At 38.8% G+C, this 65,694-nt stretch overlaps 5 protein-coding genes across 9 annotated transcripts; 4 read left to right on the top strand and 1 right to left on the bottom strand.

Annotated features, from left to right (window-relative positions):
* The first annotated feature begins 12,576 nt into the window (after window positions 1–12,576).
* Window positions 12,577–21,642, top strand: pdzd3b (PDZ domain containing 3b). Of its 5 annotated transcripts, none has more exons than XM_034684646.1 (12): window positions 12,629–12,684; window positions 14,721–14,770; window positions 15,238–15,265; window positions 18,048–18,112; window positions 18,209–18,420; window positions 18,507–18,711; window positions 18,831–18,967; window positions 19,174–19,378; window positions 19,601–19,797; window positions 19,984–20,193; window positions 20,290–20,505; window positions 20,603–21,637. In XM_034684646.1, the coding sequence occupies exons 4-12, from the start codon at window positions 18,091–18,093 to the stop codon at window positions 20,633–20,635; spliced, it is 1,437 nt and encodes a 478-aa protein (XP_034540537.1). In that variant the 5' UTR covers window positions 12,629–12,684; window positions 14,721–14,770; window positions 15,238–15,265; window positions 18,048–18,090; the 3' UTR covers window positions 20,636–21,637. The 5 variants fall into 5 exon arrangements, with proteins under 5 accessions (XP_034540532.1, XP_034540533.1, XP_034540537.1 ...); XM_034684643.1 differs by having other exon boundaries at window positions 12,631–12,684; window positions 18,828–18,967; XM_034684641.1 differs by lacking the exon at window positions 14,721–14,770 and having other exon boundaries at window positions 12,577–12,684; window positions 18,828–18,967; window positions 20,603–21,642.
* A 1,512-nt stretch (window positions 21,643–23,154) lies between these two features.
* On the top strand, window positions 23,155–26,196 carry atp5l (ATP synthase, H+ transporting, mitochondrial F0 complex, subunit g). The gene is made up of 3 exons (XM_034684640.1): window positions 23,155–23,287; window positions 23,704–23,864; window positions 25,997–26,196. The coding sequence occupies exons 1-3, from the start codon at window positions 23,236–23,238 to the stop codon at window positions 26,093–26,095; spliced, it is 312 nt and encodes a 103-aa protein (XP_034540531.1). The 5' UTR covers window positions 23,155–23,235; the 3' UTR covers window positions 26,096–26,196.
* A 1,578-nt stretch (window positions 26,197–27,774) lies between these two features.
* On the bottom strand, window positions 27,775–38,004 carry ftr82 (finTRIM family, member 82). The gene is made up of 7 exons (XM_034682831.1): window positions 36,669–38,004; window positions 34,775–34,870; window positions 32,407–32,640; window positions 30,665–30,824; window positions 30,517–30,573; window positions 30,261–30,329; window positions 27,775–29,155 (listed from the first exon to the last, which is right to left on the bottom strand). The coding sequence occupies exons 1-7, from the start codon at window positions 37,257–37,259 to the stop codon at window positions 28,635–28,637; spliced, it is 1,728 nt and encodes a 575-aa protein (XP_034538722.1). The 5' UTR covers window positions 37,260–38,004; the 3' UTR covers window positions 27,775–28,634.
* An 8,464-nt stretch (window positions 38,005–46,468) lies between these two features.
* Window positions 46,469–52,054, top strand: ftr83 (finTRIM family, member 83). Its single transcript, XM_034684262.1, has 7 exons — window positions 46,469–47,105; window positions 48,576–48,671; window positions 48,863–49,096; window positions 49,289–49,448; window positions 49,593–49,649; window positions 50,008–50,097; window positions 51,234–52,054. Exons 1-7 carry the CDS (start codon window positions 46,530–46,532, stop codon window positions 51,758–51,760), a joined length of 1,740 nt encoding a protein of 579 aa, XP_034540153.1. The 5' UTR covers window positions 46,469–46,529; the 3' UTR covers window positions 51,761–52,054.
* A 2,471-nt stretch (window positions 52,055–54,525) lies between these two features.
* Window positions 54,526–64,460, top strand: ruvbl2 (RuvB-like AAA ATPase 2). The gene is made up of 14 exons (XM_034684263.1): window positions 54,526–54,608; window positions 57,511–57,565; window positions 57,733–57,788; window positions 59,697–59,838; window positions 60,001–60,130; window positions 60,240–60,306; window positions 60,463–60,569; window positions 60,661–60,754; window positions 61,075–61,293; window positions 61,377–61,495; window positions 63,150–63,269; window positions 63,352–63,481; window positions 63,599–63,713; window positions 64,116–64,460. Exons 2-14 carry the CDS (start codon window positions 57,511–57,513, stop codon window positions 64,139–64,141), a joined length of 1,380 nt encoding a protein of 459 aa, XP_034540154.1. The 5' UTR covers window positions 54,526–54,608; the 3' UTR covers window positions 64,142–64,460.
* The last annotated feature ends 1,234 nt before the right edge of the window (window positions 64,461–65,694 follow it).

The following is a 65,694-nucleotide window of genomic DNA, read 5'->3' as shown; positions in this document are numbered from 1 at the left end:
TACAATTGCTCTTGGTGGCAAGTAATACAACAATTACAAGGAGATGGTAAAGACCGATTCAGCCTTCCCTGGATGATTAGATTGGAATAACTGTTGAGATATTTAGGATGCAAAAATTGACCTATCAATTAAGAATCTAAATGGACAAATTTTACCAAATTTGGAATAACTGGATTATATATGTTACCCCCCAAAAAGCTGATTTTATTTGATCTCACTGGTAATATTGTTTTGTGATTTAACTATTTAATTTCTGACTGGTTATTGATGACAGATTCTTGTTCATAGTTCCATGTTCACTGTTCTATCTTTAATTAAGCTGTAACATAGTTCTTTTTAAGTGAATAAGTGAGCCTTATCTGGCAGAGCAAATTGTCAGTTCTGTTCAAAAGAGGTCATTGTGTATCCACTATTATTGTTTCTTTTCCACAATTGCTGGGACATTTAAGTTATCAGAGAAGTGTAGACACCATAATGGATGAACAAAATCTGATCTATGGTCTATGACCTTACCTTCTTGGGACTTTTATTCCAGGATGGCTGATGTTGTGTTTTGGAAGGACTTTTGTTTTTACTTTTACTAATGTTGGTATGCTGTTGTATCTACTTGTCCATTCCAAATAAAGATACAATTAAAAGAAAAAAAAAGCCTATGAAGTATATCTATTAACACAACACAAAAACATTAACACAGGGATACAATCTATACAGTTTACAAGTTTTCTAGAGTGTCCAAAGCTAGAGGAATACCTTTTGTCATTAAATGTAAGCTGAGTAAACGCCATTATGACTATTTTATTCAATTGAAGACGTAAATCAAAAGCTTGGATTGTGGGACATGACTTGAACTCTTCATCTCCTTAACTCAGGAAAGATTATGAGAGCATCATTGATTGGAAAAACACTTTTTTTATTTTCGCGTTACTTTGACTGTACCTATAGAGAGCAGTATACAGTGAGGCTTAAAATCACTATTTTAACTTTGTCCATCCATATTAGACTTTATGTGCCAGTATATTGATTCATGCATGTTTGTCAGCACTGGGGCTGCACATCATCATCACCTGAGTCCTTCCTGATGATATGCTTGAGTAAGTACTTGATTAGAGATAAAGAAACTTTTCTTGTGCTCAGTAATTCAATATTTAATATCAGATGTGTTTAAATAAGACATGATCTCTTATAGCATTAACAAAAAAATTACAAAACAAATAAAGAAACCTTAAAAGCGTGAACTTTCACCTACTCTGATGAGGTGGCCCTGCAGTCTCATTTTTTTCAAAGTGTCAGGAGTACATCTTTAGTATTTGCATAAACATATGCCCATACAAAAGGGAGTAGCCTATATGCAAATGGTATATAGTTATGTCACACTTTATGTATGGTATACCTAAGTTCAAAGAGAGCGGCTGCACATTTGAACAAAACAAATAAACAAGCAAAAATGCAATGTACATCAAAGTGCATTCTCCAAGTCCCAAGATAAATTGCGAGACTGAACAGCATTCAGCAGCTTTTTCACAGCAACACATTAAACTACAACAACAATTGAACGATTGCTAATGCTTGCAAGCTAAACAGTTCATGATGAGGAATTTCTTGAGGACCAAAAGCATCTGTTTGTGTCTTTTTTCTTTAACAATCTGAGAAATGCAAAATGTGTCCACAGAATAATGTTCAATTTCTGTGCATTTGTTAAAAACATAAAATATCTGTTGGATGGAATGTGCACCCAAGTGATCATTTCCCTTTTTTACATCCACAATTTCTGTTGGCAGGGGATGTTAACTTATTGCTCAATGTAAAACTGAGTGCTGGGAAAACTGTTCCTCAAACAAGCTGACCCTCAGCAGAGATGTCATCCCGCTGAGCCAGCATGAACTGCTTCTGAAGAAATGAATGGTCGCAGGATGTGTGTACATGGTATTTGTCAACCACACATCAAGATGTCTGAGGAATGCAGTAAGATGCAAAAAAATGTTTGCATGCAAGAACACAGAGACACTGAGGGAAATAGATCTCAAGTCAGTAAGTTTGTTTCAAAGTAGCAGTCATCTGTGAAGAGTTGTGTTGTTTGTCTCTATACTAAGCTCTGAGGTATAAATCAAGAAATCTGCGCAACAGGTTGCTTAAATTTAAACATTTCTGATCAAAATAGTCTTGATAGTTACAGCAAAGCTAGACATCAACCAAGTGTTAAAAATACGTGTATAGAGGTGCAAGCCAAATGCAAAGGACGAGATGCACCTATGATGTCTAAGCACAAGAAGAACTAAAATAATACAGTTTAATTTATTTGGGATCGGATTTTAGAAAAGAAAGGAAAATTCATTAGTTGACTTCAGAGCAAAAGAAGCGAGTAACAAGAACATTCATATCATAATGTAGAAGAGTCCAAAGTATGATATTTGTCTTTCAAATGTAGCTTAGTTAAAGTCCCTAAGTAGCTTACAGTGCTTGAGTAAATTGACTTTATTACTGTCCACCACTGGTTAAATAAGGCCACCAATACTATCACCACTATTTTTCCTTACATCTTTGGTCCCATAATAACATAACCTTTAATCAATATTGGAGTCACAATCCAGATAACATGTAGATAGTGATCCACCCAGAAACATGCCTTTGGCTCAAGCTTGTGAGGGGGCTCCTGTGAGGAACTTTCAGGTTGTGTCAATTCTGGCACCGTCTGTGTCCCTCTTCTTCACAATTTTTTTTCTGAGTATGTCCTGTTTTATTGTTTGTTTGTTTGTTTTTACAAAAGTGTAATTCTGTATCATTTTAACACTCAAATGTATCACTCTTTGCCATGAAAAATGTTAACCAAGGCTGTTTTAACACTGTGTTATTTACCACTTTACCACAGGTTTAAGACATTAAGAATAACTAAATAAATATTCAGTCTTAATGTTGATGGTCTTGTTTGCTTTTGTTGGTCATAAAGAGTCATTAGAATCAATTCCAGTCTTTTTAATAGCATAATAAAAACTAATCACAAGAGCTTCAAGGAAAAGAAGAAACATTTCACCATCAATGTTAGGGGGAAGTGTTGGGGGTATGGTGTAATGTCTCCAATTAAGTTACATTTAGAGACCCAAAAAGTCTCTACAGTAATATGTTTTAGAGTTTGAACAAAACTGTTTTCATTTTGGAGTAAGCAATCATTAACCATGGCCCAAATGATCAGTTCAGGAGTGTCTGGAGCAAGAGAAAGTCTACCAGTTTTTTTTTATCCTCTGGGATTAAATTGACAAGATTTGATTCCCACCTGTTGCCAAGTCTAATAAACCTGGTCCACTGACTATGTCATTTGTTTACTGATCTAAGAGGCTAAGGGTGTAGTGGAGGCCATCCTGAATGGACTATTCAGGCTGCTGTTGCCATGGATTCGCAGAGAGAGGAGGACACACAGGAAATAGACACACAGAGGAGCCATGTGTGTCACGCCAAAAGAGCGGCCTCTGGACTCTCTGCATGGGTGTCACATATGCAGGCCCGCTGGTGGCTCTGCAGCATCTGTCCTTGCCTATCCGATACAGTCTCTTTGACACAGTGTCCCCATCTCTATTTGGTGTCTTTCACCTCCTGCAGCTCTACCAGGAGTCATCTGAGTCCACAGAAGAGCAAACATGACAGAACCTGAGCCGTGTGTAGAAAAGAGGATCATGCACACAAAAAGGTAGCTGTCAGTGTCTCCTTTACAGATAGATGACCGTTAGTGCACTGCAGCTCTTTGGCAGAGATATAAGCACAGATGGGAGCTCTGTCTCTTCCTGGGGCTGGGAGGATCCCACCAGGGATGACTGAGCAGGACTGACACTTGGATCACAACCAGTACTGAAAAGTCCCATAGACATCCTACTGGCTCTCTGTCTTTCCATGTGTCTTTCTCAATCATCCTCCCTGCTGCACCACAACACAGCAAAGGTTGTGGAATGTCATACAGAAACAATATCTACAAGTGCCCTATCTTATAGAGTTCATGTAATACCTGTCAGATGTCTGTGTGTAACTAGGATGACCTCAGTAGTCCATTTTGTGCTTGAATTGGGATTTACAGACCTCTCTTTCTGTGCTTTTATTTTGTGCTTATTTCTTTTTTTCGCCCCCTCCCTTCTCTCATTTTGCACTGTCCACCTATGGTGGAGGTGGGTGTCTGTTGTTGTTATCCAAGTTATTATCTTAATAATGATTATAGTGATTTAAATCCTTGGCTTAGTCCAATGCACAATTCAAATGCTGTCCTAAATCGGAAGATGGTCTGCAGAGGCACGCTTCTCTGTTCACATGACCCTGAGTATCCCAGTTCCTATACAGGAATTTGTGTGTTTTGTACTTTTTGAGTAGTTTTTAAAATCAGTAAGTATACTTTTACTCATGGGAATTATTGTATCCCTCTACATGTCACACAACATCAGTTAGATGAGGCTTACACCTCATGATAAGATGAGCCAACATGAAGCAGAGCGTTAAGCAAGGTAGACAGAAAGTTAAATTTCACTTTCATCAGTTAGAGCCATCCTGTAAGCTGGACAACTTGAATTGGCCTCTATGAACAGTTGGCCATGACTCAAGTGTGGAGGAACCATCTACAAAGTGCAATGCTGACAAAAGATATTGCAAAAATATGCAGTAACCTCACCCTAGAGAGTCAACAAAGTCACCTCTTCCGAACATTAATGCCCTCCTCTTGGTTGTATCAATACAATTATTTGGAAAAAATGCTTCTACATAATTTGGGGGTCAAAGAGTAACATGCTTGTATCTAAATCAAGCACAATCTTGCCATTGTGTTGTCTGCTATGATAAACTTGACAAGGAGTAAGAGATCTTAAATTGCTCCTTCCTCTGGCTCTTAAAGTTGACCAATTTTTAAAAAGGAGGAACACAGATTGAATTGGGAGAAGTCTTGAATGAATCACACTTTCTTTTGTATTGTCCCTTTTAGAACCAGTTAAGAACACTTCTCAATAAAATACATTTTTAAAACCTTCAAAGTTTTGGTGTACTAATGGGACAGGATAGAATAGTCATTCAATTATGATGCTTACAAGTTAACCACTTCTCTTCCTGGAACCTGGACCTCACAGTTTATTTCAGTAATACCATTACAGCAATATTGTTACAGTTACATTATTAATTTAATCTATGTATCTGCACACAGTAGCTGATCACACAGCTCAACCTTTGAACACCAGTGGAGGTGAAGTTACTAATTGACTGTGTGCGGGCCTTTGCACCTCACATGTGAGAGGAAGAAGAGTATTTTACTGGTAAGATTTAGCAGTTCAAGGAAAGAACAATAAAGTCAGATGAATTTGATTTTAAATCTGTATAACAACCTGCTAAAAGGTTAAACCAGTTACCGACCTTATGATAATAAAGGAGAGGAGTGAAGCTTTTAGTAAGGAGGTAAAAGGTCGGCCCCTCAAAATAAAAATAAAAAACATTCAAGAGCTTGTTTTTAAAAAAACTTTTCACAAATACTGAAAAATGATTGATTCACAACAACGTTTCTTTATTTTGTATTATAGATAGAAACTACATACAATTTAAATCAAAATACTTTCAAATTTCAAGACATATTAAATTGTATTTTGTTGCCATCTAGTGGTGTTTGGACTTATGATGGAAACAGTACATACAGTGATATTTTCAAACAAGTATAAGGGATTTTCATGACATCAACATTTGCATACTGACATTATTCAGCAGCAACCCATCATGCTATGTTTCCCATCATCCTTTGCACAGGACTCAATGCCTGCTTCTACTGTTTTATATTTCAAACATGCAATTGGTACTTATGTGTGTAGTGTTTTTATACCAGCCTTTGGAGCATGTTGTTATATGTAGTAAACTGTAATTTGCTGTTGATCTTAAAGCTCCTGTGAGGAATTTTGCTGTTTATAAAAAAAACTGATATTCACAGTGTTACCTCTTTATGATCCAAAAGGGCAAACATGATCATTAGCAACAAGTTTGGCAATTCCTATTTCTATTTATTTTCAATGCTTAGAACTGGTGTGGTGGGTAGGTGTCAGAGCAGATGATTAAGGACAAAAAATACCCTTTTTTAAATATACCTTTTCCACATCACATATTCAAAGTGAGTGTACATTTGACCTCATGGTGGCAAAAAGATAAGAGATATTACTTTGGCCACAGGGCAGCGCCAAAATAGACAAAAATAATCACAGGAGCTTTAAGTCTTTTAATCGTTTAATAGACCAATAACTAAGGAGACTGCATTTTTATATTATATATATTGAGAAGACTGGTACATTATATTATTGTGACACATTACATTTTACAGCACTTCATGAAGGCATACACAATCTCAGCATGGTGTACAGGTCAAATTCATCAAAACAATACCCTGAGTTTTAAATGGCTCAAACAAAAAATAATTGGAGCATCAGAAGTTCCCCCAAAAGTCTAACTCTTTTCTTCATTAAGGTGAGGAACACAGCATGAATTCAATAAGTTTTGGCAGTGAAGCATCCTGGAAATACTACAGTTTTCAATCCTATTTTTATAGTTAAAATACCAATAGTAGATATTGTGCATTGAATATTTCCTGCCCATCTACCCGGTGATGACCCCACACCCCACCCCACCTAGTCTCTCCTCACTCAAGATTACAGGAGGTCAGTTAGCTGCACTGCAATCTCTCTACAAACAAATTGCATCTACATCCCACGCTCAGGGAGTCTTAGGGCTGGAGGAATACATGCATGAATGCCCCCCTCCATTTGTGCAATGTCCAGAGTTGGCCCAATGTTGCCAAGCCAGGGAATGTGGCAGTTGACATCTCAAGGCCAGCATTTTCCCGACAGCAGTGGGACCGGCCCATACGACACGTTTCTGTTGGAGAGTCAGATCTAGGGAGAGGTCACCATTAAGCAAAGCAGAATTAAGGAAGATGGATCCTAACTTCATGTATGTTCTTCAGTGTGAAAGAACTTCCGGATTTCACCAGATCTGGACCTTCCTAATGTTTGTTCTTAACCCTCCTGTTATGTTTGTTTCTTAGGGACAGAAATAATGTTCGTGGGTCAACTTGACCCGGGGCATGTTTAATTATCCTGATAAATGCCTCTAGCCTTTCATCCACTGAGACATTAGGGCCTGGGTTATAGAGTAGTGGAAGTTGCTCTATCCACTTGTCCCTCACTGTTTTAATGGCTGACAGCTTGTCTCTATTCGATCTCAGCTCCTACAGTCAAATGCCGAAGTGTCCTTGGGCAAGACACTGAAACCCAAACTGCTCCCTCAGTTGTTCAGTGGTGTATGAATGTCTAGAATAAGATTAGCTAACACTGATGGTCCCTTACTATAGCAGCCTCTACCATCATTGGGTGAGCAAGTAATGTAAAAGAGCTTTGAGTGGTTAGATGACTGGAAAAGAGATATATGAGAACAGGTCCATTGACCATTTACTATTTATCATGACCTGCTCAAAAGCTGACTTGATGTCTGTCACACGAGTCACTGCTATCCTAGTGGCTCTGTCTTTATAATGTTTTCTGTAGACAGTTCAGCGTGAAATTTGGGATGAAGATCGCTGTATTTCCCCATTTTTGATGTGAATGTCTGCTTGGAGGAATATGAATATCTGTTTCCTCATTTAGTTCATAATCAGAATCATCAGACTCAGAATTGACCACAAGATGGTCTTCATCTTCAGACACACCGTCCTCTCTTTCACTGTCATGATCAAAGAAGAGTGCCAGGATTATCACCTGTTTACTTCTGCTGCTCATTTTGTAAAGCTCTGACAGAGAGTGTATCATGTGTAGATGCAGAGTATAATGTTGGTAGGACTCCCTTGCAGAGAATCTGTATATGTTTTTCCCCTCCCTTGTTAGGGTTATGATTAGAGTTAGGGTTAGGGTTAGGATTAGGATTAGGATTAGGGTTAGGGTTAGGGATAGTAGTAATGGGAAGTTTGGCTCTTTTCAGAGAGCTTGCTCTTTTCACTTGGGTCCCAAAAAATATCCGTCTCTTTCGATTCCCGGACGGCTCTTAATTTAGGATCTTTTGTAGCCGTATATTTGACTTTAACTTTACAAAAATAATTGTTTGTGTTGAAAACCCTTTTACGTACAGTGTTTTTGTGAGAAGCCTAATAATTGCCCAATTTTGTGCAAACATATGCACAAAACAGAACCAGATCCAAACTCAAGCAAACAAAACCAGATCCACACAAAGCCAGAACCAAACAGGACCAGAACCAAACAGGACCAGATCCAAACTCAAGCAAACAGAACCAGAACCAAACAGAACCAGAACCAAATGCAAACAAACAGAACCAAAACCAACTCAAGCAAACAGAACCAGAACTAACTCAAACAAATAGAACCAGAACCAAACTCAAGCAAACAGAACCTGAACCTAACTCAAGCAAACAGAACCTGAACCTAACTCAAGCAAACCGTACCAGAACCAACTCAAGCAAACAGAACCAGAACCAGAACCAAACTCAAGATTACATAACCAGAACCAGAACCAAACACAATCATACAGATCCACATACAAAATCAAGCGAACAGAACCAGAACCAACTCAAGCAAACAGAACTAAAACCAAACTCAAGCCAACAGAACCAGAAGCAAACTCAAGGTAACAGAACAAGAACCTAGTCAAGCAAACAGAACCAGAACCAACTTAAGCAAACAGAACCAGAACCAAACTCAAGAAAACAGAACCAGAACCAGAACCAAACTCAGAAAAACAGAACCAGAACCAAACTCAAGCAAACAGAACCAGAACCAACTCAAGCAAACAGAACCAGAACCAAACTCCAATAAACAGACACAGAACCAACTCAAGCCAACACAACCAGAATCAGAACCAAACTCGAGCAAAGAGAACCAGAACCAAACTCAAGCAAACAGAACCAAACTTAAGCAAACAGAACCAGAAATAAACCAAACTCAAGCAAACAGAATCGGAACCAAACTCAAGCAAACAGAACCAGAACCAACTCAAGCAAATAGAGCCAGAACCAAACTCAAGCAAACAGAACCAGAACCAACTCAAGTAAACAGAACCAGAACCAAACTCAAGCAAACAGAACTAGAACCAACTAAAGCCAACAGAACCAGGACCAGAACCAAACTCAAGCAAACAGAACCAGAACCAAAGTCAGGCCAACAGAACCAGAACCAAACTCAAGTAAACAGAACCAGAACCAAACTAAAGTAAACAGAACCAGAACCAAACTCAAGCAAACATTATTAATGTCCTCAGTGCAGGTTAGCGTTGAGAAAAATAAGATGCCTCAGCTTAGATGGGCTGATCAGATATCTCTCCAGAGTGTCGCCTTTTTGGGGGTCAGATACAGAGTCCTGCCTGCTGAGCCAATCATCCTGCATACTAGCAGAAGGTGAACAAAAGAATTCAGTCCATCAGTATGATTTTCTACATTCATAGTTTTTGACCAACTTCCTTTGCAGCATCTGGATCTTTTGACTGCTTTGTGAAGGAAATCCACTTATCTTATTATGGTTACTGTGAGGGGCGTGTGTTTGAAAAGTAATTTACTGCAATCACATTCAATACCTTGGAAAGCATTAGAGGAAAGTAACACACACAGTATGTCCCTGTGACACTGTTCTGTTTATTCTGGCTATCACATGTTGATTCATGTAAACACCTACAGGACACAAGAAGACAAGAAAGCCTCAGTAGGTTATGGGATAAAATAAACAGCAGAAGGAGATTTTCAAGGAGCCGCGCAATGTGTAAGTGTCATCTCTAGACAAATAAACTGCGTGTTTAAATGGAAACTCACATAACCTTCCTGTCACAGTAATGACAGATGAGAGTGAGTGAGAGGTCATGAGACATATATCTGTGTGGTGAAGGACAAAGTTTATGTGTTTATATCATATCTGATAAAAAAAGGAGAAGATTTAACTCTTAGGGTATAAGAAGGATTGCATGTAGAATAAAAGGATGTGTATCAGAGATATTTGTACACAGATAAAATGACCAGGGCTGCATTATATGGACAAAGAATTAACACTATTTTCTCCTAAAAACTACCTTGGTCAGTGTCCTTGCCTGACAGTTATCCTTCTGAGTTGTGTGCCTTGAAGGGGTAAATGTCAGACAAGACATCCGTATGCTGAATTTACAGCCATTCATTTTTTTTTGCACAGCTAATATTCAAAGTAGGAGATACATTTCACCGTTAAAAGATAATAGATTTACATTTATCATCAGATTACACTTATTACATAACAGGGACAAAAACAAAACGTTCCTCACAGGAGCTTTGATGTAGTGTGGTTACAAAAGGATTCACATTCTGTGCATGATTATCTGTGCATCACAACCCTTTATTTTCATTGAAAAGTCTATGGACATGTTTTATTTGCAAAATGTGATTTCTTTCTTTTTTTTTTTTGCCATTACCAAAAATTTTCATAAAGCTCCTATAAGGAACTTTTAGATGTTGGCGATCCCTGGACACAGAGGTACCTTTGCAGTCTTTACTGATTTTGTCCTGTGCATGTTTTAGCAGAGTCAAAAGTCAAACATTTCACTAACTTTGAATATTTGCTGTTGTAAACGTAAAGAAAGGTTATTTCTGCATTGGGCTGACAATCACTCTATCTGACTCATACCTGGGAAAAGCCATTTGAAGCATTGATATTAACTATAAAGAAATAATCAAATTTGTTACTAAGGATCTATTTTGCTGTAGTAGCTCATTATTTGTCATTGGTATTAAGTTCAGTCTCTTTCATAACAAGCTAAAAACTCATCACGGGAGCTTTAAAGCTGATGGACAAGAGTCTCCTGCAGCTCTACAGAACTATTTTATAACTTTATTTTGGCTCAGTTTACCTTCATCAATAGAAAAATGCCCCAGCAACACGAATGCACTAAAACAAACTGTGATAATATTTGAATAATAGTGTAGCCTTGGCAATAACTTGGTTAGATTGCCGTCCTCTCTTTTTATTTTTAGCAAACAGACAATAACCACAGAGCTTAGCATCTTGACTGATTCTCATTTCCTAAATCTAGTGCTTATATAAACAATACAAATGATTTAAAGCTCATGTGAGCAGTTTTAAATTGGTGAGGAAGAACACTGATAATTATATGGATATCTCTCTGTGACCCGGAAGAGCAAACAAGACCATCAGTTAGAAGATTTACATTTTCAGATTCTTTAATTTTAATAACTGAAGCTCTTGTCGGATGATAGGAGTCAGATGAAACTGTCAACAGCACACCGAAGAAACAGACTTTTTTACAAAAATGTTGTCAGAAAAATATATTCACATTGAGTGATGTAATTGATTGTTAAAAGAAAGCAGGATGAGATTTGAGCAAAGAGATAAGAGGTAAACTTTGTCCACAGGAGGCACCAAAATCAACGTAAAACCAAAGATCCTCTCAGGAGCTTAAAGCTGCTGTTGGTAGTCCTGGAATGAACATCAGTTCAGGGAGAGATTTGAATGTCAACACTACCCCTCCACACCAGATTTCCCTCTCACTACATCCCTCTCCCCCACTCTGCTGCTGCAAGCCCCGCCCACAAACAGATCATAGTGCACGCTCAATCAGGACGATGTAGGAGGACCAATCAGGAGAGTGGCTCTGTTTGGTCAGGGCTGACGGGAGCGATTGGAATCTATAGATTGCTGGATACAGAGGCATAGGAAAATACAGGGATCTTGCCATAATCTCAAAATACCTAATTTATTGATGGCTGTTGATGAGTGATAATCTTCTGTCTTTGTCCTCTCTAAAACGGGAGGGAAATAAAGTATACCAAACATCTTAAAGTGACACTTCTAATGCCTGAACGGCTGATAGAAAGTCATACCATGGCAGGACCTTGACTTTTTTTTGCCAAACACAGCAAAAAATAAGTACAGTTTTTTTTTACCCAATCCTTCCAATTGCAGCTTTAAGTTGTCATCTTAGATTGTGTACCTTCTTTGACACATTATTAATATGAGAACTGATTCAAACAGAGGTGAAAAGGTTAATTTGATACAAGAATACAAGAACATAGGATATAATAAAAAAAGTGAAAGCCAGGCTAATGACAAACACCATTCTCCAGTTCTTGATGATAACCTTTTTACTGATCCCAGGAAGCTGTCACAGGGAAGAGATATGACCGTTAATAATGTTTTCATGTCTATTCTTCCACCTAATCAGTTCTTGCTCATGATGTGCATCAAAATTATTCATTCTTCTTACAACACCAGCTGAACTACCAGTCTCTACTGTTGTGGTTATTGGAGTGTCGGTCTGTTTGTGTAACTTGTCACCGAGCTTTGGCCTTGGCACTGACTGTCAGTCCTGCTTGTGTTACTCACGGGAACAGCCACAGATACAGTTTGGACCCTTGTGCACAAAGCAGTGTAACTTTTCCAGACTGACAAGATGAAAGTCAGTGACTGATAACAAGGGACTTACTTGTTATGTGTTTTGTACTTTGAGTCTATTGTACAATGGAAAAGCAGAAAATACACACAGATACACATGGTGAAAATTTCACACACAGATTAAACATTAAGCCTGGTGTCCCTCAGAGGGAGGAGTCTCTGTGTGGTCAGAATAAATGTTTGGACACACCAACCTCCCACATTTGTCTGAGTGGTCCACTGCTCACCTGATGAGAAAGAAGCAACATGAGATCAAGTTCAGGTAATTCATTGAAAACTTTCATTTATATGGCTCTTTTTTCAGGCTGTTTTGTAAGAATTGTCTCACCTGTCTTTGTTCTGTTCATTCTTGTGTATTATATCAATATATTCTCTAAAGCATTTTAGCCTCTCATTCCTGTGCCATCTTTACTCTGCTGCATCTACAATCATGTGCAGGCATAGATCAAACAGTGTCAACAAAATTATAGTAGTAAACGGCTATAGAAAATTTGTTTAAGTTCATACCTTCATAAGACAATTTTAATACTAATAATACTAATTATAAATTTTATTTATGGGCGCCTCTCCAGGCACTCAAGGTCACATTACAAATGCAACAATAATAAAATAGAATTAACATTAGAGAAAACAATATGCAATAAAACAAACAATACACAATATAAAATGAAAACAATGAATGGAATGATGAAATGCAATAAAACGCAAATGTGACATGTTTACAATGAATGAATATGCAGTTCTAAAAAGGAGTTTTTTTTAGGTGGGATTTGAAAGTTGGAAGACAGTGAGAGTTATGGATTGTTTGTGGTAAAGAGTTCCAGGGACGGGGGCTGCACGGCTGAATATCTTGATTTCTATATTTTATTGAACAAATGTATATATTTTTGGTAGTGCTTCCAGGTTAACAGAGTACATCATTATCTTTTCTATTGAAGGAAACCAATTTGAACTTCATTGTTATCAGACCCAGCTGACCTTCAGTAGCTTGTCATCATGTGAGCACCTCAATGACTGAGAACATAAAAAAAAGAAAAGGTTTTTATTGTGTGGAAAAGCAAACAGTGACCCATTAGCCTCTTCAGAGTGTCTGAGTCGTAAGATATTCAGTAGAGGAGCTGCTCTGTCACTTACAGTAGATGTGATGTGAGGGGTGGATTTTATCTTGGAACTGAGAGTTGCTAATACAGTTACATTATAATAACAAGAACAAGGACTCAGAGTCGCTGAGTAATGAACCAAACAGATAAGAAGCGTGGAGGACAGATTGTAGTCATTTATTCCACATAGCAGCCTCTACAGGGAGATAAGAACCACAAGCATATTATACAGTTTGTTTTGTGAAGCTTTATTTCTACAGGCGACAAATTGTGAGCTATGAGAAAAGAAAAACGTGATCTGTGTATTCTCAGGATTGTGAAGGCAGCAGCATGCTGATGTCCACATAACTCAGATCAGAGAGAAACATAGCAATGAACTTTCCTTAGGGTTTATAATGAAGCTGCCCCTGTTTCATTATGACAAGCCAAGCTTCAGGCAAAGTTTCTTTCAATAAGGTTCTCTATGTAATATTGAGCCAGCTGCACTGTGACTGTCTTTATATGCACTGCAAACATTTTAAATTAAGTGAGGGTCTTGACTTATTTTCAGTTACAGAAAAAATATTTTTGGACTTTATATAAGTTACATTCCCCTGACAAGTCCAGATAACTGTCTTAATTCAGGTCAAAAATTCAGACCTGAATTGCTTGTAATGAGTGAAAAAATCTTCCAATGGGGAATAAAAATATACTCGTCAAGTTTCCTGAATTGAAACATTATTCCTATTTTAAGAAACTTAACATAACTTTAACTATGTTCTCTATATACATGGCACACAATTTAACCCCTGAGGCAAAACCAGTACCCCAAACACATCTTTTAGTACATTGAAGTTGCTTTGAAATTCATCTCTGGCTAGTTGCACAGACTCAGCAATGCAGTATTGTCTTTTACACTCAGACACTATAGAAACAATCTAATTTTTTCATGGTGAACCAGACAGGGCTAAACAAAGAATCCCTGTGGCACTCAGCTTGTTACTAAAAAAGAGAAATGAATGACCAAATTGTTGAGTCTTTAAAAAAAAAAAATCTGTCCCAGGGATGTTTCTTAACCCTGCTAGATAATGGAAAAACTTGCTACAGTAACAGTCACATTGCTCTCGCCCTTCCCTGAAGTTAGCTCCACAATGATAGCAGAGCTGTGTGTCATAAAATAGTGCAATATGTGCCTGAACAGTTTGTTTTTTCTCCTCAGAGAAAATAGCAGCTTGATGAATTAGCTCGGCAGCTCCAGGTCCTGCTATGGTATGACTTTCTATCAGTCGTTCAGGCATTAGAAGTGTAACTTTAAGATGTTTGGTATCTTTTATTTCTCTCCCCTTTAAGAGAGGACAAAGACAGAAGATTATCACATATGACACCCTGTTTTATGGCGCCTCAGTCAGAAGATATGCAATCCACTGCTTGTGTATAATACATTTGCTCAGCTGATGCCTCAAGGCTTGGTAGACAGAACCTCGCAGACTTTCACAAAGCTGTAAGTTTGAAGGTATACACCATAATGTTACTGAGAGTTCATTGTCATGTCTTATTTAGGTTGCTGTGCAGCACAATGAGATCTAGGGTATGTGGTTTTAATGCTGATTTAACTAAGTATATCTGCTATAGGAGGTAAAGTTGGTAATTATGAAAGAATTGTTTACATATCACATTTGACTACCTGATATTGTGCTGCTCAAGACATTAAAATCATGTTGTCTCTGTTTTTCAAGGTTTGGTGACAATCAACGGTTTGACAGAGTAAGTCTGCTTTACATGTTTTCATGTGACTGTTTAAACCCAAGCATTGAAGAAAAAGATACATCTTTAAAAACAGAATCTCAGTTATTGTGTCTGCATGCTCTATCAACATTATTTCACGGTGTACAGTTAAAAATGTTGTTGACTCTACTGGGCATGTTGACTTTTGGAACATAGTAATCTTAAAGACTTTGGGCCCAAGATAAGACCTGCTGTAGGCCGATAAACTGCTGTTATCATGATGATAATTACAGGTGAGGTTATGGAGTTAATCTGCTCTGCAAAACTGTAACGAAATATTAATCGATGTAATTAATCGATAATTACAATAAATTAGTAATAATACCTTACTTTTATCAGAAGACAAAAAGCAAATAGAAGCAGCTCTCTAATAACAGCCGAAGCCATGGTCAACAAAGGAAAGTTGAAATAAGGCTGGGTTAAAACATTGGTAGATGACCTCTTATTGGTTTTCATATCAAGGGTATGCTAATTTGGCCGTTTCAAAATACCGGTATTGATGATAACTGCACTTTTTAAAAAGTGAAATATTGATTTTGTGCTAAAAACAAGCATAGAGTCATACTGTGAAACAAAGGGGTTCTTAGAAAGAGGGGGTATTGGTTCTTTAAGCTGATTGCCATCCACCATAAAACAGAGGTAAGACAAAGAAGAAGTAGCCACAGGAGAAGAAGATCCAGTAAACAGCTAGTTAGCTAGCCTTTACCGAAGCATATGATTTCTACTGTTGACACAGGACTGGACTTTGGTAGTTAAAGTGTTATAGTTTGTGTTTGCAGCAAAAAATACTATCAAAACCCTAATGTCACCTTTCAAGTTGCTAGTGAGACTGTAAAACGATGACACTGCACAAAAAAAGAAGTCTTGGCTGAAGTCCTTTTGTCCCATTCACTGGCAGGATTTCTCTCAAAGGCATATGATGTCGTTTGTGATGGCCAAGATTGTGTCCACTGAAACACTAGAGTGAATTAAGTTAATTAATAGCAAATGTCATAATGCGGTATCTTTAAACAGGAGCAGATTGAAATGAGGCCAAACTTAGAGTACAACAATATAACTGATAAAACAGAATTCAAAAAGAAATAAAAGAGAGGCCGGCACAGGGTTGCACCATCAATGTTTATGTTCAGATGCAGCCTATTGACAACATTTTTGATTTAAGATGGAGTTATCACACTACTAACATTTTGAGGTTGCACCAGTTTTGATAGTTCCGGTTTCAACCCATACTTCTTAAATCTTACATGAAGCTTTAAGTGGGAGTTAAGTTATCTGTAAAACTCTGTCATGGTGCATCGTTCTGAAACTTGGAGAGTGCAGAGTAGCAGAGGGGTTATTGCGTCTGCATTGTGGTCTCTGATCTCTCTCCCATAGGAACATACAAAGGCTTTGATTTGTACTCCCTTTTTTATTTTCTAGTGTGGAGATGATTTCGTCTGTACCATTATAACCGTATGTTGTGATTGACTACAGTATTTCTCTACTCAATGTCACTGTTGTTATTCTTCACAAGGGGCAGATTAAGAATATAGACTTGAGTTATCACCCAGCAAAAACTTCACATACCTTTGCAGTGCTGTGAGTCGACTAACTGTATTTCCTGAGGAAATTGAGATATTTTAATGTAGATTTAATGTATTTCAACTTTATTTTACAAATCTTTTATTGAAAGCATTCTTTTTTATTGTATTGTATGCTGGTATGGTCATGCTAAAATTACACAAACAAACAAAAATTGTTAAGATCTGTGGGAGAATTATGGGGGAGCAGCAAGCTGACCTGCAGCAGCTATACCCGACCAGGCTGGCTGTGAAGTCAGCCAAAGTCTGCATGGACTGATCACACCCATGCTCAGTGGAATTTCAGCTACTCCCTTCTGGTCAGAGGTATAGATACCCAAAGATAAGAACCAGTCATGCAAAAAACTGATTCATCCCCATGATCATAACTACATTAGATAAGATGCACTAGAGATTAAATTAAGGTTGTCTACAAGTACACCCATTGTTATTTTATTTATTTGTATTGAATTATGGTTGTTGCTACATGATTGTTGATCACATTGGGCTGAGAGAGCAAAGACTACTACTGTGAATATTATGTCATGTCTGTGGAGGTGATCTTATTGCAGTAATGAAGAACAGCTCTTACGGGTTGTTGGGATCATTTTTTGTTGTGTGTGTCTGATGTATTTTCATGCTGTTGATTTTTAAGCTGTGCTGTACCACAAATTGCTTCTTTGAGGACATTCAAGATTTTTAAACTAAACTAAAATTAAATAAACTAAACTAAACTAAACTAAACTAAACTAAACTAAACTAAACTAACCTAAACTGGAGTTGACAGCGGTTATTGTCAGCTTTTAGCCTGATTAGAGAGGCAATCAAACATGAGAGGCACCATGTAACAAACACCTCATTAAGAAATGTGCTTTTCAGTGGTTGGCATGAGGGAGTGAAAACGTTTCATGCATGGTTTAGTGAGGACCTGAGCACCCTAAGCTAAGACACAACTTATACAGGACTGGTGCAACAGGCCACTGGTACCTTCTGCAGTTAAGTTAAGTCCCAGGCCTCAATTTGAGGAAGTATGGATTTTGATGTCATTGTCTCCGTTTGAACTCTAAGTTTAAAGTCAGAAGGTCACACGAAAAAGGAAAATGCTGTCCTTTTCTTTTCCTATACCTGCAAATGTACATCTTTTTGTTAATAATTTGTAATTTCAAAATGTAATCACATATTTCTCATGCGTCCTTCTGCAGGAAGTTTACATTTAATCCTAAAGAGGGCATCGACAACCCAGTGATGGTCATCACAGAAGAATCAGGTAAATCTCAAACAGATCATGTTCAGTTCATCTTCCCCTACAAGGAAACTCTTCCCTCTGAAGTATGACAGCACCTTTTTGTATCCACCTGCCCAGAGTCAGTGTCAAAACCCAACCCGCGTCTGTGTGTTCTCAAACGAGAGGAGGGGGAGACATATGCATTCAATCTGCGGGTCGAAGGGGGGCGCGAGGGGCACATCATCAGAAATGTGGCGTCAGGAGGGGTAGCAGAGCGCAGTGGCCTCAGAGATGGAGACAGACTTCTGGAAGTCAATAACTGCTATGTAAATGATGTTCCCCATCCTGAGGTAAGATTAACTTCTTACATTATTAAACAGGAGCCTCTCTAAAGGATCCTAACTGGACCTATTTTGCATTACTTTTGCTGAATCAGGTGGCAGCGAACATAAGGATGAGTGGAAACCAGTTGTGTTTGCTAGTGTTGGACGGGGATGAGTATGAACAGGCTTTGTCACAAGGTAAAGACCTCAAAAGTTTGATCAGGACAAACAAAGGTGAGAGCCTCAACCCCCCGCGACTCTGCCACATCAGGAAGGATCCTGTCTCAGGCCTGGGCATCAACTTCATACCTGTGGAAGGTAATACTACTCCTGATAACTATAACAGGTGCAAGAATCAAGGTTAGATCCAAACAGAGGGATGGTGAAGTGAAGTGTATGCAAATTGATCAGATTCCCCTCCTGTTTCTGCTCAGCAGGCGAGAAAGGTTGCTTCTCAGTGAGCCTGGTTGCAGGAGGCACAGCTGCAAAAGCGGGGGTGTGTAAGGGAGATCGCTTGGTGTGGATGAACGGAGCAGCAGTGTCTGATCTGACGCACTCTGCACTCAGCAGGATGGTACGATATCAGACTGTTTTTTTTTTTATCAAAACTTAAAAAGAGAGGACGCATATGAATGTTTTCTATCATCTGAAAGATGTTGAAGTTGAATAACCTACAAAAGATGTTTCTTAAAAAGAATGCATCAAACAAATGTAAACCAAAGCATCTTTATATTGCAACATTCCCAGCCTTATCTAAAAGTAATAATGTTCTTACTGCAGTTGAAGAAGTGTGGCGACCACATCACCATCCTTGTGATTGACAGTGAGAGTGAGAAGAGCTACATCAAACAGAGAATGCCAATCCTGCCCTCCATGGCTGTTCCTCACAATCTACCTCACAGAGCCAGAAAACTCCACCTGGTCTGTGGACCTGGGGGCTATGGGTTCCTGCTTCGGCTGGAGAGGACACCATCTGGACGCAAATGTAAGAGAGAATATATAGAACAGTACTCAGATACAAGCATTTGACTTACTTTCATATACTCTGGGTACTTTTATTTTTTCTCCAGATTACCTTGATTACACTGTTTAAAATGTTTTGAAAAGGAATAAAACAACATTCTTGGATTTCTCAGGGACTGCAGTCATGTGTTTTTAGATGTGTTAATGGTTAAGGTGACATACCTGTGCATGTTTTGAATGACAGATCATGTTCTCCGTGAGATGGACAGTGGCAGTTCAGCAGAAAGAGCAGGAATGAAGGATGGAGAGATCCTTCTGGAAGTGAATGGGGAGTCAGTGGAGTCTCTGGATCATGACGAGATCGTGAACAGAGTGAAACTGAGCGGACAGCAGGTCTCACTCGCCACCATCACTCCTCAGGGGCTGGACTTCTACTCCAAGGTGGTACCTGATACATGTCTTTTCAGAAACACTGTTTAATATGCATGCACTGTTTGATAGTTCTTGCACAAGACTTATGAGAGGATTATTTTGCATTGTTTAGGGAGAAAGTGAAGAAATATAAACCAGGAATACATTTGTAAGACTCATACTGATGATGGTTTCTCTTTTTATTGCTTGTTGTAGTTGGGTCTTTCCCCTCTTCTTTTCTGTGAGGATGAGTCCGCTGAGAGAGAAAAACAGAACATGATATTGTCCTCTTTAACAGAGGAGTTGCTAAAAAATGAAATGGATGCCACATGCAAGCCCAGACTTTGCTCTCTTCAAAAAGGCCCTTTGGGGTTTGGCTTTAACCTGGGTTGTGTCCCACAGAGACCTGGAACCTTCATCAGCCAGGTAAGGAAGAAATACTTAACTGTTGACCCTGATGCAAAAAGATCAAATGTTTTGTCAAATGATAGGTAAAGAGAGTTTGTGTTTTTCTACTCCTAGATGGCTTTTGGGGGCTCTGGGCAGAGTGCAGGATTACGTGTAGGTGATGTAGTGATGGAAGTCAATGGGCAAAATGTGGAAGAGAAATGTGTGGAAGATGTGATTATGCTTGTGAAGGAAGGAGGACATTTTCTTTCCTTGCTAGTAATGGATACAACTGGAGACAGCAAAGTGAAGCAGACTGATAAACCTACCAGAGATATCTCTGACAGTGAGGTAAAGGCACAGATTATATCTAACAGATTATACAACCTAATCTGTTTACGTCAGTAACTGCAGTCTTAACAATATTGTCTTGTTTTTACCTCTGCAGGAAGAAGACAAATATGAGATTTCGTTTCTGTGAGTGACAGATCAATGAAGAATGCTTCCAGAAGAGAAGAGGCGAAGCTGAACGAGAGCAATATATTTTATATCTATGAATATAATACAAACGTTTAAAAAACAAACAAACAGGAAATGTAAAACAAGCCTGTGTTAAATACTTGATTGCAGCAAGTCAATACTCCAGAGCAATGTCTGTTGTTGTTGATAGCACACCGTTGCAATATGGATGCAGCTCTAATATGGAAAGAAGACAGGAGAGGGAAATGGCAGGAGATGTAGGAGAATTAAACATTGCAGACTGTAACAGAGATATCTACAACATTTGAGAAGGAAACACAAAATGAAACTTGGTATGGAACACGCCGGTGTTTAAGTCTGATACATGGAAAAGAAAACTTCACAGACTAACTGTGATGAGGTGGAAAAACTCAATCAGGGGAGTCTCTGATTTATGCGGTATTGTTTACCTTGTTTTATGTCAACATGAGTGAAAATGTTTAGCTTGTTTTCAGCTGAACAGCGTACGATAACTGCTAAGCTAGCTCGTTTTAAGAAATGTCCAGTTAAATATGAGTAACTTCCGCTAATTGGCTCATTTTAGGGAGGCTGCAAGGTTAATGGCTGCTACGGTTGCTGCGACTACAACAGACTGTTTCCAACGGAAGACAGTAACCACTTTAAAATCAATACTATATCTCATTTGAATTATGGTGTACAATTATTTTTGTATGTTGGTGTATGATATGACAGTGTCAGTGTTTTGGTTCAGTATTATTTATCTAGAGTATGTATATAATGATCTTAAAATATCACACACTATGATTTTCAAGGACATAAATGAGATTAAAAGAAAAATGTTATACATTTCTGTTGACTACGGAGCACTGAGTAATCTAAAAGAAAGGACGTTAATTAGATTAACAAATGATCAGCAGTAATGTAAAGCAAGAGATGATGATAAAATAAAACAAAAGACACCACAGTGACCTTGTAATGTTCAATAAAAAAAATGCTTATTGCCTGTTTTGTTTGTAGTTGTTTGTTTTTGGAGGAAGAGGAGATAAGTATTGACATGTTTACCTCTGACACGAGGAGATTGGATATTGCAAATCTTGCTAACTTTGATGTGATGGAAAGTAATAGTTTTTTTAATAATTTAAAGTGATGTGTAATTGTATGTACACATGTCTACATCGCTTGGAAAGGTCTGTTTTAATCTACACATTTTTACTGAATTAATATTCATTGGTGGATGTTGATTAAAAATTTTCAGCAGCTCTTTCCCTTTTAAAATGTATCAAATTAATGTTCTTGTAATCATCTTATTTATAAAAATATAAAAATATACACAATAGAATCCTTATAGTGAACATTAAAGGGGCAATAATTAGCGGTATATCTCTGAACAGACATGAAAAAAAATGAAAATGATGCTAATAAGTATGTTAACTGCTAAATATTGCTAAATATTTCAAATTGTACACGCTGTACCTTTAAAGATCCTGAGAGGAACATTTGGTTTGTGTTGGTTTTGGCGACCCCTGTGGATAAAGAGATAGGCTACCCTTTATCTCTTTACTGACCTTGTTTTGTGAATGTGCACAGAAAAGAAAAAATCTTATCCTGTTGTCTTTAAGCGTTCAAATGTATCACTCACTGTAAATCTTGGTGGTGGGAAAAATGTCAAAAGGCTGTTTATTCAGCACGAGCAAAACTCATATCTTTTACCAATTGCAGCTGTTACAGAGATAGGCTATACCAGGGGTTCCCAAAGTATGGGTCGGGACCCCCTGGGGGGTTGCAAGACAAAAATGGGGGGTCGTGAGATGTCTTCCAGAATGTTTTTTTTTTTTTAAAGTTATCTCAAATTAGTACATTTTACCCATTATAGTAAAAGATTTCGGCAAAAACAGTAGCTACTCTTGAAATAAAACCTTGAAAATAGAAAATGTAATGAGTTTTCTGCCTTTTTTTTTTGCCAGATGACTCCTAAGTTTAGGGTTAGTGACCAGCATCAGTAGCAGTAGATCAATTCACAACGGCACAGGAAACACAGCCACATGCTCATATAGGTGGGCAAATTTTCTGCAGACCAGCTAAATGAAGCCACATTAAATCACTTTGAGGGACAGTGGGGGTCAAGAGTCACCTTTTAATTAGGGGGTCCCGGGCTGAAAAGTTTGGGGACCCTTGGGCTATACTATTCTAATACAGATATCAATGTTGTTGCTGGTACTACATGTTGTTTTTGAGACATCTGTAGGCTATAATTTAAGTCAATTTTCTAACCAGCTCCTCACATAGGCTCTGCACAAAACAACTTTAACTGCTCCCTCTAGCGGCCATGGCATTATCTGTAGACTCTATTAAGATATGTTAACTATTAAATTGTTATGTAACTGAAATAAAATGTAAGAGGAGTGGGTAGTAATATAAAGTGATGTAATTCAATCGTCAATGTGTGGTCGGCCTATCTATTTTATTAAAACATGCCATTACGTAATTTAAAGCAGGCCGTTTTTGTTCAGGCATTCGTTTAGTCAGCTACAGTCAGGGTCCTTATTTATACTGGAGGTGACATTCATTCGGGAAGCGCTTAGCATCCACAGACGGGTCAACATGGCACAGGCTGTGCAGAAACTGGTCGCTAAAGTACCTACCCTGGTGGGCGGTAAGTTATTCTGCATGTTTTAAAAATAACAAATTAAAAATAATCATGGAAAACTAAAAGAAAAGTGAACTTTGGTTAGAGAAATCTTGATGGACATGATGTACTGCTAGCTAGGCCGACTCTGTCATTTGAACAGACTGAGCAATGCAATGAATGAACTTGATAAACCCTAGGCTTATATGACTTTGAATCTCGAATATTGAATTGAAATGTCGTGTTCATCTCGTTTTTACGACCAAAGGGCTTTCTCTGCTAGCTAGCAGGCGTGATTTGTAATGTTTACATCGAATGAGCATTCAGGCAAATGGCTAATGCTACTATCAGCATGTAGAGAAGCCCTGCAGCTCTAACCTATCTTTAGCAGAAAGTTTCACCACCTCCATACACGTGTGACATTTGTGTTTCTTCTCTCCAAGCCGCTGTCACCTACTCCAAACCCAGGCTAGCCACCTTCTGGTACTACGCCCGTGTCGAGCTGGTCCCCCCGTCCCCTGCAGAGATCCCCAAGGCCATCGAGGGGGCCGCTAACCTCATCAAGGGGCTGCAGTCAGGACGTCTCGGTCAAACCACAGTGAAGGTGCGTGTGTTATTGACAGACCGACCCTGACATGGGCGTAAGCTTTTTAAATAGAGCTTCTCAAAGTCTCCAAAGATTGACTGGAAAGAGTGATTAATAGTGATAGACAGAACACCAGGCAGTGGCAATCTATAGGGCACACTATTATATATTTCAAAAGTTGTACAAGCCTTTTAGCAATCGCTAAAGCACTCTGATGAAATGTAGATATATAACCAGTATATTGTTATCATAACTTAGCCATGGAAATTGGTTAATTTGTATTCGACAAAGGTCACTAGAGTTAAAGGGGGGATTTATTTTTTTGGTCCTAACAGCACTTAGACTTGAGCTATGGTCAATATTTTTGCAGACATATTTTTGTAAAACATGCCTCAGATAACATAGGACCTTACTATAATCAGTTCTTACGTTTTGTTAGAATTGGTCTCACTAGTACATGGTGACATCAAGGAGGCCAAAATGGCTGTTCAGCAAACCCTGACACCTTAGTCTACATTATCTGCATGGGTACTGAGTGTATGCTAATTTATGAACATGTGGGTTTTTTTTTGTTTTTTTTTAAATTTAACATCAAGTTTAAGCAAACAATAAGATATAGTTGAGTATTCACAATGTATCATGACCTACTGTGCTTACAGGTTTCATGGAGGAGATTTTTAAGGGACATAGTATCAGAACAGCTTATTGATCAGTCTTCAAGATGATTTATTCAAGAGTCAATAATGACATTATGTCAATTATGAAACTTCTTGGTATAAGAATAAGAAGTGAAACATGTTAATAGTCTTAAGAGACAACTCAAAAACAGTAGGGGCCCTAAAAAGTCGTTAAATCTCAAAACCAGGTCCAGTCACTGTTATTTGCTTGTTAAAGACAGAAAACCAAGTGAACATCAAAATCAATGATCAGCATCCATTAGGTGCTAGATATCAGCTACTTTTCTCATGTCAAACACCACTTATACCTCCACATATTGTATTTTAACATGTTCTTTATTTCATTACAATAACAGTAATGTTTAAGCATGTCTACTATAGTAAATTATTATGATGTAAATATTAGGGCAGATTTTCACCACATGAAAATTGTGGCCATTAAAAAATCCCAATAACAATGTAGGATATAGGAAAGGCAAGACAATAAACTCTGTAATTAATCACATGGCATCATTGTTAAATGTCTTTTAGATAACGTTTGTTATGAATCTGCGCGATATGAACTAAGCTTGATTGATCATCAATCATCCATTTATAATGATGTTCCAAGTTGTTATATCCCGTCACCACCCACAAATGTCTTGTTGAATGAAAACTTTCCATCTTGTCCTACATGCGATTCTGCGTTCTGCGTTGTCCACAAACACCTCATCGTATTTTCAAAGAGTATTCGATTTTATCTGTCATCACCCACCACATGATTTGTTCTGCAGAGCCACACACTGTGATAAGAGCTAACTGTTAAAGTATTCTCCTTCTGCTGCTTCTTTTAAAAGACGATTATTTTTGGATACCACTGTATTGCAAAACCAAATAAATATGCATACTGAGGGTATATTTCTATACTAACTTTTGCTTTTCAACAAAGTAGAATATTCAGAAAAGTCCAATATTTGACATCAGTTATTTTAGAAAGTGTTATTTATTTATTATTTAAATATTAAAAGATGTATTATATAAAATATTTCATTGAGAGTTGCTTGAATAATTTAGACCCATTACATGATTTTCTAATTTTTTGAGATGCACTAGTGTATAGTTATTAATATTTGAAAGCATTCTTTCATAAGCTCTTTTAGATATTCATGTTTCGCTGAATGCATACTACGTAATTGTGTCTGATCATCTACTTTTCTCATGCAGAATATTAACTCTGCATTTCTATTCGTCATCAGTCACTTGATTTCAGTCATACTGTACTTTGAGCTATTGTAACAAGTGATTCCAAATAGGGGATCAATAAAGTCTATCTCAACATAATCTGAAAATGACATGTATTGATGATTGCTACTTTATTTTTAATGGACCATTGAAGCTACATGGAACGATTGTACATGTTGTCATAAGCTAATATTACATATTGCTTGGTTTGTTGTCACCTCTGATTATTTCTTGTTCCTTTTCTCTGCACAGGATGCTTTCAGGAATGGACTGGTGGCCACTGAGGTGCTAATGTGGTTCTACATTGGAGAGTGCATCGGCAAAAGAGGCATCATTGGTTACGATGTCTGAAACTTGGACTGTCGTGCTCTCTTTTTCTTTTTAGTGTTGTATGCTTCATTTCCTGCAAAAATCCTGGGAACCAATAAACAGATATCTATTGTTAACAAAAACCACACTCTTGATTATTGTTTCTAAAACATGCATGTTTTGATTCAGGTTCAGATTATCTTTATTGTCCCACAAATATGTTTTGTAGCAGGAGTACACAGAATTACAAAATATACAGAGACAACATCAACACTAAAAGTCAGATCTAAAAATAGTGGAATAGTCGACACTGACCAGTGGAAATATCTCTGGTGTTTGTTGTCTAAAAATGGCTGAAATCCATAAAGGTGTCTACGTTTAAAGGTCTGGATGATGCTCAAGCTGGTTCTCCGTCAGATAGAAGAAACATTTGTCATTTTTATTAGGAACACCTGTTCTGTCTTTAAAGCCAGCATGTGTGCTGTGGGCTTGTGTGCTGTGGGCGTATGGGCTAGCTGAATGGTGTGATCATTACACTAACTCAGTCAAAGGAATCACTCCTATTAATGATATTTTATGGAGCGGCATGCAAATTGAAAGTCTTCTGCAAAAACACAACTTTGCAAAGAAAATTACAGTAAAGGCTACATTTAAAGACCCTTAGAATTTCTGCAATGCCTTCCTTGGTTTACTTAAGCACACCTGATAGTGATGTGTACACCCAAGATTATTTAAATGAGCAATTCACTAGCAAGGACCACGCCACACAAGGATACGAGTTTGAACATTTAATGAATTAGTTGTGCATAGTGTGCCCAGCAGAAGGAGACTCAGGATGGGGGTTCCGTCTCAGCGTTATCCTGCCAGAGCTGATCTTGACCCAGGTTGTACCTGGAAGTAGACAGGGCATAGAAGGAGCGAGCACAGGTTGAGTAGGAGAGGACAAGGAAATAGGTTAAGTGCAGTAGAGTAAGGTGAGGGAGGGAGGGTGGGTTGAAGAATCATGGACGAGCAGTTGGAGTAGGCTGGCTACGTTTAAGTGGGCTTGTCAGCTGATTTAGGGTGTGGTTTAAGCGTGGTCCTGCTCCCGAATTTAAGTTAACACCTTAACTTAATTTCAACAAAAATACACACTGAGTCTGTTCAGACACAAAATTGGCCCTTGTTAGCTGTCATTGACCCAGGAACAGTTCATACTGTAATACAGCTGCTGTAGTCCTGTGTGGATTTATAAAAAAAAAGGATTCTAAATTTAACTTACATTTGTCAAGGTGGTGACAGTTTTGGAGAACAGGGCTGTGTTGTTATTTTAGTTACCAGGCTATAAATAACTTGGCATAAATTATATTTATGTTATTGACAGAATGTTTTTGTTGGGTTCAGTTTTTGTCATCAGCCAGCAGAGGGAGCCTCCCTCTTCTCTGTGGTCATGAAGTTTCAGTGCTCTGCTTATCTCGGAGCAGGAAGTTCCTTAGTTCACTGACACAAATGGTTCACATTTCAATCCAATATTTCAAACAAAAGTGAAAGATTCACATCTGCTGTTGAAGTTACTTCAGAAAATGTACACCTCGCCTTTGTTAAAGAACACAATAAATCAAACAGTATCATTTTTACTTCACATCAAACAGACTTGTGTTTTCAACAGAATGTGATGATAAAGTAAGCAGTACAGCAGGAACAAAATGTAGCCTTTGTTAGGAAAGAGAACAAAACACAAATCAATTATTCATTCAGCTCTTTATTTTGAACTATCAATGAACAATTTTGTTACAAAACAAATCTGTATTTGTTACCGATCATACTCTGAATGTCCATTATACAAGTACACATAGGTAAAATTAAATAATGGTTAGTTCAAGTGAAAATAAAACTGTAAAGACTGTCGGCAAATGATGTGATGTCCATCAGATAATATAAAAACATGACAGAATGAAATGACAACGACGTGTTTTTCCACATAACCTTTGAAAATGCACCATTGAGAACCTTGTAATGTTACTCAGAATAATCATGCAAGTGCAGTATCTGTTTCTATTTAAACAATAAGAGTGTTTAACATAACTTATCATAGAAAAATATTCATTTGATTATCTTAGATATTGTATAGTAATTTATGACTTATAATTACAGATTTGTTACACCTTTTATCGAACAATAATATCTTGTTAATGTAAATATATATATGTGGGAACAGGTAACACTTACAGGTTAGGCTCATAGTTCTTAAATACTGACATGTTTAAATATTATCCAGCAGTTACCATCGAATGCTAAAGAAGATACAATGTCTCTTTATATTGCATTTGTCTGATTATGTAGTAAATATGTATTTCAATAATGACTTTTAAAGCTATCAATAAAATGTGATTTGACAGCAAAATGTAAAAAGTAATAAGTGATGTGTGGTGTTAGAAAATCTATATACACATTTGGCAGGAGCAAAAAAAAGCTGTAAAACTTCATTAATGTGGTTTGATGCAGTTTTAAAATGTTGCAAAAATATATATATACTGAATATTCCAAAAGCATTGCTGTATATTATGAGAGAACATGCTGCTGAATGCTCAGATGTCAGTGTTTATTTGATGTTGCAGATCTTGACAGAGGTTCCCACTCCAAAGCCTGGATAAAGCGGCTCAACAAATGTGGTCTCAAACCTGTGCAGCAGGGTCATGGAGTTTCCTATGCTATAAAATGCCAGCACACCTGCTGTGTGGTCTAGGTACACGCCTATCCTGGGGGAGTGGGGAGCGTTGATGGCTTTGTCCACACGGTTGTGCCAGGCAGAGTACCCCGTGTCGGAGCAGAGGAGGCTCCAGGACTTGTCGTTGTATCCCAGCAGACACAGTGAACCTTTGCCCTTCCTGCTGATGGCCTTGTACGCTGCGCCGATGGAGAACTCCCCGCTCCACTCGATCTCCCAGTAGAAGCGGCCTCCGGACAGAGCCTCCCTGCATAGCACCTGAGCAAAGCTGTCAAACCTGTCTGAGGTTTCTCCGTATGGCTGCAGGTCTCTGGTGCGGATGACTTTTCTGCTGTTTTCAGAGATGTACAGCTCCTTGTAGGCAGTACTGGAGTCCAGTTTCAGCTGGCAAAAGTCTGCAGGAGAAGAATTCAACATTTTTATTTGGTAACTAAATTGTTCAAGGGGTTAATAAAGAATAATAAACTAAATTCACAAAACATATTTATTACAATACAGAGAGTGGTCTCTTACAATGATGTATTAACATGTGAATACATAAAAAAGCAGATTAATGCTAGGTTTGATAGTCAAGGAAAACTAGCATGACTTTGAATGTAGCGTTTCCTCAGGACTCAGTCTAATGTTTGACATGCTGTAAATCCTCTCATCTGATACTTACCTCACTACAGTGGTTACAAACTTTAAAACGTCAAAATATAGATTTTAGGGATGCACAATATTATCGGCACATTATCGGTATTGACCGATATTGGCTTTAGAATGAACTTCCACCAATATAATTAACCACTAAATGATGGGCTGCTGCACACATGTTGGACTCATGTTTTAAGTTAAATTTGAATTCAAGCAGCAGTCTGTAAGGAACATATAGCTGACTAATTTAGACACATTTACTGTCAAAGAGTAAACCATTTTATTTAATTTGGGTTTAATTTCTGTACAGTTGCACTTTTCACATGTTCCCTATGAACAGAGGTTAGGTTTACTTACTATGTCAAATGTGAAATTGGTCAAATTTGCCCTGGTTGTTGGTTTCGTTATGATTGTCTCAGGGAGAGCATCATCTAAGTTTCAAGTAGGATGTATCTGTTTGTATGAATTTTGTTTGAAAGCAGTTGTCATAAATAAATATGCAGTTTTAAGTATTAAGTATTTTTCTTATTTTGCTCAAGAAATATATTGGTATTGGTAATCGGCTAAATGAGCTGTAAAATATCGGCATATCGGATATCGGCAAAAAATTCATTATTGTGCATCCCTTATAGATTACACATCTTGTTGCTGTCTTTCTTTGCTGTTTTAGGTCAAATTGAGGCATCAGTATCAACTTTAGTCTGTTTCATGAAACCCTTCACTGGAGCTTTAATTGTCCTTTAAAAAATACCCACCATAGTTTACCTATGAAATTCAACATTGATTTTCTTATTTCTGTGACAGATTGTATGGATAAAAATGGCTGCAGAGAATCTAAGAGAATGTAGAGACATGAACACTTACATTTCAGAAAGTCTGCTCTGCTCTTGGGCTCTGGAGGGGGAGTGTTGTCCACTGTCATGACCTCTTTGACTGCAGATAAAGAAAGTTAGGTCAGCATGAGCTGAAAACACCCACACACATGCCTGTAATTCCTGTGATGATGTGTTTCTAACCAAAGACTCTATGATGCAATGCTCTGTGCTTTGCACTAAATGATCAACCTAAATAATCATTAACCTTCTATAGTCTTATATAGCTTCAAGACGTGACAGCTCACCTCTGCTCCTTCTGTCCAATGTTCGGCTCTCTGTCGTGTACACTGGGACCTCGCTCACTATGAGACACAACAAAATCACATCAAGGAAACTGTTTGCTTTTTGTTTTTCTCAGGTAGAATTGTAGTGTTTCTGCTGCTGAGGTCAGACCTGATTTGGAGATCTTCTGCAGCTCCTCTCTGCCAAACTCCTCCAGGCGGTCTTTGATCTCAGCCACGGCCTTCCTCACAGACCCAAAGGAGAAGTCAGGGTTCACGGTCACTCTGGGTATGAAGCCATCATCAGTGGGCGTGCATAGGTAATTGAAGTTCTGATGGGCAAAGAAAAACAATAAAGTACACATCAGCATGGTCTGAGGAAGAGTACGCTACATTTATTTAATCACAGAGAATATTATTTTTAAAACTTATACATAACACACCATTTAAAAGAACAAGACATATAAAGATGGGAAAATCTGAGTCAATCCAAATTTCCATTCACAAAATTGTGAGTAATGTTACTGCTGCTATTATCACTGCCTGTTTGGTTAGTTTAAACACTCCTGCACCTTATGTGTACAAAAGGCTTAATTGCTTTTACATTGTTGTGAATATTTTACAACGTGCGTAAGAGAGCTGTCTTATTTAAAATCACACATAGCGCCTTGGTAGCTGGGTGGTTACAAACCAACTCATAAAACTACAAGGGTTTGGCTCTGGATGACGACCTTTGCTACACTTCACACTCCTCTCTCTATTCTTTCATTTCCTGTCAGCCGGCACAGTTTTCAAGTGTAAGACCAAACCTAGAGACTTTGACTAATGCTTATAACTCCACTGCTTCTCTAATGATACTAACAATGTAAACAATATAAGTAATAGAATTGTTATTGAAACATTTTTGTAGAGTTAATCATAAAAAAGTCTAGTTAAAGTTATATGAGAAAAGGTTGAATGCTAGTGTAAGTTGATCCTTGATATGTAACTTGAAATATGGCTCAATGTCTTTCCTAATGCTTCTAATCTTTTGTACATATAGTTCAAATCCATGTGAACCAGTCAAATGCTGATGGTCTGTCAGGTTATCTGTGTTAATATGACTTGAAAATTTTGAAAACAGCGCAATAACATTGTAGCACAATTTTAGCTCCCCACCCAGAGCTTGCCATTACAGCAAAATGCCTCAATCCCCCTAATATGGTGAACATTTCTGTGTCATTCATGGGCTTCTCTTGAGGGTTGGCATGGGCCCCCCTTTGGGATCAGATTGGCCATCCCTGGTGCCACACAAAAATCCCAAAGTATAATTTGCTATTTGCATTATCAAAGGCAGGACCTATGTCAAAATACCAGGCTGCTGGTAACTTTCATTTTAGCATTTCATTGAGGCAAATTACTTCTTGTTTAACTTAAAGCTGTGTGTAGTAATTAACTGCATTTAGCAGAGCAGACTTCGTAGTTATGGAATTCATTATTTGTAAGTAAATTAGAGTTTATTACCTGAATAAAAAAATAATTTTATTTTTCTTAGCTTAGAAGGAGCCAATACTTTTAGCCCAAGCTGGCCACCTCAGTCCAAAAAGTCCAGACGTGCCCCTGGTGTCAATATACTGCCTCATTTGATGGACAATGTCAAATTTGTCAACATTTTTTTCTTAAATATTTAACACCCAAAAGTTAAAGAAGCTTATTTTGACGATGATATCACTGATCTACTATACAAGGTAGACTCTTTAAAATAATGTGATGTTTTCTGTTTGGACAAGGGTTCTGGATGCCTCTTACCCTACATTGGACAAATTTAATCATGCACTGTGTCATTCAGACCATTCCAATGTAGTTATACAAAGTTAGGTTTAATTATAGCCTTTCATCTGTCAGTATAGAGGTTGCTCTCAAGTTGTGTGTTACCTGCAGAAAGTGGATGTGGTCGTCAGTGCTGTACAGCTGCTTGAGGCCAGTCTCCTTCTTCTTCAGTTCGTCAATCTCCTGTTCCAGTCTCTCGATCAAAGCCTCGGCCTGGTTGAAAGCAGCTTTCTCGTTGATGCCGATCAGCTTGGTGACCTCTGACCTCATCCTCTCAATGGAGCGGATCATGTCTTCAAACATTTTCTGACTCTCCACCATGGCTCTTTGGGCCGAGTTCTGGATGGGAACATTCAAAATGTCAGTGTTTCACAAAAGATGGCACTACACTGAACACATTTTTACATTGTATATTTTTTGTATGGAAATACATTAAACTAACAAAGGTTTGAATTTTAATGGAAGTTGGTGTCTGGAATATTTCTTGATTTTGTCCTTACTGAAACAAAAGATCCTCAATATTTTTACTTACTTTTAGCTTTATATGATGTTGCCCAGTGTTAAATCTATTTAGTCCAGTATGTCTTTCCAACTTCCTCTTACTGAATTTTATTCTGTTGTTTTATCAATGTTAGTTTTGGTTTTTCTCTACAATCAATATTTCATTGAATACAATTAATATAATATTGTTTGATTGTTATTTTTATAATATAAATCCGTGTCCAGATGGTTTCCAGCAGCTAAAAAAATCTGTTCAGAAAGTATTTAGGTAGTATGTGACAATTTAAGTTTGAGCTAGTTTGAGACTGTATAAAACACTGACATTTCATTTAGTTTCAGTGATGTCACTCATTGGTTTCTGGTTAGAGCTGTTATGTAAATCAAAGATGACGTTTGCCATATTGGGAATGCTGACTCAACCTAACTCAGCTGATCTAGATACTGAAAAGAGGTGGGGTAAAGGCAGGTCTTCAGCTGCCTTACAAACAGCTACAACACACCCATATGTCTGTAAAATAAGCCACACCCTTAATTATGTATAACTCGTAGCCATAGTGACACTTTTAATACCTGTTTAGTCATCTAAAATGTGTACACTGGTGCAACCAATGTACCAGTATAAGACACAGGGAGAGGTATTTTATCTTTAGGTCATAATCAAGTATTTAAAGAAAACTCTGGTATACTCTTCAGTAAAGTGGTGGTGGGGTGCTGGTTTGATTGAAAAAAAAACCTCTTTACTTGAACTTTACTCATAATCTTTGCTGCTATGATAATAATGTATGTATGTATAAGTACATTATATTGTAATAATGTAATGTATGTGCTTTTCTGTGTTTTAATCAATGGTCTGATTGTGTCCCACCCAATTTGTTATGATTATTTTATTCCTTATTATTAACATAGTGTCTGTACTTGTACTATTATTTATGTTTTTTTTTGTGTGTGTGTGTGTGTGTGTGTTTTCTGTTGGTGGTTTCTTTTTTGTTTTCTTTTTAAAATGTATTTTTAAAGTAAGTAGTGGTTGTTAGACCATGGAATCTTTTGGAAGCAGGGGCAGCCTTCCTTTCTTTTGTAAAAGTCGCTATTGTTAGCATCTGAGGACTATCTGTGGATCCTTTAGATCTTCAACACCCTGCCTGTGTTATTTTTCATGGTGTCTAGTGTCTAGTGTCTATTGTGTGTGAGTGTGTATATGTTAAGAAAACCAAACAATCACAAATAAAATATAAAAGAAAAAAGAAAGAAAAAAAAAACTCTTTAAATTAAGACAACAAGTGACTGGTGGAGGTTGGTGGTACAAGTCTTGGCAAATTGGTACCTCACAATTACCATTGCTACCACTACTGAACTTAACTACTGTACTGTTAGCTTGTAGAATAGTGAAAACAGAGTCACAGTTGCACAGAAACTATATGCTGTGGACTTTGTTGGAAGCGATAGAAGTCTTCATGCAAGACCGTTTTAGTTCCTCAACCATTTTCCATCTGGGAGACCACCAAAAGAGACTGGTGTGAATTACATGTTGCTAATTTTTTACATTTGTTCTCTCAAATATAGACATAAACTATTAAGACCAAGACTGTTTTATTGTAACAGGCTGTAAATATGTGAAATTCTGCAGTAACAATGGGCATTTTAATAAGGGCTCTAATGGAGTTTCCTTGTCTTATGAGCAAGTCTCAAGTGGTCACTTCAGGACCGGCAGTTTTTTGGCTTGAGTTTTCAACACCAGACGGTTGCTTCTTAGTTTGAACTTATGTCCATTCTTTGTGTATATTTGTCTAGTTTTTTTTTTTACTGTTTTTAATTTTTACTTTCATTTTCCTTTGCTTTTATTTTGGAGAACGTTATGTGGTTTCTATATATTTAAAAACAATGCTAGACTTTTTCTTCTTAAGTAAAACACTTTGTGTGATATCTTGTTGTTTTAACATCTGCTTTATAAATTCAGTGGCCTGACTTCACTTACCTTCAGTGAATCCACAGCAGTCTTCAGCTCCTCCAGCTCCTTCACCCTCTCCTGGCATTTCTGTCTAATCTCAGCCTGAGAGATCCCCAGAAGTTTCTGCCAAAAAAAGCCACATTAAGCATGTTAAGATGTTTATTAATTTTTGTAAGTATGCACTCCCATGCTGACTTTCTTTAATTAAATATGCAGGAGTAGTAGCAGACATGGAATGGCATGCTGTTTTATTGTATTGGGTTTTTAAGCCTCATATTTGTTGGTCTGGTAGAAAAATATCTTTCTAATCAAGGAATATCTGGGGAGGCCCTCCAGCTCGTCTAATAAACCCTGCTCAAAGAATATTCTCTTAATACCGCCAGCTTTTATCTCAGAGGGAGAGTTGGGGGAAAAAATCTGAGATGGAATTTGGTTCACGTCAGGAATGTGAATCTACTGCTGCCTGACTTTTAAAGAGATGTTTCAAGGTGCATGCAGCGCTGACATGCAGAATAGAGGGGCTTCTAATTCAGCTTTTACTCAAGCCCACCGACCCATTCTTCAAGATAAGCTTGAGGAATGTGGAGAATCTAGGGAGGGGGGTGAACATGAGAGGGGGGGAAGGGAGATGGAGAGAGCGGGAGATGGAGTGAGACGTGAGATTCAGGTTGTAGATCTTTGGGTGAGAGAAACCAGACTTCAAAAGGAAAACAACCATCTGACTTATAACTTCATTGTGCCCTGAAAATCCCTCAATCTGCCATAAAAAACTCTTGCAGATAAAGGAATCATGAGAAAAGACATCACTGAGATTTATCCCACGGTATCTGTTGACACTCTTATCTCAAGTTTTACAGCCTGCGAGTCAGGTGAGTCATTTGAATGTCCATCTCCACTAGGCCGTGACTCCCCTCCTGGACATTCCTGTATCATTAGAGACCCACTCCCACAGGTGGGAACCAAAGCAGCAGAGAGAAAGTTTGTATGCTTTCTGTGTATCTATCCCACAGCTAGAAAACACACAATTCTTTGACTAAAAAGAGCAGCTTTCAGAGGCGATAACTGTGTGAGACACTCCCCCGGCGTCCGTGCAGCTAATCAGAGAGCTGGATTTGTTTTGGCGGTGAAACCCTGCCAGTTTAGCTGATAGTGTTGGCGAAATGGGTCAAAGTACAGCCGCCAGTTTGAGTGCTGAGGGAAGGAGTTGACAAAAACAGCCTGTTTGCTTTAGCCCTGATACTTCACTATGTATTCATTCCTAATATAGGATAAATTACTTTTTACAGGTTGAGAGGTCTGGGGAATTTACAAGAGCAAGTAGAGGAGCCTCATCTTGTTGTTTCTCTCTTGTAACTGGGTCATTGCTTATCTCTCTGACACTTTCATTCTCTTAATAGTTGACTATAATTGATCTTTCTAACCCCACCTGAACCATCATTTTCTACCACTTTTAGTTTTTAGTCTATTGAAAGGGTAAATGTATAGAAACAGGGTGATTACATGTCTTTCTGTCCCAAAATAACACTTTTCATTACCAAAGAAGCTATCTGAAATTGTTTTTTACCAACACCTCCTGTTCCTACTGGTATTTAGTCTGTGTAAAGGCTTCATCTCTACAGACAGGATCACTGGTTAACTTTCTGACATGAAATAAGACTTCTGTTTACTCCACAATGACCCATATTGATTCAGCTGACACCTCATGAACCATACTTTTATGTATCTTCTACACATTTAGTCCATTAAAAGGAGTCATCTCTAGATATAACCACTGCTTGTCTCTATGACCTGAAACCCCACTTGTCTTCTTTTAGAGTCCATCTAGAAGTGATTTCAAACGCCTGAACTACACTATTTCAGTTCCTTAAAGTATTTAGTCTATCAAAAGTAAAAAATCTTTAGAGCCAGGAGTTCTTCTTACCTGTTTCTCGCTCCTCTCAGCTTCAGCAGACACAATGTCATGGCCCTTGTGCTCACTCACTGTGCAGATAGCACAGATACACATCTGGTCTGTCCGACAGAACAGCTCCAAGGACTTCTGGTGCTGCGGGCAGATCTTCCTGTCCAGGTTCCCCAGCTCATCCACCAGCTTGTGCCTCTTGAAGGTGGCTGACTCGTAGTGAGGCTTCAAGTGTTTCTCGCAGTAGGATGCCAAACAGTTGAGACAGGACTTCACAGCTTTTAGTTTCTTCCCAGAGCAGAAATCACAGGGGACGTCGCTTGGGCCTGCGTAGATGTTCCCCTGGGAGGTGTTGAGGTTAAGGGTCAACCCGCTCTTCTTGATCTTCTCTGCCACCATGCTCAGAGTGGCATTGGGCCTCAACACAGGCCTCTGGGTGAATGTGATCTTACACTGGGGGCAGATATAAATCCCTGTGTAGTCAGCCTCATTCCAGTAGCCGCTGATGCAGTCCATGCAGAAGCTGTGACCACAGGGGATCGCCACAGGGTCCCTCAGGAGGTTCACACATATGGAACAGCTGAAGTAGTCTGGAGAGGATTGGTCAGCCATTGTGATGGACTCACAACACGGTTGAGACCTGAGGAAACACTCACAGAGAACGCCAGAAGCAGATAGAGAGTCTGTCGAGTGTGCCTGGGAGCCCGCCCTCCTGAGTGTGGTACAGCCTGCCAGAGACAGGACCTACTTGTATTTCTGAATTCCAGAGGTTATTGATTGAAAGCAGACAAGGCCCTCCCCCTGTGCTGTGAGTGTATCGAGCCCTGCCCAGCTCAGATAAGCAGGTTGAGCAAGGAGGGAGAGGGAGAAAAGGAGAGATAGAGAGAGAGAGGGCGGGCAGACAGGAGAGGAAAGAGAGAGCAGAGAGAAAGAAAGAGAATGAATGAAATACAAAAAGCACAAGAGGAGTTAGTTAATGTGGAACAGAAAAAAGCTTCCTCGCAGTTTCCTTTATTCTCACATTTCTCCTGTGGCTCATCATGTGGACAACTTGCGCACACACTTCTCGGCAGCTGGATTTCCACCTATTGTTGTCAGACAGAATCGCCATTGTCTCAAACCGGACAAACATAAATGCTGCCTAAGGTACTGTAGGAATTTCTGGGACCACCCAATAAACAAACACACAGGCTCTTTGAGCTGCAGCAGAGTTTCGAGGTAATTTCAAACATCTTTCATCACCGAAAAGATGTTAAAAGTTAACTTGCTGCAGGTTGTTTGTCCAAGAGCAGAGAGACCGCAGAGCTGCAGTGTTTGCTCTGAGTCCTGTCAGACCAGTCGGGTCACTTGTACAAGTCTGTGTGTAACTGTAGATGTTTGTACAGCAGGAAGGAAACATTCACAGTGAACACACACACATGCACGAGTGTGGGTGTGTGTGTGTGTGCACTTGTAGAACATTCCTGCCAGGTGCAGGTGTGTTGCTACAGTGCATGTTTGACATATTTATGTGCATTGCTTCATCACAAGTTATGTTGCATTGTTTCATTCCTAGAAGTAGCTCTGTCATGGTCACCTGATGTAGATCCGTGACCCCAACTCACTCTGCAGCATGACATCACAGCTGCTGATTAGCATTTTAATGAAGACTGTTAGAGGAGTTTCAACCAATACCAATGCACCATTCAAACGTCTGTCATCATCAACTTCGTACTTGAGATCAGAGCGCCTTTAACAAGTAGGAATAAAACTGTACTATTTATTTCACAATCCCTGCCTGATGTGTAATCATAGTGATAAAAATATAGGTTAATTTGAGGTTGCAAAGAATATATCAGCTCCGCCCTCACTTCATATCTTGCATTACTTCATACACTTGGAAGTTTCACTCTCCATATTTGGTCAGGTTTCTGATAAGCCAGTTTTCCTTCCTTCCTGCAGAGTAAAGGGAGCTCTCTGTGCTTACAGATTAACTACCTGTTTGCAGCAGGGACAGCTGCACAGGGGCGCCACTTTGAAAGAAGACGGTACAGCACTGTTTTTATGAAGCATGATAGAGTTTATGAACTAAATAAACGTTCAAAAGATTTTACAACAAGCTTCTGTGATTAATAAATCAGACAGATTAAGCAGACAGAAACGCTGTGGTTGACTAGACTGAGTCCAAGTTTAAGGAGAAAGGTCCGCCTTGGTTGAGGTGCAGAGAGCAGGCTTTATGCGAGGCAAAAGGATCAAAGGAAATAGGACCCACCTCACTCAGTGTGTGTAATAAAAACAGGAAGACATGATATTTGAACTGTGATGAGAAAACAGTGAGCACATTTTTTGATACTGGTTGAAACACAAACATGACGATTACTGAAACAGACAGAGATTGAATGTGATTATAAAGGCTGGTCTCCTAAACATGGTCTCACTTGCAAAAATACATGTTGTTCACTTCATCACGAGACCTTCATCAGATCAGCAGTCATCATCATCATCATCAGCCATCTTGACTGGGTGGAGGTCTAGTTCAGAAATGTTGTCAATAATTATATTTTTTATAAAGACTTTTCATGGTCTTTGTCTTTCTTACACAACTGGCCTATGAAACAGATGTCTGAATTATTTTTCTACTTTATAATAAGGACTCCAACATGCAAATCAAGCTCAGTATGTCACACCAAAGCTTTAAATTAGAATCAGACCCACCTTTTCAGAAGGAGGTTCATAGAAAGGATGTTTTGGTTTTGCTACACACACATTCAGGTGGAGAGGGGGTCATGTGGAGGTAATGCATACCTGTCAGATGTGGATTGGAGCCTGTCTGCTCTTACATCAGCGTCTGCATTGAAACTGATTCTTCGAAAGATATTGTAAGTCAGTGCAGACATAGATGAAATCCATTTTGTCCCAGTAGCTCAGATATCACAGTAATGTGTAGAAGGTGTAAACCAAAAGATACTCCTTCCCAATAAAAGTTTTACACTTTTGTTTTATAGTAGCAAAGTCCGTCTCCTGGCTAAAACAAGGTTAAAGGGTCAGTTGGGTATAGGTCATGCATTTTCCCTAAGGGGACAATAAAGTGACAGTAAAGTGTGCTTGTGACTGTGTTGTTTCCCTTTCTTACCCATTTCAGCCTGTTGGTAATAATAACTATCTATGAAGTCCTCCAGCTGCTCCAGGGTTGTCGATTATTGGTTCTACGTGTCCTAATTATTCCTTCGTTAAGTTATATTACGATAAAGGTTTATGAGATTTGTTTGTTTTCAAAAAACGGCACCGGGCGCCGCCATGTTGAATCTACACCAGTCTTGCAAGAACGGGAATCACAGCGTCATCGAAAAAAACCCACAGTGTCATCGAAAACCCACAGCGTCATCGAAAAATATCTTAAGATATCTTATCGTATCTTATCATACCATATCGTGTCTTATCTTATTGTACCGTATCGTATCTTATCGTGTCGTATCTTATCATACCATATCCTGTCTTATCTTATTGTTACGTATCGTATCTTATCGTACCGTATCGTGTCGTATCTTATCATACCATATCGTGTCTTATCTTCTTGTACCGTATCGTATCGTGTCTTATCTTATCGTACTGTATCGTATCTTATCGTACCGTATCTTGTCGTATCTTATCATACCATATCGTGTCTTATATTATTGTACCGTATCATATTGTATCTTATCGTACCGTATCGTATCTTATCGTACCGTATCGTGTCGTATCGTATCTTATCATACCGTATCGTGTCTTATCTTATCATACCATATCGTGTCGTATCTTATCATACCGTATCGTGTCTTATCTTATCGTACCGTATCGTGTCTTATCTTATCGTACCATATCGTGTCTTATCTTATCATACCATATCGTGTCTTATCTTATCGTACCATATCGTGTCTTATCTTATCGTACCATATCGTGTCTTATCTTATCATACCGTATCGTGTCTTATCTTATCATACCATATCGTGTCTTATCTTATCATACCATATCGTGTCTTATCTTATCATACCATATCGTGTCTTATCTTATCATACCATATCGTGTCTTATCTTATCATACCATATCGTGTCGTATCTTATCATACCGTATCGTGTCTTATCTTATCGTACCGTATCGTGTCTTATCTTATCATACCATATCGTGTCTTATCTTATCATACCGTATCGTGTCTTATCTTATCGTACCGTATCGTGTCTTATCTTATCATACCATATCGTGTCTTATCTTATCGTACCGTATCGTGTCGTATCTTATCATACCATATCGTGTCTTATCTTATCATACCATATCGTGTCGTATCTTATCATACCATATCGTGTCTTATCTTATCGTACCATATCGTGTCTTATCTTATTGTACCGTATCGTATCTTATCGTACCGTGTCTTATCATACCGTATCGTGTCTTATCTTATCGTACCATATCGTGTCTTATCTTATTGTACCGTATCGTATTGTATCTTATCGTACCGTATCGTATTTTATCGTACCGTATCGTGTCGTGTCGTATCTTATCATACCGTATCGTGTCTTATCTTATCATACCATATCGTGTCTTATCTTATCATACCATATCGTGTCGTATCTTATCGTACTGTATCGTATCTTATCGTACCGTATCTTGTCGTATCTTATCATACCATATCGTGTCTTATATTATTGTACCGTATCATATTGTATCTTATCGTACCGTATCGTATCTTATCGTACCGTATCGTGTCGTATCGTATCTTATCATACCGTATCGTGTCTTATCTTATCATACCATATCGTGTCGTATCTTATCATACCGTATCGTGTCTTATCTTATCGTACCGTATCGTGTCTTATCTTATCATACCATATCGTGTCTTATCTTATCGTACCATATTGTGTCTTATCTTATCGTACCGTATCGTGTCGTATCTTATCATACCATATCGTGTCTTATCTTATCATACCATATCGTGTCGTATCTTATCATACCATATCGTGTCTTATCTTATCGTACCATATCGTGTCTTATCTTATTGTACCGTATCGTATCTTATCGTACCGTGTCTTATCATACCGTATCGTGTCTTATCTTATTGTACCATATCGTGTCTTATCTTATTGTACCGTATCGTATTGTATCTTATCGTACCGTATCGTATTTTATCGTACCGTATCGTGTCGTGTCGTATCTTATCATACCGTATCGTGTCTTATCTTATCATACCATATCGTGTCTTATCTTATCGTACCATATCGTGTCGTATCTTATCATACCATATCGTGTCTTATCTTATCATACCATATCGTGTCGTATCTTATCATACCATATCGTGTCTTATCTTATCGTACCATATCGTGTCTTATCTTATCGTACCATATCGTGTCTTTTCTTATCGTACCGTATCGTGTCGTATCTTATCATACCATATCGTGTCTTATCTTATTGTACCGTATCGTATCTTATCGTACTGTGTCTTATCATACCGTATCGTGTCTTATCTTATCGTACCATATCGTGTCTTATCTTATCGTACCGTATCGTGTCGTATCTTATCGTACCATATCGTATCTTATCGTATCTTATCGTATCTTATCGTATCGTGTCGTATCTTATCATACCATATCATGTCTTATCTTATCGTACCGTATTGTATCTTATCGTACCGTGTCTTATCTTATCGTACCGTATCTTATCGCACCGTAAGTTGTCTTATCATACCGTATCGTGTCTTATCGTACCGTATCGTACCGTGTCGTGTCTTATACCATATCGTATCTTATCTTATTGTACCATATCGTTTTGTATCTTATCGTACCGTATCGTATCTTATCGTACCGTATCGTATTGTATCGTACCGTATCGTATCTTATCGTACCGTATCGTACCGTGTCGTGTCTTATACCATATCGTATCTTATCTTATTGTACCATATCGTTCTGTATCTTATCGTACCGTATCGTTTCTTATCGTACCGTATCGTATTGTATCGTACCGTATCGTATCTTATCGTACCGTATCGTATCGTACCGTATCGTGTCTTATCGTACCGTATCGTACCGTAGCGTACCGTGTTGTATCTTATCATACCATATCGTGTCGTGTCTTATTGTACCTTATCGTATTGTATCTTATCGTACCGTATCGTGTCGTATCTTAGCATACCGTATCTTATCGTACCGTATCGTATCGTGCCGTATCTTATCGTACGGTATCGTATAGTATCCTATCTTATCGTACCGTACCGTGCCGTATCGTATAGTATCCTATCTTATCGTATTGCATTGCATCGCATCGTATTGTATCATATCGTATCATGTCGTGTCATGACCCAACATAGTCCTCAAGGACCAAAACCTAACGCCACAAGAGCATTTTCTACCCCTGTTCTACTGGCATCATCAAAGAGTACTTACCCTTCACATGAAAATTAAAGGTTGACATATCACGCTTTTTTCATCAACATATATTGGTCTAAGAGGTCCCAAAACATGTCTTTAAAGTTTATGCTCAAAAAAACACTTTGAAATCAGATTTTGGCATGCCTGAAAAACACTCTTCTTCAGTCCTCCTCAGAACACTCTGTTTTCCCTCTGACCACGCCCCCTCAGGAAGTGGATGTGGCCTCGGCTCTCCAGCACGTTGATCTAATGTTTACATGTTGGCTGAATATACACGGCTGCTCACAGATCACGTTACTTCAACCCTCTGAATCTGATCCAGAATCTGATCCTGACGGAGAAGTGCCTGTAGCAGGACCTTTCTGAACGATTGGTCACAGATTTTGTGTTTCTGGTTTTATTTATCAGTATGTCGAAATGTGTCTTGGTACACAGCTACTAACCTGTAGCTATGTGGCTATGCTAACTAGCGCTAACACTTTTCCATGAAATCATCCACTAGATCTTCAATTCTGCAGACGTGGGGAGTAAAACCGACCTTTGTGTTTATTAAGACAGCCTACAACTAGCATGCCTCCCTCCTAAGCTCCTTGTTAGCACACATTTGTGCAGGGAATGAAAAACAGAGGAGGGGTTCAGTATTAATTTATACAGTCTATGGGCTGAACAAGCTCCGAGCTCTGACCTCCATGACAGACTGGATCTTGTTGTTACGTAACAAAAACACTGAAAACTGAAATGGCTCGTTTCACACACATTTACAGAAAGGTGGAGAAATCAAAAAAGGGGCAGAATGGATTTTTTTCATTCCCGGGGGGTTTGTAGACATGCCAGGGAAATATATTTCAGGTAGAGAACCACTAAAAAGTCGATTTTGCATGATATGTCACCTTTAACACACACTCCCAGCCCCATATTCTCCTAACCTTACATTATGGCAAGACTCTAAATCAGGTTCAAGTATTACATTGATGCAGACTGGACTTCATTATTGTGTGTCTATATGTGCGCTGTTTAAATATTTAAACTGTAAGATATTTGCTCTCAACCAATACCTTGCACGTTCCTGCACACTTGTAAAGCTCATCCACTAAGACCATTGTACATATTTGTACTGTTAAACTGTTTACATTTCAATTTTATTTTTTATTTCATCTTATTTTCTTTCTTCTACTGCTCTCTTTATTTCTTTTCTCTAACCAAAACACCTAAATATAATTATGTGTGAAAACATTCTTGGCCATAAACTTGATTCCTGCATCAGTGGGAAAGAGTTTTATTCATTTCATTCACATGTAATGCAAACACAATAAATATAAAAAAAACGATGCAAACATAAGATATAAAATCTGGTATAACTTGTCATTGACATCATTTTTAATTGTAAGTTAGAAATATTTTACTTTTACATGTCCCCCCCCCCCCCCACCATAAAGACTCAGTGAACATTGCATCACTTGCAGTAAACAGAGTCTGACCCGGTCTCTGCTACATTTTGTTGTTACCTCCAGTCTTGCATGTCGGCTGTAGTTACTGTTGTTGATGGACAACAGACCCTTTAATGGCTGGCACTCTGCTAGGGCCCCGCTGGCTCTAACACAATGGAATCTTTTAAGCAGGCTTTCTCGGGCCCTCCTGTTATCTGGCCTATCAAGTGTAGTCACATTCCTATCTCCATTACAACAGCCCCGAAACTCCATCTTGGCAGGGAGGTGTGTTCACTGTAAGATGAAATCTGCAGAGGAACGTATTTGGCTCAGACGAGGAAGTATTCATACTATTGTGTGGTTTCAAAGTTTCTAAACATGTTTTACAGTTGATCTCAGGCCACAGATTTTCTGTTGTGGTTTTGACTTACAGAAACCACAGGTGCCTTTAAAACCTTAGCAATAGGTTGTAATGAAATGCAAAGTAAACAGGGTTCATAATTGGCAGGCTGAAGGTGAGATGAAGGTCAGGGAAATACTTAATGCTATACAAAAGCAATACTATGTATTGTAAGCTATAGAAAGAAGCTCTATGAATATTATAAATTGACTGAATTATTATGAACCAGCCAACCAACGCAGAGTTTATCAATTCACTTTGTGAGTCACATCATTGAATGTATGTCTGTTTCTTCATACTTGTTGTAATTATGACATTTTTCTGCTGGTATGCGTACTTGTTTGTTCATTTCTCTTTTTGTACATGTCTGAAATAAAAAAAAAAATATATATATTTCAAATCTTCTAAAATGCTATTATATAGTTGATCTTAAACTGAAAGCACAAAAAAAAAAATCAAATGTCTGTGTTTCGAAAACAAACAAATAGCAGAGCCCCCATCTGTTGAATTGTGTATGGAAGAAATGGGAAACTTCTCTCAAGTGGAGAGAAATGGGCTCCTACTTTCTCTGTCAATCAAACAAGACTTGGTATCCCCTTCGACAACACACTTAAGATGCAAATTATCACTGATGACTTTATAACAATGATAAGGTTTTTGAGTGACATGGAGCTGAGTCTCTGGGCGGGGGAGGGATCAGGGGAAAGTTGTTTTCTTTTTGTTGCTTCTCTATAGATTCCTCTTTGATTTGTCCTCAATTTAAAATGAGGACAAATCTGTAACACCGTTTGTTTTATCAACACTCCCTCTATAGAAAAATTTTAACCAAAACTGAAAGCACAAACATGTTTTCCTAACTGTCTCTTGAGGTTGTTTGAGAAAATGAAGGACAAAGAAAAGCAGAAATGTTTATCTGTGAAAGAAGTGAACTTGTGAGAAAGGCTTAATAAATGTAGTTCATTTAAAAATATAAAAAAAAAATATATATATGGTGATAAACACATATAAACCAGAGGTTTGACCATTATTTTTTTATGAATGAGACATAATCACCAGTAAGGGTTGTGTTAAAGTATTATCAGCCATTGTGCAGAAAGTTATCTATTTAGCTCTAGGTCATTTTGAACTGTTGGGTTGGTACCGTGACATGTCTGAGGGGAACTGTTTGTCTTCAGGCAAAATCCAACACTCAGCATTCACAGCAAAATGAGACACACCTGTGGTTTCAAAAGAAACTGAATGCTTATGAATGTGTTTTCTTACTTTGAATCATCTATTTAAACAATGCAAATCTACCTTATTTATTCCAATCAGCCTTTTTTTTCAAAATGTAAAAAACCTTAAAGACTGTGAGATATTCATATTTGTATGGCATCTACATGAAATAAAAAAAACAAAAAAACATTGAGGAATAACATCCATCTGTCATCAATCAGGGCCAAACCTTGAATCTCATGACCACTTCTTTCATTCTTCTTGATCTAATAAAAGTATTCACTGTGTCCTTTCTTAGCCCCGCCTTTGTTTGACTGGTTTCGGCTTAACCAGTTTAGCCTCCCTCTCTGTTTACTCTATATAAACTGCACCTGCAGTACCTGTGTGATCACTCTGCCACTGTGCTGACACGAGACACTGACAGCATCTTCCCTTGTACAAGAGGGTACAACACTGGGTTGTTGGCATGTCATTAGACCAGGAAAACTGCTACCTGTGTAAGGAGTCTCTCAGGGATCCAGTGTCCATCCCGTGTGGACACATCTTCTGCTCCATCTGTCTGAAGACATACTGGGATCACGCTGACCACACTGGTACATACATCTGCCCAGAGTGCAAGGTCACCTACACTAAGAGGCCCACCCCAAGACGCATCGGAAGCTCCCGGCAATCCACCATGCAACGCAACTCTGAAGCCTTTCCACCTCCGCCTCCGTCTCCTGACTACAACTACGCAGGACCTCAGGATGTAGGGTGTGACATCTGCATTGGAAAAAAGCACAAAGCTGTCAAGAGCTGCCTGATGTGCCTGGCCTCCTACTGTGATCGCCACCTCAAGCCCCACTATGAGTCATCCACTTTTAAAAGGCACAAGCTGGTGGATGAGATCGGTCACCTGGACAGACAGATCTGTCCCCAGCATCAGAAGGGTCTGGAGCTGTTCTGTCGGACAGACCAGATGTGTATCTGTGTGCTGTGTACAGTGAAGGAGCACAAAGGTCACGACATGGTGTCTGCTGAGCAGGAGCGGGCGGATGAGCAGGTAGGCAACATTTTCCTTGACAACACTTTTTTTTTAGACTGTCTCTGGTTTATCAACAAAGTATTGACGCTAACGCTCAAAAGTGTAGCACCCATTGGGACAAGATTGTTTCACGTCTTGCAATATTTGATCATTTCTAAATCCATAAAGAATCAACCTGAGTCTGCAAAATGATGTGAATGCTAAAAATAGCAGTTCCTTAAGTGACCACTTTAGGCTGACTCCAAAGGCGAGTCAGTCTCCATAGACCCTCTGATTAAAACACCCAACTTTTGCAGAATTTAACTTGCTTACAAGCTGGTTCAAAAACAGCTTTGGCTGCTGTAGCTTATTTTTCTGTTCAAGATGATTTTAAGAGGGTAAATTATAACTTGGTTCACCCATTTATGTTTGTTTGAAGGCTTACAGGTTTACCGATTTAAGTGTGGATTGGCTTTAAGTGACAGGAGGTGATGCTAGCTGTCTACAAGATGTTATTTCAATTCCTGTCACTCAGTGAGACCTTTTGGCTCTGTTTGTGTTGTTATCTATGCTTCTTTAGTCTTACAACTTACCTCTACAAATGTCATCTCCTTCTTTTAAAAACAGGATGGTTAACTATCTGTATCACCAGCTTATGCATGAGCAACCGGCATAGACTGATGAGCTTTGATAATCTAGCATTTGCAAACCCCTTGCTCCTATTCTGCCCCACTCTCTTGTCAAAAATTTGGTCACTACTGGCTCCAGAAAACTAATATGGTGACTGCTAAAAAGTTAAACTCAAGGTTGAAAAATGGCAGTTGCTCAATGGAAGGTGTCATGGTGGCTACCTACACTATCAAAGTCAATGGACCAACATGCACATAACATGGTTCATTGCACTAGTAGTGACACAGTGGCAGATAATGAATGTAAAGGCAGCAAACAATGGGTGGAACAAGCCCACAAACCAAAGCCTACAGCATTCAGGGAGAAACGCCCATGTGATAACAAGACTGCTACCTGGTTGTACAGCCTCCAGTGTCAATATGAAGCTGTAAACTTTTATCACCAACGTTAAAACATACAGATAACATGATATAGATGGGTTGATTTGAGCGCTTGACCTGAACCTGAAGATGAAGCTGTTGTTAGTCTTTGAGAGAGGTGGGGTGCTTAGACTACCTTAGAGAGCTTGGAGTAGTGCTACTCCCTTTGTTGAAATGGTCTTTGCCTCTGATTTTGATGCCTCCTCAGTGCCAAGTTTTTAAGGTTTGTCCAACTAGGAGAAGTTCCCAAGGTAGACCCAGAACTAAACTCTGGGGATTATAAATCTTGTATAAAAAAAGGTGATGAATGTGCAGATTACTTTTTCAGTTTGCTGCTGCTGCCACCCAGACCCAAACAAGCAGGAATAAAACACATTAACAGAGGATTTATAGAGATTAAGTTGTGGTATTTCCCTCATCATTATCAACAATGTGTCTGTTGTTTCCTATTGTTTTGTAGCAACGACTGGGCGCCACCCAGGCAGAGATCCAAGAAAAGATTCATGATCGACTCAAGCAGATGGAGGAACTGAAACAAGCAGTGGAATCACTCAAGGTTTGTGCCACCATCATCCATCAGATTGATAAGACCAGACAAACCACTCCAGAGTGAATAGAAAGTTAATTTAACTACCAGCTCAGACAACATTCCTCCATGTCAGGGTGATGACAGCATCTCTCATTGTGCTAGAGAAGTCAGTGTGACGCCCAGTTGATTAATGGCTTGAATCAATGTTTCCTGTGTAGAGCTCAGCTCATAGAGCGCTGCAAGAGTGCGAGAAGATGTTCAACGACATGATGCGCTCCATCGAGAGGATGCAGCAGGAGATGACCAAGCTGATCTCCACCAACAAGAGAGCAGCACTTAGCAACGCAGAGGGCCACATGGAGCGTCTGAGCCACGAGATCGCTGATCTGAAGAGGAGAGACAGTGAGATCACTCAGCTGTCCCGCACTGAGGACCACATCCACTTCATCCAGGTGACTGACAACCACAGAGCAAAATTCAAGACTAAATCTGTTGAACTCTCTGGGTGTTTTGCATAGACTGGTATACTTGCAGATAACTGGTTAGGCAATCAAAGCTGCTGTGGAAGCTTTTTTTAATGTACTGACACCCATGCTGAGTTAACTTTGATTAACACGATTGTGTTCTTGTTTGTTTCTCTTTAGAGTTACCACATGCTGATCGCCCAGACAGAGGCTGAGGAGCTGCCTACAGTGAGCGTCAACCCTTACTTCACCTTTGGCCCGGTCACTAAGGCTGTGTCTGAGATGAAACAGCACCTGAATGAATTCAGCAATGATGAGCTGGTTAAGGTTGCCAAGACAGGTGAGTGTGAAGCCAGGGTGAAGTCCATACAGGGCACGAATCTAAGAAAAATACAACTTAAATATTCCAAAACCTTCAATCAAATGAATCAATAAACATGAATGTTCTGTCACCATGTCAACCCATTAATTTTGTATTTTGCAGTCAACAAAATGACCTTCTGTGAACTGGATGATTCCAAAAAGAGACGGTCAATAAAAAGTAAGTTTTTGATTTTGGATACCCACAAAACTATATACTACTGTCCTCTAAAAGGCTTCTTGTTGCCTGGAGCTTGGCACTCATTAAGGCCAGCCTGAGGTCACACAGTTAAAACATGGTTAAATGTTTACTTTGAGAGGATGTTAAACTGGCAGTGAGTTTACATCTCTCTCTTCTGTCATGGTACAGTTCAGATCAGCTACAATGATAACAGCAGGATTTCTAGATGCTGTAACAGCAACAGTATCCTGTTTTTTCTAACTTAGACTAACATTAACAAGCTCTTGAATTCAAGCATCATTATTCATCATGTCAAATGTCAACTTTTTCCTGACACAAAACACACTTATTTTCACAGATGATGAAGCACAACAAGCACAACAAGCACCAGCCATGTACAAGTCTGTTCCGGTCCAGGAGCCTCAGCACAGGGACGATTTCCTGAAATGTGAGTCTCAACTCTTCAGATTGTACTTTCCTGACTGACACAGATCGCTGCTCTCTCTGCTCGTTTCAGTGCAAATTAGATGCTGATGAGGTTCTCTGTCAGACCCTGTGGCTGACCACAAAATCTGATTGTAGCAGCTACTGTCTGTCCTACAGCGCTGCCAGAGACTGGGATAAAAAAAAAATACACTAGCTTGCATTTACTTTATGGTTTCACTTCTGTTTGCAGTTTGGGTTGCCTTCTGTATTTCAACAGTGCTGATGTTCCCCAACCACTTAGATTAAAAACAATCATTAAAGGCTGGGGGTATTACCCATTAAATGCAAATACATGGCCATTAGTTTTTCATAATGGCCCGCAGGAGGTCACCATTGTTGCTTCAAAGGCAATTCTGACCTCTCATGTAAGTCTACCACAAAATGACTCCGTTGATTTAGGAACTCAGCAAACATTTTTCTCACAAGTTTATGATCTTACTTTCTGGTTTCAAGCCTTCTTGATACAAAATTATGTTGCTTCTGTAAATCACGTCATGTCGAGTGAAACAGACTAGAGTGTGACGTGGAGTGTGGCTACCAACAAGATGCTTCCATGGGGGCCTGTAAGCAAGGATTTAGACTAAAAATGTGTATCCATTATGGTCCCTTCTGGCTCCAAAAACTGGAATTACAGCGGCCAAAGTAATTAACCTTGGGATTCAAGGTGGTGTTACAAAGTCCCTATAAACCGTCTTTGAGCTCACTCTCCAGTTAGAGGTAAAGTTGCACTTTGTTAGACAACATTTTGTTTGTGATAAAACTCACAAACAGTGATGATACCTCTGGCATTCCAGATCATAGACCGGGCCGATCTAGCCGAGGCCACCGGGTGTCCCACCAGCTGTGACCTGCAGAGGTGGAGGGACACAGCAGGCAGGTGACATTTATCCCCGGGGATTATTCTGATTCGTGTGTTCAGCCAGAAGGTCTCATGCTTTTTCTTTGTACTGCTTGTGCATAAGTTAAATTAAAGAAGTGCAATGGTGAGGGGTGCTTGGAGCTGCTAGGACTTGGGTTTCCTATAAATCACATTTAATCCAAGAAAGTTAAGCCAAATGCTTTCACCCTTTGAAATAAATACTCAAATTATCTTTCTAGATGCCTGCCAGCTCACTCTGGACCCAAACACAGCCTACAGACAGATCTACTTATCCCGAGGGAACAGAAAAGCAGCCCTAAAGAGAGACCCCCAGAACTATGGTGACCACTCTTCCAGGTTTGACTCCCTGCCTCAGGTCCTGTGCGTCGAGCCTCTGTTTGGAGGAGCTTATTACTGGGAAGTGGACTGGAGCGGGGAGGGGGCCGCCCTGGGGATCACCTACAAAGGCATCAAGAGGACGGGATACGCAGACAGCTGCCGCATCGGATACAACCGCAAATCCTGGAGCCTGTTCTGCTCCGACGCCAGCTACTCAGCCCGACACAACAAAGACCAGCTGGATATCCCTGCACCCTACTCGTCACGTATTGGGGTGTTCCTGGACCACGTTGGAGGCACTCTCTCTTTCTACGCTGTTGGGGACACCATGTCCCTCATCCACCGCTTCAAGGCCACCTTCAGTGAGGCTGTCTATGTAGGCCTCTGGGTTTGGTACGAGTCAGCTGTCACCCTTATCCAGCTGTAACTAAATCACACACTAATAATGAAAAATGTACAACTGTGATTGAATAATGGTATTGGTTTAAAGAACAACAATCAAAATGACCTACTATCCTAATGAAATGTTATTATTCTAGTACAACACTTGTCATTTTGTATTCATTAAACAGTATGTGTTAGTATCAAGTAATGTTCTAAATGACTGTGAAGATTCTGCAAATAAACACATGTAAAATGTAAGATCAGGTGAATAAAGTGCATCTAAATTATCATTAAGAATGATGTAGACTATAACTGACTGTAATATGTGATGTGATCATTTATGAAGGTTACTATAAACTTATTTTTGTCAATAAAAAGTTAGAATAAAAAAACATTGTTGTATTATTATTGCATTTTTACCTCATGCTTCTACTATCACAAGATCCACAAGTGTCAAAATAAGAAGCTGTAGAGTGAATAAAATGTTTCATTAATTCATTAAAACTCTTTTAAATCAGATTAGCTGATATTTTTGTGTTACAGGGGTTTCAAACACTGTAAAAATAGCAAAGTATCTAGTAAAGAACCTTGATTTACAGCCCACAGTCATTCAGATCACCACATCTAATGCCATGATAAAATTAAAATGCGTTTGCATCACAATGAACTGCAGCATTCAGAGTTAACTGTGTTAAATATATCTATAAGGGTATTGTTCTTTATAATGGCACAATTCATCCTCTATAATAAAAAATTAAATGTACACTGGGATGTTTATCTGCAGCCCATAAATTGTGATGAATGAATGTCCTATTTCACATTGAGACATTTTGTCCGTACCATATTGATAATCAAGAACAACTCAAAAACTTTTGGATCTTTGACATTTTAGAGTGGGGTAGTGCATTTTGTTGTGAGTAAGTAGGAGTGATTGTCATTGTTGTTTTTATGGAGGTCTGAGAGGTTTCTGAGGACTCGTACAGAAGTATTTCAGGTGTGACTGAGACCCTCATGAGTTTACAGTTGGTAGAGCCTCATTCAGCAGCAGTTTTTCATAGAGTTGTAATGTTTGTTTGACTCTGAAGATGTTTAAAATTAAGTTTGGATTCAGGCTGTAAGTATTTAAGTGATGCTAAACCTGAGGGTTTATTTGTTCACAGAAGTAGCCGTTGAAGTACTTTAATTTGATTATTGTAGGCGATTTAACAATGCAGTTAAAGCTAATGGCCAGTGTTATTCTAAAGAGCTTGTAATGTCAGCCTGTTTAATGAGACTGTAAGGTCCTGCTATCTTTTTTTTAGTGTCAGAATGGTAGATGTCTGGGGTGATAAAAATGAATGGGTGTTTTTTGGACTGAGGTACATACAGTTTGTCCATTCTCATGTCAGATAATTTCTAAACATATTCTCCAAACATCTTTAATTCATAATAACTTAAAGATAACAAATTGTCTTAAGAGCAGATTACATAACCCAAGCCACAGATTGGTCACTGTGAAAGAACAGCACATCAACAAACAAAAGGTTTTGTCTCTGTTGAAACTTACGGTATCGGTCTATAACATGCTCACTCACTGAAATGAGTGTAGATTGAGGAATCTAAAAACTGCAGCCTTGAGGGAAAACTTTGAAGACACAGCAGAAAGGATATGAAGACCTCCTCCTTAAGCTTATGGTCATTGCTCTGTGAAATTGTTTCCCTACAGATTATATGTTTTGTGGCAAACACTTTTATAGTCTACAACTTCTCTGAGCAACAGGACCAGACTCATATTCAATGATAAGGAATCTGCATTTTGAAAGAGACATTTAGTGCAACATGTTGAAGAAATTCTTAACACAGGTTGCTACAGTCAAATGAATATGTTTGTAACTTTAGTTGCTGCTCTAATGAGTGAAATGGTAAAATATATCAGAATTACCAGAGAGCAACCCTAAACTTACATTTTGTCAGTTCATAATTTAATTAAAGAAACAGTGGCCTGGAAAGAAAAACATCAGGTTAAGTAAGCAGTAAGTCTTACTCTTGTGTTACTTCATCTGTTTTAAGTGCTCTGCTAAGAAGTTCCTGAACTTGTAAAATCACGTTGTTGCTACCTCTAGTGGAGAAATGGATGTAATGCTCAATGCTCATTCTGGGCAGGCTCCTTCAAGGTAGATGATTCACTGTTAGAGATACTTTTATTTGTTTTAAAACAGAATAACAAGTCTAACACCCTGGAAATTGAAAAATGTAGGGAAAGGGTACGATTCATTATGGCACAGGTTCTAAAGACAATATGTTACATTTTCAATTAATATATTCGCCTTTCCAATCTCATATTTCTAAATCTGGTCACAGGCTTGTTCTCAAAGTTCTACGTTGCATCACATATGCCTACTTTATATTTTGCACCGCCAATGATGAAAGGTAAACATTATTAGTTCAACTACATACTACTACTACTACAACTAATATATATAATAATAACATAATGATATACAAAAATATAATATACCCTACTAAAAATAATAATACAGATTTTATAATAATACCACAAGAACTGGTGGACTGCACAAATCTTTAAACTAAAAGTAAGTAAATAGGTTACCTTTAGCAGGGACAACAGGGAGCGGAACCAAGTAGCCTACCGCAAGTAGGCAATGGTATACGGGATTAGATGCAGTCTATGTTGCAAATGTACACAAACTGAGTGACCAGCCCATCCAAAAACTCTCGTCTAATTTACCAAGGATTCCGTAAATAGTCTTTAATAGTCTTAACCCTTAAAAAGCTATTCATTATAGAGGGCAGTGGACCTCAACTTCTTGTTTCCTTCCGGACACATTTACCCTGCGCACCAGAAGAAAGAAGCGCCGTATTCTCACATTTTCTGCAGTGTGGCCGCACAGGTGAGTGTGGATTCATTCTACATCATTAGTTAATACTTCAAACCTTGGTCCTTCATATTCAGATTTCGTAGAACATGTACCGTATGTCACAACATTTAATTCCGCTGTAGCTTTGAGTCCTGTGTGATGTGTAACAGCAGTTAAAAGAAGACCAATGAGTGGAGCTAGCTAACATAACACAAGCTAGCGTTAGCATGTGTATTCCGCTGTAGTTACACTGAAAAGAAGACATCAGTCAAGATTTTAGACTGTAATTAAATTGAGAATAATTTAACAACAATTAGGATGAGCGTTAAAAATACGAAAAGTGAAATATGATCAATTAAAACATCCGTAAAAACGACAAACGGTCTCATGTTCCTGTGTTGTGGCATGTGTCACTATGACAACCATTAAGCTTGGACAGACTCCGTTATTAGATTTATGTCATAAAGATAAAGTTTGAATTCATACTGAAATATTGTGTTAAACTGGACGCTTAAGATTGGATTTGGTTGGAGAAGAACTGGAGCAGCAGTAGAGGAAATAGGCCGGGGTCTTCAGTACGTGTATACTGGAACTCATTGAATGCAGTGGGCACACTGAAATATGACACACAATGTAATGATCTAAATCCAGAAATTTCTCTTAAACCTGCACTCATCAGTGCTCAAAGCGGTTTCTCATTTCGCAGAGTGCAGGAAAATATAGATTTACTTGAGTGTCACATCTTATAAATACTTAGGCGTTTTGCCTGATGAGAACCTGTCCTTGTTTCGAAGTTGAAGCTGAAATTGGGCTTCTTTTCAGAAATAAATCAAGTTTTTCATTTAAAGTCACAAAACATTTGATAACTACAACTTGTTTACCCTTGTTGGACTATGGACTGCTTTTTTATAAATGCTCCTGAAGAGTAATGAGATATACTGTACATCACTGTTCCTTATACGCTGTCGCACACTGTCCATCTTTGTATGGTTGTAGACTCTCTCACTGGCTGATTTTAATTTATAAATCTATTCTTGGACTTCTCCCTACATACTTGTGTAGAAACCTCAGCCGATATGGCCTGCACTCTCAGGACATCATACAGTTGCAGGTCCTGAGAGTCAGAACTAAACTGGGCAAAAAGGCTTTTAAATTGTCAGCCCCGTTTACCTGGAATGATGTGCAGAAGGACTTGAAACTGACGCATCTTATAACTCTGGAGGAATTCAAGTCAATCATAAAAGACAGAGAAACAAGCTCAATTGGATGTAGTGATTGCACTGTGTAATCATGTAACCATGTGAAACTGTGACTTATTTTTGTTGTTTTGTGTGCTTGTTGTGTGTTGTAACCTGTTTTGTGCTGCCGTCTTGGTCAGGTCACTCGTGAAAAAGAGGTTTTAAATCTCAATGACTCTTTTACCTGGTTAAAGAAAGAAAGAAAGAAAGAAAGACAGTGATAAGTCAAGTGATACTTCTTCAGTGTCAAAAGTTGAATCTGTTTTCAGCTCTATTTTACAAGAGCAGATTTTTTGTACCTCTTTAATATATTCCCAATCGTTTCAATGATTATATTGCAGTGTAACAAGCACTGATACACAGAATTGTGGTCTGTGAATCAACATGGCTGAAACAAGGCTTGTTGACTGACATCAGACCCATCAGCTACTAGTTTGGCATTCACTGATTGCAGTATTTTTAATCTAGCAGCAATAAAATGATGGTAAAGTAGTGAGCTTCTTCTTGTGGCTTTAAGTGAGGAGGAGGGGTGGGGGGCTTGATAATGCAATGACAGCCTTTTAAAGTGTTTAGTAATGTTTTACAAAAAAGTAAAGACAGGTCTCTTGTTCAGAGTGGGAAAATAATAAATGCTAAAATAAAATAAGAGACCATTGGTAAAAAGAAGGCAAAGAACACACATTAAAGGGTGCTCTATTCTTGCTTTGAGGCAACCCTGAGCCTACATTTTTGGTTTTCAAAGCAGAAGCCTGCTGATTTATGTCTGTTGAACTAGCAGGTTCATTCTGTTGAGTTTAATCTTTTAGGTACCCTTTGAGTCGGTCTAAGCCAGAGTGCAAATACTGTCTTACAATATTTGTCTTATTAGGGATAGAAAACAAGAGTAAGTAAGCATATCTGTTCGAAAAAGAGAGGCACAATAAAACAGTATTAGCCATTTATTTTGATAATAATAATAATTTCATAAGTATTATTATTATTATTATTATTATTACATTATATATACACACTTACTATATCTAAACATTTAGTGAATTTTTGCATTGAAGATTTAGGTCTCTTTTGAGCACCAGTTCTAGCCTGTCAACATAAGGGTGTGCTGGTAAAAAATGAACACGGGCCTCCATGACCTGTAGGTAGCCCAGAGGTTAGTGTTTCACAGTAAAGGGGTAATATTCAAAAGAGGGCAATTTTGGGTGTCAATCACTTCATTTCAAGCATTATGGCGAAGAGGTCTGTGACAGTTTGTGGCAGAGATTAAATAATTTAAACAGAAGACACAAAATTGTTTACTATTAAAAGAATGAATACATTGCAGCTGCCTGATGTGAACAATCATCCTCATGTTGAAGTGGGTTCACTGATCTGCACTGTTATTATCTTCTTAAGGAGGAGAGGAACACCGCGCTGCACTCTGTTTAAATCAGTAGATAGTGAAGCTGAAGGTGTCAGTAACATCCCTCACATTAAATATAAAAATGTAAACGTTTTGTTGAGCCAATCAGAATTATTTCCCGTGAACTTTTATTTATTGTTTGTTTACAATCTGTTGTTTCAGTATCCATCAGCTCCTCTTCGTTATAAATAAATCCCTTTTCCCGATAATATGGAAACCAGAGAACCGTAGACTTGTAATTATTCCTTTATTAAACAATTGTTTTTCTTACTGATAAGACCTGTCCTTTTTCGACCTATAGATGGCGAGCACAAAGGTTCCAGAGGTCCGTGACATCACGAGGATTGAGAGAATTGGTAAGGACCCATATTGACACAAGCACTCTGACAGATCCTCAGCTATACACAGCAGTGATTGTGAAAATGTTCTTCAAGATAGATCAACTCTAATGTATGATGATGATATTGACACCTTTCTCCAGCTGTGGTGAATGTTAACATGCTCATTTCTTCTTTGTGTTTAGGAGCACACTCTCACATTCGGGGCCTCGGTTTGGATGATGCATTAGAACCAAGACAGGTAATGTTATCCTTTGTTATATGCAGCTATGGACCCCTTCTCCTTGTGGTTGTCATTTAACAAACATGTAAAGAGATTTAGTCTAGCACTTAAAGCGAATCCTGGAAGCTTAGATTTCAGTGTTGTTTAAGTAGGGATGTAACGATCATAGACTGTAAAAAATATGGACGTAGTATCCGTGACGTCACCCATCTGTTCCTGAGAGCTGTTTTGAAGCAAATCGACGGCAGCAGCCATATTGGTAATGCGGAACTCAACTAGGCAGAGTGTGACGTAGTGTGAGTCTCTTAGCCAATGGCTGTGGGTTCCCGACCGGGATTCACGTCAGTCATGTCCTTATTTGGGCAAAACTCATAATATTAATATCTTCTTAACCGTCACGTTAGAAAAAAAATTCACCCCCCGTACAGTGTGTGCCATTAGAGAGATTAGCGTTGTAGGGCCAAGCCGTTTTTTGAACCAGGCTGTAAACATGTTTATTAATGCTGCAAAGATTGTCTTTTTCCCATTCATATCTATGTGGTTTCCGGTGTTTCTGCAGCCAGCCTCAAGCGGATTTTCGATGTATTGCAGTTTATATCACTTCCGCATTGGCTTCATCGTTTGAGACCGGAGTTTGCCGCTTGGTAACGATACATCGTAAATCGATACAAATAAGGGTGGATTCAAATCGATTCAACATAATTTGTATCGGGATATCATTTTTAAACAGTAGAAGGTGCTATCTGCATTATACTCTGCTTGTTCAACATCATTAAGTCTTTTGTGCTGCTCTCTCGTCACACGCTGAGATGAGCATAACAGGTGTTTTATGTTTAAAGCATGTCCCCATGTGAATCAGCTGACTGAAGGTGTTGCCTACAGCGGAGACGCTCAGCTGGGGGCTGCAGCTGAGTGACCGGTCTCCACGAGTGCGTTTTATTCTCCACTGCTGGACTGATTATGACCCGGTTGCGCTCCCGGCTGACATATGCCCGCGTTCACGTGCTTATTTTTCATAATAAGAATGAGTAGACAAAAAACTGGACACTGTGAGTCTAAAATATGATTCTGTTCAGTTGTCCTGTTGCAGTAAATCCAAATGTTGAAGTCTGAGTCTTCACTTTCTGACCAGGCGTCCACTGAGAGTATTTATAAGCCTGCTCCTCACGTTAATATTCAGCATGTTAACATTTTGAACGCCTCAATATGATCTCTAGCTGTTTAATACCGTCAGTAATATACACTGTGTCATGAAGGAAAATTTGATTTAGGGGGAACAAATGTATTTGGCATTATTTTTGACATGGAAAACGTCTAAGTTATTTAAAATGATTAAACGATAATTGATAGTTAACATTTCCAAAGATCGATCAAGGAGAATACTTGAAATGTACATCCCTAATTTAAAGAGATTTAATTTATTTGTTTTAATATTAAATACTTTCATTTGGGAATCGTTCACTTTCCATTTTTTTGATAATTGTTCTGAAATTTTCCAGCAGGGTATTTTTGTACGGTCAATTTTAGTTTTTTTTGCAAGGTACTGAAAAAAAGTGTGCAGTGGTTTTATTTGAGTTACAACACACCTTAAAAATGAAAAAGGATTACTTTGGTTACAAAAAAATATAAGAGAATAAATATATATTGCAACTGTCCACATCTGAGAATTAAAATAAAATAATAGTTATTTAAATTCAAGTTCAATCCAATTTTCTTGAAAATCGTCAGAGAATCGTGAGTGAATCGTATCGTGAACCAAAAATCGGGATTCGAACTGAATCATGGGTTGAGTGTGTCGTTACATCCCTATGTTTAAGTCATTGTTCGTCAGTAAAATGTAACAGGCAGATCTAGAGGTGCAGAATAATGTGCATATGCATGATTATGACCTGGCTTCAAGGATACCTGTTCCTGTCCCTCCTGCAGGTGTCTCAGGGGATGGTTGGCCAGCTGGCCTCTCGTCGGGCAGCGGGGGTCATCCTGGAGATGATCAAAGATGGTCACATCGCTGGCAGAGCTGTCCTGATCGCTGGCCAACCTGGCACAGGAAAGACTGCCATTGCTATGGGTGAGCAGCACACTGGAGGCTTTCCAGAACACAATATCTTCTCATCATCCACCCCTGGAAGTCATTCCTTACCCTGTGTTGATGTAATTGACTTTAGTTGTATATATGTTAAAGCAGGGGTTTCCTGCTCCCAGGTTCAGCTCTGATTTTGTTGTCATGCAGGCATTGCTCAGTCTCTTGGCCCTGATACACCCTTCACAGCGCTGGCCGGCAGCGAAATCTTCTCACTGGAAATGAGCAAGACTGAGGCCCTCAGCCAAGCTTTTAGGAAAGCCATCGGAGTGAGGATCAAGTGAGTGAGCAAACACAGTGATCCTGTGTTAGTTAATTAAAGAAAACAAAATAGAATCCTCACTGATTAATAAAAAAAAATGTCTTCATTTTGTTGGTTTCTTTTACAGAGAGGAGACAGAGATTATTGAAGGAGAGGTGGTGGAAATCCAGATTGATAGACCAGCCACTGGAACGGTAGGTTACAGCTACATAAACACTCATAAAAAGTGTGTTAGAATGACATTTTCTATTCTGTCTTTGCTAAATATTTAACAGAAAACACTGTTTGCTCTTTATAGAGAAGCAAAAAGAAGAAGAAAGAACTAACACACATTGAACTTTGTATTCCAGGGGGCCAAAGTGGGCAAGCTGACCCTGAAGACAACAGAGATGGAGACAATATATGACCTGGGCAACAAGATGATTGAGTGTCTCAGTAAAGAGAAGGTTCAAGCAGGGTGGGTGAATGACCTGTTTTTTCATTGCTTCAAACACATGAATCACTCAGGACTGTCATAGCCAACCTTCTCTCTCTTCATTCTCTCTCAGGGATGTAATCACTATCGACAAAGCCACAGGAAAGATCAGCAAACTGGGTCGTTCCTTCACTAGAGCCAGAGACTATGATGCCATGGGAGCTCAGGTAAAACAAAAACTGCTGCGGTCATAAATGGATGTTTTTAAAATACACTTTGTATTTTCCTTCATTAAATGGAATTGACTTGTATTAATTTAGTGGTGTTTGTTGCATTTGTTGTATCTTTAAGCATAATCATCCATGCGGTCATTAATCCAGTCTAAAACAGCAGTGGATTTTTAAAGGTCATTGACCTTTATAATAATAATATTCAGGGATTACCTGAAACAATTTGCCTTACATAATTGTTCACTCGTGTTGAACTAAGGTTAATTGAATTATCAAAGTTTTGAAAACTAATGTTATTGTACGTGCCGTCTTTGTAGACCCAGTTCGTGCAGTGTCCAGAGGGAGAGCTGCAAAAGAGGAAGGAGGTGGTCCACACTGTATCACTGCACGAGATCGACGTCATCAACAGCCGCACACAGGGCTTCCTGGCCTTATTCTCTGGAGACACCGGAGAGATCAAGTCTGAAGTCCGAGAGCAGATTAACGCTAAAGTGTGCGAGTGGAGAGAGGAGGGCAAGGCAGAGATCATCCCAGGGGTACGTTTGTCCCTGTGTGTGTTTTTGTTAACTCATCCTTTGTCTCTGATTTGTCATTACTAATTTTCTGTTTATGCTTTCAGGTGTTATTTATAGATGAGGTCCACATGCTGGACATGGAGTGCTTCTCCTTCCTGAACCGAGCCCTGGAGAGTGACCTGTCCCCAGTCCTCATCATGGCCACAAACAGAGGCATCACTCGGTACAGTTTACATCCTCACTTCATACCCCCGATCATTTAAGGTTGCTTAAGTCTTACTTGCACAACATAGGTCAAGGAACATCATCCCATAAATATGATGTAGTGTCAGTTCTTGAATTACTATTAATAGGTCACCACATAATAAATACAGAGCATGTTAAAAATGAGAAAAAATGTTTGTAACCCCCGGCTGCTACTGAGAATTCATTCCTCTGTTGGATTTGAGCTTGCTCTTTCATTTAATAATTCATCCTGCTCCAGACTGTGTTGATCAATGAGTGTTTGGAGTTTGCTCCCTGAACGCTGCCTAAACAATTTTACAGTTTTCAGCTCAGTACCTGTAACTCTCAACTTGGAACAGAATGAAAAAATGTCTAAGAAAAAAAAACCCCATGTTAATAGGAAAAAGACATCAGAAACCAGCGTCACCTCAAAACGATCACAACCTTGTTTAACTAAATAAGTCGTACTGTTTTGCATAGATGGCTGTATGACACAGAAGCTTCTAAGCACGTAAAACTTGAGTGAGCTTCATGTCATGTCATGAGTTGTATTGTAGATAAAATGCTGAGTGACTAGTGACATGAAGCTTCAAATGTCACCAGGGTCTCAAAAAAGAGTTTAATTCAGCTTGGTAGTTTAAAGAGTCTCACACATCGGGAGCCAGATTGCCTAGCAGTTTAAATGCTCCATGTACTGAGGGTATTCCTTTTCATGGCGGTCGCTGGTTCTGCCCCCCGGCCATGACCCTTAACTGCATGTCTTCCCCATAGACTATATAAAATATGGACGTAGGATCCATGACGTCACCCATCTGTTTCTGAAGCGCTGTTTCTGAAGCGCCGTTTTGAGGCCAATCGGCGGCGGCAGACATATTGCTGCTGTCGAGTGATTGTGACATAAAGAGGCGGGCTTTGAGCCTCCTAGCCAACAGCTAGTGTTCCTGCCTGTCAATCAAGTCAGCTGTGCCTCTCATTGGAAGACTCGTAATCTCAATATCTTCAAAATTGCCGCGTTAGAAAAAAAATCACCCCTTTCACAGTGAGAGCAGATCGAGAAATGAGCTATCCAGACTACACTCATCTTTTGTACCAGGCTGTAAACATGTTCATTTCTGCTGTAAAGATTGTCTTTTCCCATTCATGTGAAAGTGGTACTTCCGGAGCCAGCCTCAAGCGGATCCTCGATGAACTGCAGTTTTTAGTACTTCCGCATTGGACTCACATTTTTAGACTGGAGGTTGCGCTGGGTCTTCCCCCACTCTCTACTCCCCCGTCCCCTGTCTTTCTTCAGCTTCTCTATCAATAAAGGCAATAAAGGGAACTTTTAATGTTTCATATCTAAACTAGGTTAAAATAATCCTGTGCAAAGAGGGCTTTTTGTAAAATAACAGTTTTAAAATTTTTGGTGTCTGCTCCAATGTTGTGGTAATTTACTCCAACTACTAGTAGTACATGTTATCAATAGACCAGTGTTAAAAAAGTATTGACTTATGGTTTAAAAATTTCCTGACAAAGTATCACCATTATTTCTCAAATCTCTACAAAAACTTTAACCTAAAGATACCGGCTCATTCCAATGTAGTCCGATCAGTCAATTAAATTTGAGCTCTGAATACTGATATATAATATGGGATTGCTCTCTTCCCTCATAGCATCCGCGGTACAAACTACAAGAGTCCTCACGGCATCCCCATCGACCTGCTCGACCGCCTGCTCATCATTGCCACCTCTCCGTACACAGAGAAAGAGACGAGGCAGATCCTCAAGATCAGGTGAGAAATTTACTTTATTATTCAAAAAATAAAAGTCCTCTATACTTCCTGAATGAAGTAAACCTGCATGGTTTTGTTTCAGGTGTGAGGAGGAAGATGTAGAGCTCAGCGAGGAGGCTCACACCGTCCTGACTCGCATTGGCATGGAGACGTCGCTTCGCTATGCCATCCAACTGATCAGCACAGCTGGGCTGGTTTGTCGCAAACGCAAGGTGAGAACAGTTTGAAGCACAGGGAAGAGTCGTCGTATTCACTGATCAGATGATTACAGTTTAGGGATTTTCTGCAGCCTCATTGTTGATGTCCTCTGTGTGTTTTTTCCTCTGCAGGGGACAGAGGTTCAGGTGGAGGACATAAAGAGGGTTTACTCTCTCTTCCTGGATGAGGCCAGATCCTCTCAGTACATGAAGGAGTATCAGGATTCCTTCCTCTTCAATGAAACACGTAAGTGTGCCGTTCATCCTCTGTCTCTGGTAGGGCAGAATCACTCGACTTTGAATCACACAGCTTCAGTTTACTTTGATGCTGAATTCACACCAACACAAATCAAAGTCAAAGAATGCTTTAAAATGCAGAGACAGATTTTTACCCAGAGGCCTCCGTTGAAGAAGTTTTCAGTTTTGACATTCTCACTTAAACTTGAACACAAAAAGAGATTAAAAAAACATCAACAAAGTGCAGGCTAGCTGTAGTTCAACTATCATGTCTGTGGTTTGGAGAAAAATCCAAAAGAAAAGATGAGCTTTCTCACATGTTTTAAAAGAAAGTGAATTACTTTTCTGTGCAGAATTGACTCATTTTTATGACATTATGAATAAGGAGGATGAACGTGTTCTTACTTTTCAGAAACAGCTCAGATGGACACCTCATAATGAAGAAGACCTCCTCTGTTTGTTACTGTTTGAACCGAATTTCACTCACTTTTAATTTGCCGCTGAATTACCTCTAAAATTTGAAATAATAGGGTCTGATTTTTTTTACATTTTCTCTATGCTCACATTATTTAAATTCAAATTTATAAATGAAATTTGACCTAGTCCTGAATTTACCACAAGTTTCTGTTCAACTTTGAGGCCTTGTGGCAGGAATATCTATTCCTTTAGTGTTTTCTCTGTTTTTTTTCTTGTTGACTTATCTTTATGACATGGTTTATTTTTTATGGAAATAAATAAACAAACTTTTTGAAACACACACTGTGATAATTTGTTTTCCTTTTCTTTCAATCAATCTTGAACATTACCAAACATTATATTTGGAGGAACGGAGTACTCATGACACCATTCCAAAAGTTTTATTCATGCTAAAATATTTGAAATGAAATAAATTAAAGATACAAGCAGCATTGAACAGGCCCTTGCACCTTCTCGCACTGTGGCAACCCAGGGGGAATAACATAAAAAACTCACAATCCCAAGATAGATTGTCACAAAAATGAAAGAGATTTCATTATAACTGTGAGGATAGAAGGGAGAGGCCGAACCTCAATCAAGGATTCTTTCTGTTCTGGGTCTTCAACATAGGTCCATAATCAGTGAGTAAAGCAGAGAGAGCGTTGAGCCTCATATTTAGCAGGTCTGGTATCCTGGGGGAGGGTGAAGTAAGAAGGAGTGTATATGACTTCCTGTTGGTTTCAAGAAATGAATCCAGGGGACTTTTTTGGGGGGTCTAGGCATGATGCATTAGCCAACTGCAGCACATCTTTCTTAGTTAAACAGGCTGCCAGGGCTACATTTTTGAAGATTTGTAAAAAATAAATGGGCGGGGCTACACCAGCTGTTTGGCCACGCCCACCAACCAAACCAACATAAAGCTTCTTTTTGCTCCACTGGGATCCTGTGTGGTGCATTTTGTGACTGTACTCATATTTTAAGCCTTTCAAAATACTACTTCCTGCGTCATGGCGATCAAAAAATCACTTTGGCAAGAGCATTTGGCCGGGGGATATGACCTTCACAGGATGGGGAGAAAGTCTTGGGATGTACCAGAAGAACCCTTTTTGTTGCTGACAATTTTTACAAACCATGTAGGATTTCTGCAGCAGCTGTTTTTTAGCTGGTTATGAAACAGACTCAAATGAGTATTTATGCTTCTTTATGACCTAAGCAAATGAGAACATCGGCAAAAAGATTTGTTATTTCTCTGAGTTACTTTTAACGCCTGAAACAGCGTCTGCGGGGTGGGGGTTACCAGCTGCTGCAGAAACATGCTTAGCAAAGATTTCTGATAAGGTATACTGTTGGAAGTTACTGTTGTTACTAAACGCTTCTTGCACATGTACACAAGATGATCAGCAAAGAGGTAAGAGTTACTACTATGTCCACAGGGGGTGCCAAAACTGACATAAACTAAAGTTTCCCTACAGGAAACCTGATAAAGGTCTTGATGTTAAAATCATAGACTGTAAATAATGGACGTAGTATCCGTG

Source organism: Notolabrus celidotus, chromosome 5 (assembly GCF_009762535.1).
Source record: "Notolabrus celidotus isolate fNotCel1 chromosome 5, fNotCel1.pri, whole genome shotgun sequence".
NCBI lineage: Eukaryota > Metazoa > Chordata > Actinopteri > Labriformes > Labridae > Notolabrus > Notolabrus celidotus.
This window is presented reverse-complemented; position numbering and strand designations above follow the sequence as displayed.

Bases quoted from the DNA above. Each gene is read 5' to 3' on its own strand.
- pdzd3b (XM_034684641.1), top strand. The intron at 18,421-18,506 runs GTAAGATTAACT...TTGCTGAATCAG, and splicing joins ATGATGTTCCCCATCCTGAG to GTGGCAGCGAACATAAGGAT. The intron at 20,506-20,602 runs GTAAAGGCACAG...TTACCTCTGCAG, and splicing joins GAGATATCTCTGACAGTGAG to GAAGAAGACAAATATGAGAT.
- ruvbl2 (XM_034684263.1), top strand. From the start codon at position 57,511: ATGGCGAGCACAAAGGTTCCAGAGGTCCGTGACATCACGAGGATTGAG. The intron at 60,131-60,239 runs GTGAGTGAGCAA...TTTCTTTTACAG, and splicing joins GCCATCGGAGTGAGGATCAA to AGAGGAGACAGAGATTATTG. The intron at 63,714-64,115 runs GTAAGTGTGCCG...CTTACTTTTCAG, and splicing joins CTTCCTCTTCAATGAAACAC to AAACAGCTCAGATGGACACC.
- ftr83 (XM_034684262.1), top strand. From the start codon at position 46,530: ATGTCATTAGACCAGGAAAACTGCTACCTGTGTAAGGAGTCTCTCAGG. The intron at 47,106-48,575 runs GTAGGCAACATT...ATTGTTTTGTAG, and splicing joins AGGAGCGGGCGGATGAGCAG to CAACGACTGGGCGCCACCCA. The intron at 49,449-49,592 runs GTGAGTGTGAAG...TGTATTTTGCAG, and splicing joins GGTTAAGGTTGCCAAGACAG to TCAACAAAATGACCTTCTGT.
- ftr82 (XM_034682831.1), bottom strand. From the start codon at position 37,259: ATGGCTGACCAATCCTCTCCAGACTACTTCAGCTGTTCCATATGTGTG. The intron at 30,825-32,406 runs GTAACACACAAC...TTTGCCCATCAG, and splicing joins ACCACATCCACTTTCTGCAG to AACTTCAATTACCTATGCAC. The intron at 30,330-30,516 runs GTGAGCTGTCAC...CTTTATCTGCAG, and splicing joins ATTGGACAGAAGGAGCAGAG to TCAAAGAGGTCATGACAGTG.
- atp5l (XM_034684640.1), top strand. From the start codon at position 23,236: ATGGCACAGGCTGTGCAGAAACTGGTCGCTAAAGTACCTACCCTGGTG. The intron at 23,288-23,703 runs GTAAGTTATTCT...CTTCTCTCCAAG, and splicing joins AGTACCTACCCTGGTGGGCG to CCGCTGTCACCTACTCCAAA. The intron at 23,865-25,996 runs GTGCGTGTGTTA...TTCTCTGCACAG, and splicing joins TCGGTCAAACCACAGTGAAG to GATGCTTTCAGGAATGGACT.